General features: G+C 36.4%; 5 protein-coding genes and 2 long non-coding RNA genes across 9 annotated transcripts in view; 2 read left to right on the plus strand and 5 right to left on the minus strand.

Annotated features, from left to right (window-relative positions):
- LOC120336903 (uncharacterized) overlaps positions 1 to 13,515 on the minus strand; it is a 20,920-nt gene extending 7,405 nt beyond the window's left edge. The window contains exons 1-9 of the mRNA XM_039404683.2: positions 13,213 to 13,515; positions 7,294 to 7,392; positions 6,693 to 6,719; positions 4,842 to 5,672; positions 3,831 to 3,923; positions 3,425 to 3,529; positions 1,802 to 1,942; positions 1,344 to 1,456; positions 58 to 367 (exon numbers count right to left, since the gene is read on the minus strand). Of these exons, the coding sequence (XP_039260617.2) occupies positions 58 to 367; positions 1,344 to 1,456; positions 1,802 to 1,942; positions 3,425 to 3,529; positions 3,831 to 3,923; positions 4,842 to 5,672; positions 6,693 to 6,719; positions 7,294 to 7,392; positions 13,213 to 13,234 (1,741 nt within the window). The 5' untranslated portion in view covers positions 13,235 to 13,515. The remainder of the gene's footprint in view (positions 1 to 57; positions 368 to 1,343; positions 1,457 to 1,801; positions 1,943 to 3,424; positions 3,530 to 3,830; positions 3,924 to 4,841; positions 5,673 to 6,692; positions 6,720 to 7,293; positions 7,393 to 13,212) is intronic.
- Positions 13,516 to 18,502: 4,987 nt separating this feature from the next.
- LOC144411775 (uncharacterized) lies at positions 18,503 to 25,388 on the plus strand. The gene is made up of 3 exons (XR_013468886.1): positions 18,503 to 18,715; positions 23,188 to 23,369; positions 25,228 to 25,388. It is a non-coding gene; the product is annotated as an uncharacterized LOC144411775 (long non-coding RNA).
- A 2,043-nt stretch (positions 25,389 to 27,431) lies between these two features.
- On the minus strand, positions 27,432 to 29,411 carry LOC144431211 (zinc finger BED domain-containing protein 4-like). Its single transcript, XM_078119044.1, has 2 exons — positions 29,077 to 29,411; positions 27,432 to 28,650 (listed from the first exon to the last, which is right to left on the minus strand). Exons 1-2 carry the CDS (start codon positions 29,409 to 29,411, stop codon positions 27,432 to 27,434), a joined length of 1,554 nt encoding a protein of 517 aa, XP_077975170.1.
- A 1,816-nt stretch (positions 29,412 to 31,227) lies between these two features.
- Positions 31,228 to 36,843, minus strand: LOC144431213 (MAP kinase-activated protein kinase 2-like). The gene is made up of 6 exons (XM_078119050.1): positions 36,686 to 36,843; positions 34,675 to 34,773; positions 34,262 to 34,288; positions 31,942 to 32,772; positions 31,711 to 31,803; positions 31,228 to 31,364 (listed from the first exon to the last, which is right to left on the minus strand). The coding sequence occupies exons 1-6, from the start codon at positions 36,705 to 36,707 to the stop codon at positions 31,228 to 31,230; spliced, it is 1,209 nt and encodes a 402-aa protein (XP_077975176.1). The 5' UTR covers positions 36,708 to 36,843.
- A 5,267-nt stretch (positions 36,844 to 42,110) lies between these two features.
- Positions 42,111 to 48,367, plus strand: LOC144411765 (uncharacterized). 2 transcript variants are annotated; one of them, XR_013468876.1, is made up of 3 exons: positions 42,111 to 42,194; positions 45,186 to 45,380; positions 48,208 to 48,367. It is a non-coding gene; the product is annotated as an uncharacterized LOC144411765 (long non-coding RNA). The 2 variants fall into 2 exon arrangements; XR_013468866.1 differs by lacking the exon at positions 42,111 to 42,194 and adding an exon at positions 42,279 to 42,449.
- LOC120341191 (uncharacterized) lies at positions 43,261 to 44,227 on the minus strand. Its single transcript, XM_039409663.2, has 2 exons — positions 43,803 to 44,227; positions 43,261 to 43,723 (listed from the first exon to the last, which is right to left on the minus strand). Exons 1-2 carry the CDS (start codon positions 43,897 to 43,899, stop codon positions 43,458 to 43,460), a joined length of 363 nt encoding a protein of 120 aa, XP_039265597.2. The 5' UTR covers positions 43,900 to 44,227; the 3' UTR covers positions 43,261 to 43,457.
- A 4,435-nt stretch (positions 48,368 to 52,802) lies between the features above and the next one.
- LOC120335729 (uncharacterized) lies at positions 52,803 to 70,444 on the minus strand. Of its 2 annotated transcripts, XM_078109340.1 has the most exons (20): positions 70,291 to 70,444; positions 68,280 to 68,378; positions 67,867 to 67,893; positions 65,547 to 66,377; positions 65,316 to 65,408; positions 64,863 to 64,967; positions 64,214 to 64,354; positions 63,802 to 63,914; positions 62,219 to 62,510; positions 61,477 to 61,622; positions 60,848 to 60,899; positions 59,803 to 59,898; positions 59,270 to 59,410; positions 58,738 to 58,850; positions 57,719 to 58,007; positions 57,127 to 57,272; positions 56,349 to 56,433; positions 55,970 to 56,035; positions 55,502 to 55,573; positions 52,803 to 54,640 (listed from the first exon to the last, which is right to left on the minus strand). In XM_078109340.1, the coding sequence occupies exons 1-20, from the start codon at positions 70,310 to 70,312 to the stop codon at positions 54,504 to 54,506; spliced, it is 3,066 nt and encodes a 1,021-aa protein (XP_077965466.1). In that variant the 5' UTR covers positions 70,313 to 70,444; the 3' UTR covers positions 52,803 to 54,503. The 2 variants fall into 2 exon arrangements, with proteins under 2 accessions (XP_077965466.1, XP_077965473.1); XM_078109347.1 differs by lacking the exon at positions 59,803 to 59,898.
- Positions 70,445 to 72,089: the final 1,645 nt, after the last annotated feature.

A 72,089-nucleotide genomic window follows, 5' to 3' on the forward strand; every position in this document is an offset into this window, starting at 1 on the left:
TTACCATATTATTTTGGGTAATGAGGTAAATATTGTACAATGTCACGGAGTGCTTACCGGGATATGGTGGCTGTCCTTCTCTCAGTAACTCAGTCAGAAGCACACCAAAACTCCAAACATCTGACATATGTGAAAATTTTCCGTACAAAAGGGATTCTTGCGCTGCCCACTTGATCGGATATCTGGTTTCACTAGTAGCCTCCCATTCTCCTTTACTTGCCTCCCACTTCCCATCGTTTCCAACATATTGAGCAAAACTGAAGTCGAACAGTTTGCACGACATGTTTTTCCCGACGGAAACGGACTTGGCGCGTAGATTTATAAAAATTGTTTGTTCTTGTTCCAAATACGCCATTCCGGAAACAATCTGTCAATAAAGTATTTGGAGGCTTGAATTAAAAAAAAACATTGCGGTCAAATAACGTTACAACTCAATTTTGACTTTCAACGCAATAAACACCGTTCGACAAAATACAGTGAAAGGAATGTTCGAAATATGAAGATACTCCCTCCAAAGCATCCAACTGATGACCCCCCTCCAGTTGCACCCGTACGAAGATCCCTTTTCTAGAGAGGTTTTGGAACGAGGCTTTCCATAATCCTAACGTGCGGTAAAGGAACAAACGAAGCAGTGCCGACCTAACCCAAGCTAAGGCCGTAAAGACACAAGCAAGCCTGCCTCAAGGCCTTAGCTTGGGTTGGCACCACTTCACTTGCGACTTAACATATGTTAGGATCATATGATGACCCCGTCCCCTCCCAAAGGGGATTTTCATATGATCCTGAAATGTTATAAAAGTTTTTTGTGTGACCCTTATGTATTTTCCAAGTCACAAATTATTGCTAAATTTTGTACTAATATTTTGGAGATAGAAAATTTGTAATTAGGCCGGCCTTAGTTCAATAAAACAAAAAGTGAAATACTTTAGTCATTTATACCAGCGTGATACTACTGAGAACAGTGCTATAACTATGTTTATGACATAACAGTGCTATAAAACTATTTCCTGATGCAAGAATTAGTTATGTCTATGACCCACATTCTTTCACCTTTTCACATGATAAAAATAAGTGCGACCCGTTTAGTGGAACAACTTTGTAATCTTTTTATCTAGCATGTTTACATTTCAGTGTTTCATTGTCAATTTTTGGGCTTGTTATTTTGTCACTTTGGGCAACCTGCTCATTTGAAAAAAAAAATAGTAAAAAGTTTAACGAATTTAAATTTGAAGAGATTCGATTCGAAAAAAAAATGTATCCAGAAGTGGCAACTGGCAACCCTATTATCTGCCATTAACACCCTTGAAAATGCCTGTTTGTTACCTGATTTAGTAAGAACTTACTTGAGTAGCCATGCGTATTTGATCTTTTAATGTGGAATATCGGCCTTGCCCATGTTCAAGAAAATACGACAAAGTGCCATATTTCCTATACTCTAGGAGCAATATCTTTTTATCTGCAGAAATGAAATAAAACTCGCAATTATAAATCAACAAACTTTAGACACGCGTGAAAATAATGAATTCCAAATATGTAACACGGTCACGAGAAAGATCCCACGATGGTAACAAGAATATAAACTATATATTAAAATGTCTAATCGGCGGTGTCTTATAAATTTTAATCACGAGTTGAGGATGCGTGATATTAAATAATTAAGCCAACTACTTCACTTTTACAATACAAGATGTCTCCTTTTTTCGCTTTGTCGGAGAACGAGATGGATGGATGGATACGGAATTAGACTTGCGTCTAAATAGGACCGTGGAATATTAAGTTTATGATTATATACTGCACTTACATGTCACGGCACCGTATAATTCCACGATGTGCTTGTGAGAAAGTTTCTTCAAGATGTTAAATTCATTCAAAAACGTCATTTTGCCAAGCTCGGTTCCTGGCTTCCAGATTTTGATAATCGCTTGTCGTGAACCGAAATAACCTGCAAAATTACTTTATCCAGGAACTTGGTTGAGAATTCATAATTATCACTGAGTAGATTACTTCGAAAACAGAAATAGCGCCATTTAGTCCATATATGTCTGCTGCGAATATCGCTGGAAAAGAGAGCTGTATTTATTGGACTGGTTTTGTACTGTTTGTCCGGATATGCTTGCCTATGTATATTGTTTCGTGTTCTACAGGATTTTTCTTAAATTGATTTATTAGCTGATGAAATGAATTTCAATAAAGCAAATTACCGGTTTTACATTTTTAGTAATGGTTATAAACTCCAAGCCCTGACGGAAACTGTTAATGAACAGATATCTCTATTTTTTCACAAACTATAATAATTCTGAAAATCTAACCCTTGTTCTAACTTCCCACTTCTAACTTTCTTCGGACGATGTTTGTTTTGTACACAGTAAACTAGGGCCTTTCCCTGACCATCACATGATATCACGAAGTCGATTTTCCATAAGCGTTTTACTAGAGGACTCAATTTGTATATTGCAACCGCTAGAGTATGCCGATGAGTTACTGAAATTAATATATTTTTATTGTTATTTTGTGTATTGTTACTGCTCCCCATTAATTGTTTCCTTATTTTTTTTATCGAAAGGTCTTGTAGACCCGATGACGAAGCCACCCTTTCTTCACAACTCCTATCATTTCCATATTTCAGAAACTTTATTGTTGTAACTTGTTGTTTGCTCACGTGATAAATAAATAACTCATAGACATATATTGCATGATAGACTAGTTAGTAGATCTCATCAGCATGCGACATCCAATTCTCTATACTTTATACCGCGAGACACCAATCAGCAACTCTAAATATTCATGTAATCTCCTATGCTCCTATGGATCTTTCGACGAATGATCAAACGTTATTGAAAGTATTACTATTCCACTAATTTTACTATGGTCTTCACGAGTACGCAGTGACACAGTCACGCCCTCAAATGCGTGTCAAAAATTTACTTCCGTTAATTTCAATGGATTGTAGTGTTTTTATTTTGTCGTTCAGTTCCCAATACCTATCTATATACACGCTTTATAAATTAGAGTCAAAGTCGACACAACTTCTTTTATCTTGAACGCAATTATTATGGTATGACTTTTAAAAGTTTATTGTCGGCTGGTGGCCATGGATCGTTTATTTCCAAAAATCATCATCAACTGAAAATTCAGTATTTGAAGCGTAGCGTAATAGCGGCTGTCTTGGTGGTTTTAGCAGGCGTTACATGAGAATTTCTTGGACTGGTTTTCGGGGTAATACCGGTTATAAGCTTACGACAATGAACACTGCTTATTGGCATATTAGGACATATACTTAAAATATTATTGACAAGATTATCAAATAGTGTGCGTGACTACTACATATATACAATACGGCAATATACAAAACATTGTATTCTGAAAATGTTAGCAAACATGTCATCGATAATTAGTAACTGCCATATTCAAGAACTCGACATACCTTTCCATATTTCTGCAACTGGCGTGGGACAGATCTCGCTCTCTTTAATAATTTTATTTTCGATGTTAGGAACCCATATTTGGTCTCGATTTGCTTCCGTTGAGCCTGAAACACATAACAAATTAGAAACGAAGACAGCATACGTATTCAGTTTTCAATTTGTTGAAATTTTGTGATATATAATCGAGATCATAATAACATCAGAACTGCAGCTTTGCAGAACTTTTAAGCCAGAAACTGAGACTGAAGCCACGAATATATACATGTTTAAAAGGAAATCATATATGACAAAAAAGGTTTTAAATAATGCTCCTCTAACTCAACGTTTCCAGCCGAATTTATCAATTTGTGGGAAACTTTATATGCGTAGAAAAAAAAAGGAAAGGATGGAGTTCTTTCAAGTTACCCGATGCCTCCTCATAGTTTCCAGCGGCAGAGTCTCGGAAAGTATTGAGAGTACTAACATAAGTGGTCATAGATTTGTTTGTCTTGAGGTAACCTTAAAAAAGCAAAATAATCTCAATAGAACATATATACACTCTGGTATTTACCTAATCTTGCTGAAAAGAGATTAAGCATAGCGAAATAAAAAAAAAGTTCTTTGATTAATCGCAGCCCCAGCAATTAGTGAGCCTCCGGATTACTGTCAATGCAAAATGGTAAATAAATTTTGATGAAAAAATCGCGGCCCGCCGAAGAGTAGTAGATTCGACTTTGGCCCGCTACTAGCTAAAGGTTGCCGACCCCTGTACTACATGGATAGATAAAAGGAAAATGTGGTAAATTGTGGAAACTTAAATGTTCCCATAATTACGAATTGATAAAGTAGAGATTAGACTTCCTGTGGGTGTTTTTTCTTGTCAGATTAGTTAACTTTTAAAAATTTTAGAAAATTCAATTTGATGTCGAACAATGAGAGTCAACCCCAATGAGAGTGGTCGTCAATACATACATATATTTATATATATATAGTTATCTGAAAGTTGCCATACTCTTAATGCGGTACTAAGTAGAATTGAGTATGGGAAGGCGGGTCGCTATAATCAGTTTTGACAATTTCCCCTTTTAAAAATATGCTTGACGTTTGATATGATCTTTACATAGTTTGCTCAATCACACATACTGTGTAGTTCTAACTACACAAAGTCCATAAGCATTGTTAGAATTTAGGGTACTCCCGTAGTATGTGTACCAGGTTTGGGTTAGGCCATAAATTTATTCCGATTTTCCTTATTTTAGTTCTATTACGAGTTCGGGGACTGTATGTGTTGGCCATGTGAATATCGACCTGAACATAGGTTTCAGTCCCTTTACACAACTGGATGTAAAATTGGCGAACAAGATTGGTTACCTCCATATTGGTACACATACTTCTGGGGCGCAGGATTTAGAATAGAAGATGTATAGAAATAATTACTTTCTCCGTGTTGTTTGAAGACATCGTGCTGCAAGATTTCCGAGGTTGTTGGTCGTTCAGAGGGGTTTTGCTTCAGCATCGTGGTTAGCAAAGACTTTCCTTGATCGCGGTCTGGTATTTGCAGTTGATCAAGGTTCATATTTTTATTGCGTTTCATGTAGTGATTCCAAGAGTGGGGGTCATTGCCGAAAACGTGATTACCGTGCGACCAAACATAACCGAATATCAGCGCAAGTGAATATACATCAGATCCTTCGCCAATATCCTCGGCGCCCTGGAGCAACTCAGGCGAACGCCAGCCATCAGTACCAGGCTGAACTAAACTTTGAACTGTGAAATCAGGCCCACTGGTCATTATTTTCGAAAGGCCAAAATCGCAAAGTTTCACCACATTCCCAGAAAGCAACACGTTGTGCGGTTCAAGGTCGCGATTCAGAACATCATTATTGTGAAGGAAGTCTAACCCCACAGCAATTTGAAACGCGAAAGATATGTATTTATCAGCGTCAAATGGAATCTCCTTCTTTACTTCCAACTCAATATAATCGTAAAGATTCAACGGATCGCACTTCTCCATTGCGATGTATATACATGACTGACCGTGATACTTGAATGTATCGGTGAACAAGCGCTCCACAATATTTACATGATGAGGAACAGCAAAATGAATTTGCGCTTCTCGTCGCTCGCGCTCGCCATCGCGTAAAATTTTAACCGCAATTTCGCGATCACCTACAACACTACTACGCAAGGTTGCGTGAAAGATTCGCGAAGCAACGTTTATGGGATTTTCTTCAGAAACTGCGATAAGCGGGGTCAAGTTGAAGTGACCTGAAAAATAAAAACGCAGAAGATTAAAAATAAATGTAATGTAATATAGCAGTTACTTTACAGCAGTGGTTCCCAACCGCTGCCCCGCGTTCCCGCAACAGCATTTTATTGTCAGTCCGCTAGAATTTTGTTGTTTCAGCTGCCAGATACTTGGTTGACAAAAGAACGAAGTTACGTTCATTTGTTAGGTGATTTATTTTACGTGTTGAAACAATTTTAGGTTCCGTCAATAAAATGTTTTGGTAATTATCTCACGTGTCTTAGATCTAAACATTTAATCCACATTGCTAATGTGTGAAACGTACTATATTCCACTCTGGATACAGCGAAGTACTTTTTAAAAAGTAAGAGGATATTACCCATGCTACAATTCATGCTACTATTGAATACTGAAATAACGGAAAAATATTGTCAAATTATTTAACTTAAACACCCCGAGCCAGTATTTTCATTGTTAGGATAGCAAATAAATCCGAATTTTCATTTAAATACAAACTATTTTTTTTTTCAAATTTAATTCAAGCACTGTCGTATAATATTTCTCATACTATTATTAAATATTAAATAAATGTGCAAAACAGTAGACGGTTCATGACTTTTGCTAGTCTAATCCATAAAAAAATAACATAAATATTTTTCAGAAAAGCGCCTTTACAGAGATTTTACCAATTTAATTTTAGAGTATCAGTTGATGCAAATATACAAGGTTTCAATGTAGATGTAAATGTCTATGGATGCAATTGTCTGCGAATGCTAAAACCTTGGGTGCAGTTTACGAGTGCAAATGTACGTGGATGCGAATATCCTTGAGTGCAAACGTTCATGGTTCTGCAAACGTCCATGAGTGGGTCCGTGGGTGCTAAAGCATGTAAATTCAATCGTCCTTGGTGGAGTTTACAGTTGCAAATATTGTGTCAGCACTATCTAGTATTGAACAGAGGCATTATATACATTTGCACCAGCTCTATGTATTATTGGACTTGTGCTAAAACATCGATTAGGCTTACGATTGAATCTCACCTTCGACCCCATACGTATTTGTAGACGCTGTGAAAATAAGTAAATAACTAAATAAATGCATTTCAAATTCAGTAGGTAAATAACTACTTATCCTTTTTCTATGCTTTTGTGTCAACGGATCCGTATGCATATAATGCAAGGATGCTGTAGCAAGAGTAAAGATACTTATCCTAAGTGATTCAAGAGCCTTTGTGTTAGTGTGCGTAAAGATGCCATGTTAGCAGTATAGGCTGGGGGTACAGTATTTTAAAGTGCTAACATTTTCAGGCCATTTTTGCTGCTTTTAATTGATGCTTTTGAGTATTGGCAATTGCTATTTATCACAAGGCTAAAACAAACATCAGTTATTGGATGGGTATGAGTAATAATTTGAAGTTAATTGTAGTTTTTATTCTAAAAGCACTAGTTCCAAAACTAAATTTAAAAAGATTCGAGTTATCATTGCGCAAAATAAATTGTAATCTTTTAAGACTACAACGTTAGATTATGGTCGGGATCGAGTTAATTTATAACGATACAAATAGTTACAATTAAATCCATAATAATAAATAGGATACAATACACCACTTTAAATTATTATTCTTATTTCAATTCTATTTACCTTGATCATATTTGTTGATCACAGTCTTGTTGACAATTTTATCGCCAAAAACTGAGCGGCGGAAATCCCCACCTTCAACTATAACACCTCTAGATGAATCTTGAAAAAATGTTGAAAAGTTTTATTAGTAGAAGTAGTAGCTTGATTCTTCACAAGAGATTCTATATTTCCATAATTCTATAGTTCTGTCTGGCAAAAAAATCCAATTATCAGTGGGCGGCAGAACTCTGAACCTCAATTGGGAAGTGCGCAGCCACCGGAGGGGTTATGTCGAACCCCCCCCCCCCTCTTTTTTTTTGAATTTATCGAACACCGTCGGTAAACTATATTATCGCAATTTCTCTACAAGTATCCCTAGCACGTTACGTCTTGTGCTACAGAGATGACAACTGGGCGTTCAATTTAAAAAACTAAGTTGGAAACTAGACAATATTCACTGAAGAAGAAGAGAAAGTAAAGGAGATGAAGATTTAAAATAATTTTTTTTGTTATATGGAACGCACTAACAACAGGTTTCCTCATTACCAAAAAACCGCATGGCGCATCGTGCCAAGCGTTAAGAATGCTCGCCACCGGTTTGCAGGATCGAATACCACTCGGGGATAGTTATGTGCGATAGGATTGCTGGACACTTCGCCGCCGTAGAGTGGTTCACGTAAGCCAGGGGTGACAAACCCGTTTGCTACCGCGGGCCATTTTATCAGTCACTGCTGAGCAAGCGGGCCGCACAACATTTTAGTCATACTATGATATCTATTAATTTTCATCAACAAAAACCAGGGGTCACCAAACTACGGCCCGCGGCGTCATTTTATTAGGCCCGCAATAACACGCAAAAATGGCGAATTATTTTTTCGAAGGGAAATTTCCCCGAGCATCGCCTTCCCTATTTTTTTCGTAACATCGGCTTTTTTAATAATAATAGGCCTTTTTTGCATCCGCTGAGATACTTTTGTTTTGTCACTCTGACAGGTTTTAAGTCGTGGTTGTGAACAATACTTCCTTTTTTGCGATGAATGCTATTCGTTAGTTTTTGGTTGTGTTTGGGAAATTTAAGTATGAATCAAATACGTCAATCATAATTCGCCTCCTTAGGAGTTGTAGGTTTAATAGTAGTAATGAAAAATTAGTCTAGAAATAGCTGTGACAAAATAGGCTGAAATTCTCTACCGGTACGCAACGTTTTCTGCGAAAGATGTACTCGTGGCGCGTGCTTTCGACGAAACTGTTTACGTTTCTTGTGCTAAAATGAACGTCGAATGTGCATGTTGCGCTTACGGTACTGTAATCCCTCGTGTACTGCTCCAATTTCACAAGTCTTTTTGTACTGCTAAAATGCGGATATTCATGTAGGTATGTTGCAAAAAAATTGAAGGTTTATCCGATTTAACTAAAAACTGCGCCAGTAGATCTGAATGAAAATAAGAAAACAATACCAAGCTTATAAAAAACGATCAAGAAATAATGGAGATATCGGAATTTTAGTACCACCAGAAAGGCCAATTTTTTCCATAAGGATTGTATTACTTTTTTCATAAGAACTGTAATAAATATGAAAAAAGAACACATGTCAATCACTAGTCTTTCGATCTGCGTCACATATATGTAGGGTTACCATATTTTTGTGACTTCAATCGGGACGCCTCGAAAGACAACGACCCCTTAGCTGTGATTTTATAACTTCACATTTTCCGATTTTACTACATAGGCCTACATTCCTACATTTAAAGCTGTCTCGGCTGTCTGTATTGACCATATTGTTATCAAAATTTCATGCGCATATTCTCTGTCCAAATATCGGGTTCAGTTCGAAAAATAGGAAGGAATTGAGGTTAACGATACCGCTACAAATATTTCGAATTAGGACTAATTAGTATTGGTTTTACATGCGATACGTCTGCCATCAATGGGAATCAGCGGGAAACGAACGCATTCACCTTTAGTAAGTAGGCTAGCGCTGCGCTACACAGAAACAACAGTAACGAGAACATGTTTGTGTATTATGCTGGAAAAGCGAGACTTTTGGCTGACTTATCGAGACGGCGGGACAACGCTGAAAGCGGGACTGTCCTGCCTAAAGCGGGACGTATGGCAAGCCTACATATATGGAATATTGAGACTATTTAAGTATTTTATTCTGGCAACGGTCTTGATACCGCCGAAAGATCGTCGCAAATAAACGCTGGAGTTGTGCACGTTAGTTCGACAGTGGTTCATTGTAGAGCTCGACCGATATATCAGGCCGTTATTGCGTGTTTGCCGATATGTCATATCGGCCGTGAATCGCCGATATATATCGGCCATACTCGGCAAGCGCGGGGCTGCAACGACTCTCGCCCCTGCGTATATTTCTCTCGCTTTCATTTTGCGTTATAACTGGGTTTTTATCCTAATTCCCCGGTGTCTTATGATTAGCCATTTCATGCATGGTCATAACTGAAAGTTATTATCTGGAGTAACAATGACGTTTTATAAAGTGACGTTTTTTACAGAATGTAGAGTACACAAAGAGAAAAAGGCAAATTTAGTAACAGCATTAAACGGTGGTTCTATAAATAGAATCGATTGGAAGCTGGTGAGTTAGTAATCATAGAAACATGGTACAGGTAGCTCTAAGCAATAATGTCAGTTCCGAATTTGTGACCTCCCAAAATTCAATTTTGAATTCCTGGGGTAACAGTTTTGTCTAAATTGATGGTTGCTTATCATTTTGCTGAAAATTACAAAATAAAAACTTAATCCATTATTATTGACTAAATAAGGTATTGAGAGTCTCTGCAAACAAAGTTATTAAAAATTTCACATGTAACTGCACATATGCTATCACAATATCGAAGGATCATTATCACGATTCACTTATAATATATCAATTTATAATTTTTCAATACCCTTAACATATGTACATAGTTATATTTAAAAACGTCTGATTAACAATTCTTTTTCCTGGAAATAGCTAGAATGATATTGAAGTAGCAGGAAAAGTTACAAAATAACATTTGTTCGAGCATTAACTAAAGTTAGTTAAATAAAAGTCTTACTGCCATGATAACAAATATTAAAATGAAACTACAGACTCACAAGGTGCATCATAAAAGCGTGGCTCAAAATATGATTTATATTAATATCGGCATTTCGATATCGGTTATCGGCCACCAGTTGGCCGATATATCGGCATCAAAAAGTGATATCGGTCGACCTCTAGTTCATTATCGGTAATAATTAACGATGTTCTGATTGTACAAATTTCCTAAAAATTGGTAAGTATCAAGTTAGGAAAGAAATACACACGTCCACATAAATTTTATTGGTGTCCATAGACAATATCATTAATCTGTACTACGTATAAATAGAGCGTAATTTTTGAAAGCTCCGAATGTTGGGAAATTTATGCGCTAATGAAAAAAAATTGAATACCAGATAATAGTTGTTTATTTATGTCAAAATGTCATGGAATTCCATGCTACAGCAGACAGTTCGTAGTCGTTTTTATGAGCGGTATTCCGACACGGCAACGTTTTGTTAACAGCTAAACTCAGGATAGTTGTCTAGATAGAGAAATCTTGTATAATTGTTTTCCTGGTATGTTCTCGATCTATATTCTGCGATACCGGTATAGATGGAATTTAATATTCGAGTCTTCAGAAATATAGCATATATATTGTTGAATAAATTGAATGGATTTCACAACTTTTGTGAATTCATTGTATTGCATTAACAAAAATATTTGTCCGGGCCGTTTCAACACAGTTTGAGTCATATCCGGCCCGCGGTCGAAAAAGTTTGGTGACCCTTGTCAAAAACGAAAAATTGCATCAATACAACTGAAGTTATTTAATGATATATTGCTGCATAAAATAAAAATATAACATTCAATGCTCGTTTTTACTAGTAATATCTTTGGAAACTTTTTTGCTTTACTAAGCGCTTTGATATTCGCACGAACTGGCGATTTGGAAACTCTCAACTGCATACCAAGATTTTCGTCTTCAGTCTTGACCTGTATCGATTGAGTTCGGTTTCGCGTGGCGTCATCTCACTCCGCTGCGAGCTTAGTCGGTTCGGGTGTTCAAGATCCGAATTTTCGTTCTAATACTGCAGCATTTTTGACTCGAATGTTTTGTTCAACTACCGAGGTATAACAATCAACAATCAATTATATTGTATTACTAAATTATAGTATTTGATATTTTATCGCAAATCTAGGAATTTTTCTAACGTTAATATCTTGAAAATAATTTTGGGTGGTAGCATTGTTATAATGTGGAGTCAGTGTTGCAAGAATACATAAAATTTGTATAATTCGTAACATCGCAAACATATGAATCAAAACTAAATATAATCGGGCCGTTCGAAACACTTTTTTGTAGCAATGTTCTTATTTTGTCGACGCAACCGCAGGTTATATTGAACACACAATTAAATTAAAAAAGCAAGACATTATAAATAGACTCGGATTATTCTTCAATTGAATACTTTGCGCAACTGCAAAATCATTGCCCGACAAAGACAAATCACAGAAAGAACATGTCCGTCGAAAAAGTGGACTTTTTTACAAGTGGCCTGCCTAAATTGCGGCGACAGTTTCATGAAAATTTCCGGATTTCTCCGATCCCTACTCCATTAAGACGATTGCCGATAAGACGGCGTAACTAGGCTAACCAATGGTTGTTTCGATCCATTGTTAAAGGTATCGATGATTTGCAGGTTTGTCACCTCTGACGTAAGCGCTGATCAGTAACGGCTTCTGTTCCACTCCGATCCTCGTAGCGTAGAGACGTGGACAAACAACAGGCTGGGTTTGGACACCACAGGGCAGATCGAGTTGAGTAGGGATTTAACAGCAAACAAGGCATGTGGTCGAAAAGAAAAGAGAGCCGATGGGCAAGAGGAAACTCCTCAACCAGAGAAGCGGGGCTACGAGCCGTCAGGGAAATGTAAGCCAGCAATACCTGCAGTAGCAGGATAGTAAAGGAAAATAAAGATGGGGGTAGTTAAAATAAAACGACAAGGCGCTCAATCAGCTAAGAGGTAATCAGTGCGGAATAAGATAATAAAGTCATCGAGCGTGGAACAGTAAGAAAGCAGCAAAAAAAACTAAGAGATGAGTGACAGTGAAAATCTAAATCAGTGGACCATCCCGCAAGCATTTCAAATATAAATATGAGGAAAGTAGCATAGAATAGGATTGTATAATAACCAAGCCGTAAGTAATCATAATAAAATAAAAAAAACTAAGGTAATAAATAATGTGAGAAAAGTAGCGAGTATCAACCCATACTCCCCCTCCGAAAGCAGTTCAATGAAAATGAGCAATCAGCTAGGCCCCAAGGAAAAAAGTAATAAGCAATGTGTAAGAAAATAGAAAAATCATCGAGGCTGGCTGGAGCAGCAAAGAACTGTCTGTTTCTTCCAAAATATCGTACAAAAAAATCGGCAACATGGCTCTTATATTGAATGCTAAAATTTTTCCTATTCAATATCAGATAACATAGAAAGAACATCATTTGCATTATTATTATTTTATATATATAGGCCACTGAGATCTGAAGTGTTTAGGGCCTCTGAAAGGCATGATTCGGACCTGCTAGGCACATATTCACAAAGCTTCAGAATTTTATTTTACAAATTTCCGCCCATACGACCGTAAACGTAGAACTTTCATTTAGAATTGCTCTTAAGTGTCATAATGCCAATAAGAGCTGAAGCATGCTCTACTAAAAATATATGAGAATGGTTGGGGAGTAAAAAGAATAAATGGAAAATAGTCATGCAAAATTGGCTAAGACGATAACGGCCGTTTCGATACATTTGCAAATGACAATCTTTAGCGATTCTGTCTGTGGTGGTTTGCTAGACGCACAACGAACGTTGAGTACAAGAATAATTATGTTCATCAATAAATACAAAATTTGAAATTACCTTCACGTGATGATTCAGCCATTTATTCCATAAAAAGTTCAGATGAAGAGTAATTTATTCTTTTCAAATTTATCCTTTTGAAAATCCTGTTATTATTTATCCAAGTATAAGATATTTTTTTTCTCCAATAAGACTCTTTAATATTTCCAATATACCAAAATTTTCCTTCACTGATCATTTGAAAAATAGTCTCAAAACAAAAATTTTGCACTGTAAATTGTATCTGGCTTCTGAGAACTCCGAAAACAAGTCTTGTAAGCGTAATAATAATATAGTTTGTTATTTATATATCGAGTTATTTATATAGCTAGTAATACATTTTTCAAATTGATAATAGATAAGATTTTTTCTAAATCTATTCCGACAACAGTTTTGCAACTATAAAGATTTTCTAGATTTGCTACCTTTTCATGAAACGAACTTCTTGCATCAAACTTTGTAATATTTGCACCAACATGAGTTCCGGTACGTATATAAAATTAAGCTGTCGATCTTATAATAAAGATTTGTATAAAAAAAGTTTTTAAAGCGTCAATACCCATTGCTGCCAAATTTACTAATTTTCCAAGACTGTGTTTTCGGTCTGCAATGAATAAATATAAACATTGAATTCTGTTGTGTTACGTTGCCTCACGACATACTCGAAATATAACGGTTTCTGAAGAAAGCCTTTTAAACCTCGAACTCACAGGTGAGTTTAAAACTGCATATCCGTCGCTCCAAACAGATAGGTCCGAAGTTAACAAAAAGGTGTACCCTTGTTTATTATTTTTTGTTCAAATGCATTGGACCAAAGTAGCGAACGTCTAGAAATTGTGTCTATTCGAGCGTTGCATTTCTTAGTCGTTTTTACAGTCAAAACGCAAGCTGGCATATGAATCGCGACAAAATGGCCTAATTTAATGGAATTTCAGAGTTACGTGCGATCCTATTCTGGATTGAAATTTTACTCGAAGATTTTTTCACAGATGTGATACAGAATATACGAGCCATATACGATTCCAATCTTGAAGTTTTAACAAGAGTTGTTGACTGAAACACTCCTTAAATATTTGAAGCGTTAATGTTTGAAGTTTAGGTTAATGACTATTTGTAAACATTCAATCCAAAATCGTGTCTAGTTTTTAAGTGAGGCTTGTTCTGACCGTTCAATGCGTGGAAGATGGCAGAGAAATAATGTATACTGCATTCTAGTGATGCATAAATGTTTGCTAATTCTTCAGTTTATCTTATTGGTAACTTTTTTTTAATTTAAGTTCGAGTACATTTGCAATTGTGGGTTTTAAACATGCTGCTTCCATAGTTAAGTCATGTATCAGGAACATGGGGAAAACGTGAGCCAAGTGTGAAACAAGTAAATGCTGGGTCTATTAAGCTTCATTATATCCGCTTTATAAACAGGTTTATGTAGTTTTACGAAAAGCCTGAATGAATTTGTTTGGGTTCGTTTTTATAATAGAGAAAAATTGATCGTTATGCCAAGCTTTAGTAACATTTTTGCCAAATAACCAAATTATCCATTGCGCAATGCTGAAATCAACAGTATGACAAAATAAAAATTTTGTTTAACAGAGTATAGCTAGCTAGTTATAAGTCTATAATTTGAAGTTTCGTTTTGACGGCAAAATATGTTTTTCAATCTAATATACTTCGCTACACTATATATATATATATCTTTGACGCCCATATTTTTGCAATGTTGCGTTTTATGATCTCGTTGAATCATTTGAAATTAAGCATTTACCACAGTCGCAAAATTAACTGACCATAATGATTAGTTGCAATCCTACAAGTAACTCAGAGGTAAACTTCCAGAAGTTTTTCGGTTGCTCCAAATCAAAGTAGCTGCATGTGTATGTTTATAATAATTTTGTTAATTTTCGCAGCATATTTGGCTACTCGCTGCGTTGTAGATTACACAGTTTGGGTTCAAGTCCCAAGCTCCCATCTCAACCACCGTGCAATGAATTTTCTTCTACTTGATGTGTAATAAATTAAGTAACAAGGTCGAACCAATGTCCGGGTTTTCCGGATAAAAGTAGCTGCTTATGTATGACCCTATTTTGAGCGGAAGCGGAATTTTTGGAACTTGAAAAGCGATCCGTAAAAGCCACAGCGACGAAAAGTATCTATAGTGCAGTAATAGTGAAGGTGACTCAGCGAAACAAAACCTTTTTATATTGTATATGTGAAGCAGAACGATTCGATAAATAGACTTTATATCTATTTGTCGTTAATTTACTGTTTTAACACACTATGTAATATCGCATATTTGTCTTTATTACAAGGTTCATCAACTTCATCAGTATAATCGTTTATACTTGTCAGTTTATTTAGACAGGCCAGAATTGGAATTGTGGATGGTTTTTCTTATTATGTTGTTGTTGCTCTTGTTATTATCTTTCTTGTTGATATTTTTGTTCTCGTCCTTATCTCGTCAACTACTGTAATTATTACTGTATTGTCGCTTTTATTTACAGTACTTCAAAAATTCATGAAATTCGTATTTTTGTGTTCGATGATGTCATTAAAATTAAAAACAGCGCACTGCGGTATAGGTAAGTCGCGAGTTTTATTGTTATAAGGAAAGCTTCGGAAACAAGACTATTGCTGAAATATAAACAGGGAAAATATAAAAGATTCCAGTTTTGATACCGTAAGCGCCAAGCATATTAAATGTCTGGTTGGAATTTCCCATCACCAGAACCATCGAATTGCCCAACTTAGGACAAAAAATTCGAATTGCCATAGCATTGCCTGACTTCGGACGAAATATTTAAACTTAAACATCCGACAAACAATTTTAATTTGCTAAAACTGGCGATCAAAATCTCTCCTGTGATAGGATCGTGAGTATTGGCTTTCGTGTCCATATATCGGAGCATTGCTTTCTTGTTGTCACCTCCGTCCATAGACGAATCTTCGATAGTGCATCAGTGTTAAATTCGAGTTGCTCGGGAGACACAGACCTCAATGTTGGCCGGTTAAAATAAAATTTCGCAAGTATCATCTTAAACCTCAATAAATGTTCGTAGGCATGGGAACTATTTTAAAAATTCATTCGAATTATCCATAATTAGGCCTCATAAACAGTGAATGGATGTTTCGTCGAACATTGACCCCGAATAAATTCTCTACATACTTCATTATTGCGATAATTGTATTTTTATTTTGAGAGTGTCTCCGAGAGTTGACGCTTACAATCTGGTTAGGGTTACCATATTTTTGTTACCCCAAAGCGGGGCGCCTCCAAAGACCATAGCTGTGATTTTTTGAATTTCAAATTTACCGATTTGACATTAGAGTTGATGCGCTGTTTGTCTGAATATCGGTTACAGTTCGAAAAGTAGAAAGGAATTTACGTTAACGTTAGGCACTCTTCTGGCGTACAGAGCTTACACGTAACAAATTGTAGTGATTAAAACAACGGAACAAACAAAACCACGCTTCCACATTCAGTAATTGGTAATGTTCGTGTATCGTGCTGACTGGCTGGCTCAACGGCAAAGCGGGATTTTTGGCTGACCGGTCGGGACGCTGGGACAAGATGTTCAAAAGTGGGACTGTCCCGCCTAAATCGGGACGTATGGTAAGCCTAAATCTGGTATACATGTCCAAAAACATTTTTTTATTAAAACTATTCGACCACGTGCAGATTACAGTTTGGGCTAGTATGCAGCAGCGCTTGCGAGATTAATTTTTGATTATCATAACTAAACTAAAGCTCATTGGAAGTCATTATGAATATTAAGTTATTTGATTCAGAACTAGATTTTGAAAACACAATTAAAAACTGACAAGTGACACGCAAAACACCGAAAACGGAGCAAATGTTGCTCAGATATCTGTCCAAGCGGCTGCACAAATTGCAAGTGTTTTTTCATTGTTAACTCATGGTTGCTCATTGTTACGGATATAAACATATGAAATCGATTCACATGAAGACATGTATACTGAAACGTATTCAATTTCAGATACCATAGGACATTCGTTACATTATTATTACTTTTTATATATATGGCACCAAAGTCTCAAGTGCGTAAGAGTTCCAGAAAGGCGTTATACGACCGACATATGATTGATTCGTGTAAGTGAAATTCTTATCTTGTCGTAGCCTTGCCAGTTTTGACAAATGCAGCACAAGAAACATTTTAGGCGCGTAGGTTGGAATCGAATCCCATGCGTGGATAGTTTTGTGCGATTGCTCGATTTTTCGCCGTCGTTGGTTGGTTCACGTTACCGCTGGTGAGTAACGGCTTCTAACCCCCCATCAAGTGCATGTATCTAAAAACAATATCTGGGTAATTGACTGATACCATACCTGACATGGACTGGTAACCGGAAGAGAGGCGTAATTCGCCATGTGATTAAGCGATCTTATCGACTTTTCTCTCACCTAGTATAAGTATGTAAATCCTATCCTGAAGCAGAGCCCCAGCCTTGATTACTAATAACCCATACAACTTGCAATAATTCGAATTGACAGCATATAAAAATTTATTTGGAAACATAACCATAATTTAATGAGAATAAGTGAATTACAAAATGGAGTATAAAGATTGGGCCCAACAATAATATCCGTGCTGAATATGACATCCGTGTACAATACATAATTGTCCTAGACATGGAAGCCTGTACAGATACTGTAGCCTTACTGTACTGGCCTACCGGTGCGATACTGTTTTGTGATCACAGTCACCCTGTCTCATGTGCATGTTGTTAGTCCAGGTGTGGGAGAATGAGTGAATATCAACAAACTCCTTGAGCTAATTTTTCATAACGTTTTCCGACCACTGGCTCGGCAGTGTGGCGTATCGTGCTAATTGTTAGGACCGTTCGCCACCGTACGCACTTCTGACTGCCCTGCGTAGGTTCGCAGGCTTAAAAATCGAGTGGGATAATAATTTGCGAGAGGATTTCTGAACTCCTTGTCCCGTAGGATGGTTCACTCATTCGCTGGTCGGATTGGCTTCTTTGACCGCCAAGTCAATACCTCTGAAACAATTAACTGGCCAACTAACCCCATACGGGCATACGGTATCCGACATGGACTGGTGCTCGAATAACGTTTTCGATTGGAACTGTTTTTGGAATTTCATAAAACTGTTATAACGCACTAAAATATAAAGTCATGAATAGGTCTCTAGATTCTAGTAGTTGATTAAGCCTAAGGTATGTTTTAGGTTAAAATGTATATACTGTACCTGTAACAGTTGGCAACTATAAGTTAGGGTCAAAGGTCTTCTTACAGTTTACTGAATTTTCATTTTATTCTTACTAATTCATCTGTGCGTGTTATGTTTTGATTAATGGATGGACACTGTAACAAGTACGGTACCGGCACAAGTTAATTACAAATCAATCCACCAAAGCTATTAGAGATAACCCGATATAAACATAACGTGGAAGAGCCTAACAATACCGAAAATGGATGAAGTGCTGCATCACTATTTGACCTTTTATAAGTCTGTACCGGCACCGTAATTCAGAGATGAATACAAATGTGAGTAAAATACGGTACCGTACCGGTATCATTGATATTTGGATATAATTTGTTGGTGTTACTGATAATACAAAAATATGGATCGTGCTGCTACCGTACCGGCCAGTCTGGATTTCATGGCCTTTTTGAACGAGAAATCGGGCGTGCAATCAGAAATTCCCGCGTGCAAATAAGAATTCCTGGCGTGCAATTATAGCTCACGACGTGCAAAACAACTGCACTCGCGTGCAACTGACTTTGACATCAGATACCTCTCAATACATCCGCGTAAAATTACCGGTATCGGATAAAAAATACGTTGAATCAGAGAAAAAATGGACGTTTGACCTTTGACCCCAAACATTATTTCTACAGTTTGTCGCTAATTTTGAGAGTGTTTGTGCGACTTTGGATACCGGTACTGTTCAGTACATCCGCGTAAAATTATTGGATAAAAAATACGTTGAACCAGAGCAAAATGGACATACTTTGTCATTAATTTTGGTAGTGTTTTTACGCAGAATTAATGGATAAAAAATACGTCAAATTAGAGCAAAATGGACGTTTGACCTTTGACCCAAAACATTATTTTCATACTTTGTTACTAATTTTGGGAGTGTTTGAGCAACTTTAGATACCGGTACTGTTCAGTACATTCGTGTAAAATTATTGTATGAAAAATACGCTGAATCAGAGCCGTACTTGGCCATTGGTGCGGAGGCGATCTTTTCGTCCATAACTATTCTCACGGGATTCCTATTTCCTATCATTCAACACGATATGGACCTTTCCCCGAGCATCGACTTCCTTGTTCACTTCGTGACATTGGCCAATCAGCAAGATGCAAAAAAGGACGTAACAATGAGAGGAATTTTTCGCGGGTCAAAGGTTGGGGAAAGGTCCATGGTCTTTTTGCTTCGCAATATTTCGATCAGACCAAATCTTGCAAGCTGGTATTTGTCGACAATTGTGGAGTTATAATATTTTGGCATATAATATTTTGAACCCTGAAACACTCAAATTGGTCTACTATAGTTTATTTCACTCGCGATTACAGTATGGTATACTTAGCTGGGGGTCGACAAATAAGTCTCTATTGCAGCCAATACAAGTTTTGCAAAATAAAATTTTAAGATGTATGGCATTTTCAGAAAAAACTCACATAACCAATTTTCAGCTGTATCGACAGTTTAATATCTTACAGCTGTGTGAAATGCATACACTTGAAATAGCCAAGTTCATGCATCGGCATGAAAATGGCCTTGTTCCCATTGCTTTCCAACACTATTTCACTAGGCTACAAGATGTACATAAATACACCACTAGGTCCCAAAAAAATAGGTCATATTTTACCCCTCATGTAGCCACGGAGTTTGAAAAAAGATCACTGAAATATAGCGGTGTCCAGGTCTGGGGCATTGTACCACCTGACATCAAAAATTGTTCAGCATATACTTTCAATAAAAATATGAAAAAATTCTTGTTATCCAAGTACCCTGATCCGTATACTTCTGTTTAATATACTGTAATTGCCGTTTTATGCTGCTAAAAGTTATTGTGCAATAAATGATGAACTGCATATTAATTGCATATCTAGTTGGGCATACTTAATTGTGGAACACGCATTAATATTCCATTTCTATTTCAAGTATTTATGAATCTTTATGAATGTTGGTGATTGTCAGTGTGTTTCCCAAGCTTCCATCTCGTAAATTAATTTAATATCCTTTTCATATTGTTAAAAATCACTGTATAAGAAGTGATGAAATGAACATTTAATTGTGGATCATACATTGATACTCCATTTCTAATTCAAGTATTTATAAATCGTTATGAATGTTGGTAGCCACTATACAGTATTCAGTGATTGTCACTGTGTTTTTTCCATGCTTTCATTTCATAAATTAATTTACCTAATAACCTTTTTATATTGTTGAAATTCATTTTGTAACAAATGAACAGCATATATAATTGGGGGCCATACATTAATATTCTAGTTCTATTTCAAGTACCCTTGGTGTGAATGTTGTTAGCCTCTTTGTAAATTAATTTATTAACCTATTTACATGTTAAACTAATTATATAATAAGTGATGAACTGCATTATCAATAGCATATTTAATTGTGAATCATACATTGATAGTATTGATACTCCATTTCTAATTCATATTTTTATAAATCTTTATGAATGTTGGTAGCCACCATACAGTATTCAGTGATTGTCACTGTGTTTATCCATGCTTTCATTCCGTAAATTAATTTACCTAATAACCTTTTTATATTGTTAAGATTCATTTTGTAACAAATGAACTGCATATATAATTGTGGGCCATACATTAATATTTTAGTTCTCTTTCAAGTACGCTTGGTATGAATATTTGTAAATGTTGTTAGCCTCTTTGTAAATTAATTAATTTATTAACCTATTTACATGTTAAACTAATTATATAATAAGTGATGAACTGCATTATCAATAGCATATTTAATTGTGGATCATACATTGATACTCCATTTCTAATTCATATTTTTAAAAATCTTTATGAATGTTGGTAGCCACCATACAGTATTCAGTGATTGTCACTGTGTTTTTCCATGCTTTCATTTCGTAAATTAATTTACCTAATAACCTTTTTATATTGTTAAACTCATTGTGTAACAAGTGAGCTGTATATTAAATTGTGGATAATACATAAATATTTGAATCCTTATTCAAGTATGTATAAATACTTATGAATGCTGGTAGCAATTAAACAATATTCATCGATTGTTATTATTTTTCCCCTGCTTCTTCATGTGAACTAATTAAGGTGCCAAAAGGAGTCAAATGATACTTTTACGTCATGCACTCCATTACTGAATCTGTGATGATATTATTATTTTCTTGTCCCTATCTTTCAATTTTTGATCTCGGTCTGTGTCCAATAAAAAAAAAAGCTTTTTTTAAATCTTTGACTGTTTTAATTCTTTCATTGGACATGATCGGTTACATCGGTACATGACCTCTCAAAATCCTAAATTGCCCTTTGATAACTTTAATAATAATAACTTTAAATTGCCGACTCATTCACTCATTTCTTTATCTTATATATATTTTATTTAATCCCATTTGCATTTACCCATGGTACTATATTATGCCATGATAACCTTATATACAGCATTTACAAAAGGGTCGGGAGCCTAGATGACCTTAATCGGTCCTGCATACTGACCCGCACAAAACAATAATCAATCGCTGTTTATTACTGATGAAATATTTTCTTCATTATATTATTATCTATTATTGTTTATATTAGTGTTGATTTTGTTTTTGTGGCAATAAATCTCACTCTCTCTCTCTCTCTTTATATTACTGGATTATTGATTTTAAAACCATTTAAACCGATTTACATTGGTGAGCAATTGCAAATTTTCGGCGTGCAAAATTGATTTCGCTCGCGTGCATTTCTGCGGAGCGCTAGCGCCCTCGGGCGTGCACCTGCCATGGAATCCAGTCTGGCGTACCGGTACTGCAGTACTGTTTTAAGCCAGTAAGCCGATTGGGGTCTCATGTAGTTTCTTACCTAACATATCGTACTTCTAGTGGGCGTAGCATGACAATTTTTTCAAGTATCAATCCTAACCCCAATAGGAGAGAGACCGATAACGTCAGTCAGTTCTTTATCGTTGGCGCCAATGCCATTTCGGTCGATCGTGCGTATATTTGGACGTAAATTTTGGATGGCGTAGTCAGGTGAGGGTTAGTATTAACATGTCAAAAAATTGTTATGCTACGCCTACTAGAAGTACGTTAGGTACGAAACTACACGAGACCCGCCGATTGGTAGTCCCACCATCCACTGATCCAACTGGCTAATTGTAAAGAGCTTATAAATAAATAAATGGGTTATTGGGCTAAAGCAAAAGTTTAGATCAAAAGTTATTTTGTTTTGGAAATTGTGCTTGCATTTTTTGTTGTTGGTAGGTTAGTTAGCACATACAGACCTTCTTTTATATTTTGAAATCTAAAATTAATGGCTCGGCGGTTTGGCGCATCGTGCTAAGCGTTAGTAATACGCTTGCCACCGCATCTCTGATTACCTTGCGTGGGTTCGCAGGTTCGAATCCCATGCGGGGATGATTATGTGCGAGAGAATTGCTGGACTCCAGCGGGTGGTTCACGTAACCGCTGGTCGGTCACGGCTTCCTCTACCATCAAGTCCATGCTTCCGAAAAAAAAACCCGGTTAAATAATCCCATACCCAACCTGGACTGGTAACCGGACAAGAGGCCGTGGTTTGCCATATCGGTCGTCTTATCGGCTTTCCTCTCCCCCGGGATAAATATGTAAATCCTATTCCGAGTTATGCTCAATTTCCAGGTACCGCACCGTATCTCTGCATTTTGCAGTTTTGTGAGAAATTAATTTAATATTGACAAATGATAGGCTGATACCAGCTTAAATTCATTAATTTTATTCAATTCAAGGATTATTGATTATTTGAACTCGGTTTTCAGGTAAAGTTATATTGCAAGCGGCCATCACATCATTTCGCACTTCACACACTCTTACATCAACATGACTGACAGTGATTCTGAAAACTGGAATACGGAGGCGGGTCGGGTCATCCTGCTGCTAGGTCATACTCAACTGTGAAAGACCATGCAGAGGCAGAAAAGGACTGTGATACAGAGAAACTGTAAGTAAGCTTTTGCTAATATCAGAATATTGCATAGTTAGGAACTAGAGGTGGGCAAAAAACACTTGATTACCAAAATAATTCACTATAACTATCTGTAAAAGATTCGATACAATTTGAAAACAGGATACTGATTTCAATGGTATGTTATTGAATACTGGAGCGATTATTTGATATAGTAATTCTACAGATTTCTGGGGGACAAGACCGCTTGAGTTATGAGTTTGATTTTCAGTTGCCCTGGCAGTTCTTCGATATTAATAATATACGAATACATATAAATATCTAGGACATGGGTATGCTCTACACATAGCTAACTACTGCCTGTTGGCACCTGTACACTGCAATTATCAGTTCTTCTAACCCTAACATTAAACCACAAACCATCTCATTGTCCAGAAGTCTGTATGTTGTTAGTGAGTAGGTAAGATCTCATAAAAATGGCCAGATAAGACATATACCGTATATGTTATTGACAAGACGCAGAATATAGGGTGGAAGGCTTTTTCATGAATCAGCTGTTAGAATAACAATAATTTGAAAGCAATACAAACAGGATTACGAACAGTATTGGCGAGTCACCCGAATAGTAATGAATATTATATTCAAGTAAATATACATGTATAGAATATATATTCATAAATATATAGTTAGTTAGGTTTAAGATGATTGTCGCCGGTAATGAGATAAAATCACAAAAATAATGTGAAACTTTAAAAATGATTGAGATTAACACACAAGAATCATCGTTTAAGTTTTCTAAGTTTAGGTAAAAGTCGAGTTATCTTCTAGAGTCTGTTGCGTCATGAAAAGTTAAGGCTCACTTCTGATTAGGTAAGTTCTAGTAGTATTGATACGAGTAATAAGTTATTTTATTAGTTACCAGTAGTCATTGAAACTGCTTGTCAGATACAGGTTAGATTACAGATACATAGGTTTTGGTAAAGGGTTTTAAAAATAGAAAACCTCATGACTAAGCCTAGAATTAGAAGAAATTTATTCTCAAGTTAATGGTAATCAACTCTTCCAATTTTCCCCTCCAAGAAGAACCCCTCTCAACAGAAGAGAATTACTGAGAGAAATGTGTTAAGGTGAGCATGAGTGTTTGCTATTCTACAAATCTGAAAGATGCATATATATATGTACCATGAGGTTTACACTTTAGTAGTTTATTTTGTCTGGACACAATTTTTATAATACAGTAGTTGAGGGCAGCAGTCGCATTGAATGAAAATCATACCAGATAGAAATTCCATATTTATCTGGGAATAGGAAAGAAGCTAAAGCGTCTTAATCATAGCCGTCAATGTGGTTACAAGTTCATGTTGGGCATGGGTTTAAATCAATGCTCATCAATCTTTATTAAAATGATACGCCCTTTTATCCCCAATCAAAATCTGACTCAGGCTGTTCCATGTTTCTCATGACGAATTTTATTTTTGCCAATTTTCTAGGATATAGTTTTTATTTAAATCATGACATAATTATCAGTATAATAGCGATTGCATGATGTATGGCTTGCTTGTGTCTGAGAAACTGGGCTTCTTCTGGGCTACGTAGATATTTTTCCAATTAATTATGAGTTGGGTTGAGCGTATGTTTTATATTGATGAATTAAAATATTTAATTCCATTTAGATGAGACATTTGCAGCGCCGGACATTTTTTTTTGGCATTCACATTTACCGATAATTATAAACTCCATAGCATGTTATTGTTAACGTCACAGGTTACAACAGGTAGCCACTCAAACCCAATGGTCAAAGCTACAGAAAATATTTAACCTGTCATCTTTGACTCTGGATAAAAGTAGTTCATTTGGTTTTCTATTTATATAATCTAATATTTCTCTCTTTCAGTGGGAAAGGAAAAAAACGTCATTTCTCTTATCTATTTTAAAGATGGCATGTTTTCATCCGAAGATGGACACCAGTTGAAAATGACATTACCATATTTTGTGTGAATATAGCACTTGTCAATAGAGTGGTACAAATAAATAAAGACAGAGGCACTGTACTGACATGCCTTAGTCTCATTTTTGGTTCTTCCCGTAGTGTGTACCAGGTTAGGGTTAGGGCGTTATGCCATTAGTTTACTCCGATTTTTCCTAATTCAATTCTATTACGAGTTCGGGGACTGTCTGTGTTAGCCAACTGAATATACTTCCATATTAGCGCACTCACTTCTGGACCGCCCATTTTTGTTATAAAACACCCTTATTTTTACTGTATTCCACAGATCGGTAATCAACCCGAGAATATGTGGATGTAAAATTTCATAGTTTTACATGTTGGGTTTTTATGCCTCTGGCCGAGTAACCAGATCTATTTTTTGTGAGTGGCCCACTCAGAAAAGTAATTGCTCACTCCTGCCCTAGAGAGTAATTAATTGATCAGTTAGCTGGTGGCTAACCGGCACATTTTCGCATTGGATTTTGGTCTATATTTCGTTTGCGTGTTTATAATTTGTATTCTCAATTCTATCTGTTACCTGTTGTACAAACTTTATAAGGCATTAATAATTGCCGAGTACTGAGATAAATTTTGACTCGTGTTTGATAGAGCCATTCCCATAGGTGCACTGCATCAGAAGGCAGAAAGAACGCAGAGAATTTATGTATGTGCTCCATCCTAAACGATACACCTACCTTTTCAAAGCAGAGAAACCGTGACGGCCACATTGTTGCACATTTTTATTGCAAAATTAATTAATTAATTAATTAAATTAATTTCAATCCTTCGTAGTTTTTCTAGATCAGTGGTTCCCAAACTTTTTGAAAAAAATTCCATGACGGACCCTTGCAATTTTTTAATGATTCCCGGCCTTGTGCACTAAAACAAAACATTAAAAGATCACAACAAATAATCAGTCCGCCGTATAGTAAACGAGCGAAAGAATATAAAGCGCAACTCTAATGACATGTGTGACATCCAGTCTGTTTCGATATTTGGTAAACGTAAAAAAGGGCAGCGTCAGGTACAGCTCCGCAGTTAGTGCACTTGTGGTGACATGAATTGAACTCTTTCTGTGATATCACAGGCCCACGGCTATGTGACATCACAATGGGGCAGCGTGATCGAAACAGAAAGTGAGGAATCAGTGTCTCCAGTAGAGATGTACCGATACCACTTTTTTCACCGATACCGATCCGATACCAACGAAAATGACCCGATACCGATACGCCGATATTCAAAATTGCCGATATTACCGATATTCCGATACCGATATTCTAATAATATGTAACAACATCAATGTGTATATATGTACATAATGCTCTCTGGCTTACGAGACGATTGGGATAAAATACCTGTATGCATGCAGTATTTACAGTGAATAATATTTCAACTTGAAAGTCGGATATCTCAGAACACGGGAACGTGTCAAAACTGCTAACGGTTTATTAAAATACTTGAATTAATTGCATCCTAATTTGCATTCCAAAAGTGTACGTATACAGAGATAGGGGTCAATCCGGCTAATTATAGTAAAATGTAATAAACGACGTAAAAATACCATCATAGATAAATTTGATAATAATTTGAATTTAAAAAGCTCAAAGCGGCAATAAAACGTCATGATACTAGACGACATAATATCCGTTTATGCTTCCTGGTCGCAAGGATAGGGGACCCCGCCCTCGTTAGGTTCGTGGAACCGCCCGTAATGTGCTAATTTGGGCACCGTGATGGGTACACCCGAAGTATGTGAACCAAGATGGCGGACACCGGAACGTGGTATGTGTACCATAGGACCATAATTTTATTCCAATTTTAGTTCTATCACGATTTCGGGGACTAGCCAAGTAACTCCCGTAGTATTTGTACTTAAAATTATGGCCCAACCCTAGCCTGGTACACATACTACGTACCGGTGTCCGTCATCTTGGTTCACATACTTTGGGAGTATCCCGTGATGCGCTGCGTTCGCTCTGACTCCCTAATCTCTAAACCACACTGACAATCATCAAATTCTGACTACAACAAAAACTACACTGCCTTTCAAAAAAGGCTATTTTTATTTATTTTATCACAACAACGAATTGACATCTGTCATTCAAGATACTTTAATATTGAAATTCAAAATATCTCAGATTATGATTTAAAAACATTAGCTCCTCAGCAGTATCAGGTGATAGTCTGTTTCGATGAGGCGTATAAATATTTCCGCCAATGCTAAATAGTCTTTCACTTTCGACAGAAGATGGTGGGCAGGAAAGATATTTGTTTGCCAGAGAACTCAAGCAAGGAAATATCGATTTATTTTGTTTCCACCAGTATATGGGATTCTCGTCTTTTTCGATTCGGCGACATGAAACATATCTCTCAATCTCTGAGAATAATGTCAAAGATTCGCTTCTAGACGATTTCTTATTAGTGGCATGATCCTCAGTTTCCATCACAAGACGATCATAACATTTTTCGAAATCCAAATCACTAAAGACGTCTTCACGCGGAGCCAAGTTACCGTTATCACTTCCCGACTCCGTCCCACTTGAGCATGATGTTTCACTTTCGCCTGTATGAATTGCAGCGTCTAATTTGCGTTTCTCGAGCGTCTCCAACAATCTTTGGCGAATGGTACCTCGATGAAACTCCGAAGTTTCGATAAGGCGTTCCGCCCCAAAAAGGACGTCTTTATGCCTTGGGTCTAAGAATGTTGCGAGAATACAATTGTAGCTATCCATGTACTTTTGAAATCTTAGTTTTGCCGAAGTTTTGAATGAAGTCAGTGTCCCACCAAGACCATGAAATCTCGGTCCAGAAATTGCTACATCCAACAAGTGCATGATATATTTAACCTGTGGAATTATTTCTGATATCGTACTTGAACGAGCACTCAGTCGAACAGTAACTTTGTGGAATATTTCAAGGAGTTTCACTAATTTACCCATTAGATTCCACTTATTAGCATCGATTGTTGGTAAGTTAGGAGTATCGAGCACATAATTTGCAATAGCGACCTTTTGCTCAAACATTCGCTCCAACATGAGGTAGATACTATTCCACCTTGTCGGAACGCTGTTGAGGAGCTTATGCTGCGGCAAGGCATGCTGCTTTTGAAGTTTGGTGAGTTTGTTATTAGCCAGCGCTGAATGACTGAAGTGACTAACGATTCTTTTGCATTGTTCAAGCAATTCTTTAATTACATCTTGCTCCAAAATAGAATCCTTAAGGACTAGTTGGAGCGTATGCAGGAAACAAGGCAGAGCATCATAGCCCGTGTCCGCTATACCTCTCACCATATTTGATCCGTTGTCTCGCGCAAACACGTGAACTTTATAGCTGGGAATGTGGAATTCATGTAATACCTGATAGATAATATTTGTGATATTTGCAGAAGTGTGAGAATCCGGAAAATGAATTGTGCGTAGCACAATGACGTTATCTTGAAAATGTTCATCGATCGTATGGGCAGTAATGCTTAGAAACGGCGTGTTGTTTATACTTGTCCATATATCGCTGGTAAAACTTATATTTTCTGCATGCTGGACGATCATTTGAACTTTCTCTCGAACAGATTTATAGATTGACGGAATCACAGTTTCAGAAAAATATTTGCGACTAGGGATATTGTACCTGGGTTTTGTATGGCCCATTAAACGTTTAAAGCCCTCGTCTTCAACTATTGAGAACGGCTGACAGTCCGTTGCTATCATTTCTCCAATTAGTCGGTGTAAAACCTTGGCTTCAGAGCTGTTTATGTCTCACAATTTCGATCTTGAAAAAGCTTCTTCTACGCTGAGCTGTGATTTACGATCGCGGTTTGTTTCTCCAGATTCCGACTGAAATCGTTTGAAGTACGTCTCAACACTCGTACCTGTGTGCCTTTTGGCCTCTTCCTCTCGAATTCTTCTCTTTTCTGCCTCGAAATCTTTTGGGTGGTAAATTTCAAGGTGCTTTTTCAAATTTGAGGTGGTAAACGATTTTGAGGATTTCCCGCCCCTGGACACAATGCCACCACACAGCTCGCATTTAACCTTACATTCATCTTCTTTTACAACTTCAAAGAATTTCCATACCACACTACGCGATGGACCAGCCATTTTCGCCAATCACTCAGGACAAATGCCGTTGAACCAGGAGAGCATAAGTTTTTTTCTATTATATGACTTTAACTGTTGCGCCGTAATAAAAATGGGAAGGTGCTGTCCTATGATTTGCGAAAAATCACCAACTGGGAACTACAAGGCGCATTATGAATGTTGGAATTTTTGCGGTTACCCAATTTTCCACAAAATGCTTTTCTGTTTGAAGTCTTTATCCTTATAGTTAGAAGCACTGATATTTATTTAGGCGCACTGTGATATACATTCTCTAGAAAGACCGGATCCCGGTAATTTGTAGTTTTGTATACGGATCTTTGGTGAAAATAGTTGAGTAGCCTTGGCCTACCTATCGTTTCCGCTGGTAACTAAGCAAAATGCGTGCGATTTACAGCGTGTAAAATGCGTGAAGACAACATCGCTGAGCTCCCAAAACAAAATATATGCTGCGTTTTTCATTTTCAATTTGTGGACACTTTCCATTTGCTGCCGCGGCACGAAAATCCGAGAGTCACTTTATTGCGCGCATTTTTAATCACATTCAACGTCTCGTCAGCACCGATCATTGCATCATGACGCGTTTTCGCACTGTACGTTGAATTCTGCGAGAAAAAACTAGTTCTCGATCGCAGTGATCCCGCCCCTATAGGGAGTGAACAGTGAAACATCCCACTCAAATTTTAAAGTTTGGTAATAAAATTTAAAATTTACTCATAATACCCAATATATTATCCCAATATTGTAAATGTCTAACTTGTACACTTGTTTCGTAAAAAATGCAACATACCTGAGCAGCCATGCGCATTTGATCTTTTAGTGTGGTATGGCGGCCTTCGCCATTTTTGAGAAAATCGGACAAATTGCCATGCTCCGTATACTCAATTACCAATATCTTCTTCTCTGAATCAAAGAATAAATCTCATATCAATCAGGGTTGAAGCGTTATATACCGCAATAGTCATTTAGTCACAATAGTTATACAATACTATTAAAATTCATTTGTCATAGCTTCACTTTTACAAAGTTAATAAAAAGTGACAGCCTACAATGAATTTCTAATAGTCGTCATGTAATTAGTTCAACTCTCATAAATATAATAACACACTTTAAAAGACTTTTCAAATTTGCAAAGGTTCAGTAATGCTGTGAAATGATTACGAAGGCCTACTAATATTGAATAATATTTGTTGTTTGCTTACCGATTACCGCGCCATACAATTTCACAATGTTTTTGTGAGTCAGCCTTTTCAAAATGTTGAACTCGTTTTCGAAATCAGTCCCGGGAATCTTACTTTCTGGTTTCCACGCCTTTATCATCACGTTTTGATTACCGAAGTTACCTTGTGAACAAATACAATAAGGTGATGGGGAAAAGATAAAGATATAAATTATATAATTAATAGTAAGTTGGTGATTATGATTGAGTTCGCTCAAAAAATTGTCACAAAAATCATATATAGACTTTCACATGGTTGTATTAGTTTTCCAAATTGTAATTCTATTTTACGATAAAATTCACTCAATTGGTTTGTTCAGTTCAGACAACGGATATCCTATAAGTAACATCTACTGCAAGCTGGCGTCTCACTCATGTGTGATTACTCACGATGGCCTTGCGATATTTAAATAAAACCATGAAAACGAGTGAGTAATTGTCGGTTGTTTGGTAAACCCTTTACGTTGGATATACGAATTTTTCGTCAACTGCAAACAATGCCTGCACTCCCGCTCCACACAGTTAGATTACAACCGTATGTATTATACGCGCCTGATTCCTCTATATCTGTATTGTGATTGGTTAAACAAAAGTTCGGTTTCAAACATATGCGCAATCTAGAATCAATATACCTATCCACACGTTCACAAAGTCTGTGGCCAGAATTTTTCTCTTTTTAACGATCTGACTCTCGTCAATATGTATCCAATCTTCAATCTCTTTTGTTTTGATCGAATCTGAGTCATATAGAATTTTTATGAGTGAAAATGAGTTTTTATGGGCGCAGTATTAGGCGTGTGTTTAAGCCTAGTGCATTTGCACTTGAACCGAAGATAGAATTGTCCTAAAATTCGTCTTGTAAATGTAATGTATCGGGATTTACCTTCTGGCCACTTGTTGTACCAGAATTTTTTTTTTCCAAAATCTCTATAGATCACAAGTATATCACTTCAATCCCAAGTAAGTTCACGGATTGCTATGTTTATTTACTTCTATATAATTCAATAAAAATCTTTTAGAGCGTAAAGCAGTTTCGCCGTAAGAGGTTGAAAAATTATGTAGTTAATAATAGTATCAATTTACCTTCTGCTAACTCCTTGTTTTCCTCGGCAGAGTCACGAAACGTATTGGTAATACTAGCATAAATGGCAACAGATTCGTTTTTCTTTAGGTATCCTTTATAAACAAAAACACGATGTGCGTAATATAAATTATCTGCCATTTCAACAGATTTCGCTAAAATCTGATCTAACGTAAAACACTGTCCAAATGAACTTTAGCATTCATTAGATTTGAAATTGAAAACAGGTTTACTTGAACCGTGTTGTTTGAAGACATCATGCTGCAAGATCTCCGAAGTTGTTGGTCGTTCAGAGGGATTTTGCTTCAGCATCGTGGTTAGCAAAGACTTTCCATGATCGCGATCTGGTATTTGCAGTTGATCGATGTTCAAATTTTCATTTCGTTTTATGTAGTGATTCCAAGAATGGGGATCATATCCGAAAACGTGTTTACCGTGCGACCAAACATATCCGAATATCAGCGCAAGAGAATATACATCAGATCCTTTGCCAATGTCCCTGGTGCCTTTGAGCAACTCGGGTGAACGCCAGCCATCAGTACCAGGCTGAACCATACTTTGAACTGTGAATTCACGTCCACTGGTCATTATTTTCGAAAGGCCAAAATCGCAAAGTTTTACCACATTCCCAATAAGCAACACGTTATGGGGTTTAAGATCCCGATTCAGAACATCATTATTGTGAAGGAAATCTAACCCCAGAGCAATTTGAAACGTGAAAGATATGTATTTATCGGCGTCAAAGGGAATCTTCTCCTTGATTTCCGACTCAATATAATCGTAGAGATTCAATGGATCGCACTTCTCCATTGCGATGTATATACACGACTGACCGTGATACTTGAATGTATCGGTGAACAAGCGCTCGACAATATTTACATGATGAGGAACAGCAAAATGAATTTGCGCTTCACGTCGTTCGCGCTCGCCATCGCGTAAGATTTTAACCGCAATTTCGCGATCACCAACAACTTTACTACGCAAGGTGGCGCGAAAGATTCGCGAATCAACGCTAATGGGGTTTTCTTCAGAAACTGCGATGAACGGAATCAAGTTGAATTGACCTAAAAAGAAGAAATGACAGAAAATTGAAAATAAATGTATTGCAAAAGGCAGTTACTTTACAGCAATGGTTCCCAACCGCTGCTCCGCGGTCCCGCAACGGCAGTTCTCTGCCAGTCTGTTAGAATTTCGTTGTTTTAGCTGCCAGAGTAAACACAAAAAGACGAAGTTACGTTCCTTTTTTAGGTGATTTAACTTCCGTGTTAAACTAATTTTAGGTCCTGTCAATAAAATGTTTGGGAAATTATCTCCAGTGTCTTGGTTATAAAGATTTATTACACGTGCGTGATTTAATCCAATTTGCTAATGTATGAAGCGTATTGTATTCCATTCCCAATGATGCCAATTGACAAGTACCATTTAAAAAGTAAGAGAATATAAATTCTTAAATTCACCGTACTACTGAAATAATATTGTCAAATTATTTAACTTCCCGAGCCAAACTTTTTTTTGTTAGGATAGCAAGTAAATCCGAATTTTCATTTTAAATACTAACAAAAACTAAACTACTAGGTTCAATTTTTTTTTCAAATTTACTGAATTACATAAAAATGGTAGGCCTATATAAATGCTCATTGGTTTATGTATAGCAAAACAGTGAAGAGGTCATGACTTTTGTTATTCTAATCTGTTGAATGATACATAGTACTGACACAACATTTGCACCTATAAACTGCACCAGGACCATTTGAACTTGCATGTTTTAGAACCCATGGGTCCACTCATGGACTTTTGTTTCCACGTTATAAAATGGGAAAAACTCATGTAATCCATGTTAAAAAAAGGTGAACCATAACATTTTTCAGAGAAGCACTTAGAGATCCACATAGCCCAATAGGAATGAATTTGTCTCTTCCTGTACTTCGCAAGGCGTAAATTGGGTCTAGAAACGCCCACCTCTTAGAACTTCGAATGAATGTTAATTCAGTTTCCAAACAACGCAATTTCTGCGACAACGCTCTTTATGCCTTTGTTTATGTTTTAATTACGTTGCTATTTTATTGGCTCATGATTTTACAACTTGCATTTTAGAATATCATTTTGTTCAAATATACAGAGTTGCTCACGTCCATGGGTGCACATGTTTGTGGATGTAAATGTCTATGGATGCAATTGTTCACGGATGCTAAAATCTCAAGTGCAGTTTACGGGTGTAAATGAACGTGTATGCAAATATCCTTGAGTGCAACTGCCTGGGAGTGCAAATGTTCATAGTTCTAAATGTACTTGGGTACAAATGTATATGAATGCAAATATTCTTGAGTGCAAATACCCGTGAGTGCGAATGTTCATGGTTCTAAATGTACGTGGGTGCTAAAGCACGTTAGTTCAAATGTCCTTGGTGCAAGTGTAAATGTTGCGACAGCACTATTCATTGTTGAACAGAAGCATTATGTGCATTTGCACTGACACTATGTATTATTGAACTGCTAAAATATGCTGAAGATAAAAAGTGCTAAAATATCGATTAGGCTTACAATTGAATCTCACCTTCGACCCCATACGTATTTGTAGACGCTGTGAAAATAAGTAAATGACCAAATAAATACATTTCATTTCAACTTCAGTTGGTAAAGATTCCATAATGACAGTATAGGCTGGGGTTACTATATTTCAAAATGCAAAATTTCAGGAAAATTTTCATATATATTCAACACACCAAATTTTGGGTCACTCCAAGGCGACAGTATGAGTAGTAATTTATAATTAATGCTAGTTATACAAATATCTGAGTTATCACAACGCGAAATAAATTTTACCCTTCTAAGATTACAACGTATATATATGCCGTTGGATTATCGTCGGAATCGAAGTAAATTATAACGATACACAATGTTAAAACCATAAAATATAATAATAAATGCGTATCACAATACCCACTTTTGATTATTTTTTAAAATTACCTTGTTCATATTTGTTGATAACGGTCTTGTTGACAATCTTATCGCCCAAAACTGAGCCGCGGAAATCCCCGCCTTTAACATCAACACCTCTAGATGGATCTTGGAAAAAATGATGAAAAGTTTTATTAGTAGAAGTAGTGACTCGATTCTTCACAGGATAATCTATAGTTCCTGACATTTATAGTTCTGCTTGGAAAAAATGCAATTTCCACTGAGCGTCAGAACTCTGAGCTGGAGTTGGGTACTGCGCAGCCACCAGAGGGGTTACCGTGTCAAAATATCCCCCTTTTCAGAATTTTTGGAACACCGTTGGTAAACTATATTCTCACAAATTCCCCACAAGTATCCAACTGCACCTTACGTCTAGAAAGATGACAACTGGGCGTTCAGTTTAAAAAACCAAGCTGAAAACTATACCGTAATTACTAAAGTTAAAGAGTCGATTGTATTCACAGCCTTCTCATTCACTTTTAAATTTCCATCGGTGCTGCACTCACTTTTTTTGGATTATGATGATATATTGATATATGAATACACCGACATATTTTACTATTCCGAAAAATGTTTTCGATTCTGGAATTCAGTATACATTCAAAAATTCCACATAAATATTATTCGCTTTAGGAAGTAAGCTTCAATTTTGTTATGACGGCAGAGCAGATATATATAAATAAAATATATGGTATGTGTGATGTAATCAAGATTTGAAGTGTACTTGATGCTGAATAATAGTAGAGAATTAGAAAACAGCGCAATATTTATATTATATTGAATGCAGCTTTTATTTAGGCAAGCACAAAAACGTCAAATTGAATCGTTGCCAAGTGTTTAAAATCGTACAGTAAAAACTACGTGCACTTGGAAAAAATACAGTGTAGAACAGATAACGATATTGAATAAGAACTTAAACTTTTAATAGGAAATGAACTCGGCCAGAGCATCTTTACGTTAGCATAACTGCGTTTCAAGGGATACAAGTATAATTATAATCATATTTATGAGTTATAATCTCATTGGACCAGCGATAAGACTCCAAATTTTAAATTTTTCGCTTTTTATATGGAACGCACAAACAACAGGGTTCCTCATTTCAGAAAACCGCGCATCGTAATAAAAGTTGGGATTACACTCGCCACCGCACCTCTGAATAACCCTCGTGGGTTCGCAGGTTTACGCAACCGCTGGTCAATTGCGGCTTCCTCCACCATCAAGTTCATGCTTCCGAAAACAAATAACTGGCTAACTAATCCTATACCCGATATGGACTGGTAACCTGACAAGAGGACGTTGTTCGCTATGTGGTTAAGTCGTCCTATCGGCTTTTCTCTCCCCCGTGATAAATATGTAAATCCTACCCTAATCTTATCCTAGTTGAAGAAACGCACATGGTAGTCCCATATGAACGCCTTCCAATGAGGCATTAATACATGTGCTTCGAATCAACGCAGCATGTTTGATGTTAATTGATAAAGTAAGACTCCGAACCGAGTGAATAGCGGTGGAACAGAGGAAGCGTAGAGATGTGGTCAAACATCAGGCTGGGTTGAAACCCCACAGGGTAGATCGAGCTGTAGGAAATCAACCTACCCTATCTTTACGCAAGCAGTTCAGGGAAATAGGTAAGCGGTGAGCGATAACATATAAAGAACATCAGTTTCATTATTATTTTGGTTTTTATAAAGAACATCAGTTTCATTATTATTTTGGTTTTATATATAGAAAACCAAAATTTGGAAGTCCTTAGGGCCTCTGAAAGGCATGATTCGGCCCTGCTAGGCACACATTCACAAATTTTCAGAATTTCATTTTGAAATTTTTGCACATACGACCGTAAACTTAGAATATTCATGCAAAATTCGCTAAGACGATAACGCCCGTTTCGATACATTTGCAAATGACAATCTTTTCAGTAGCGATTCTGTCAGTGGTGGATTGATGAACGCACAATAAACATTGAATGCAAGAATAATTATGTTTATCAATAAATACAAAATATTAACTTTGAAATTACCTTCGCGTGATGATTCAGCCATTTATTCCATAAAAAGTTCAGATGAGGAGTAATTAATTCCCTTCAAATTTGAAAACCTTTTGTTCTATATGCAAGTATGAGATATTTCTATTCTCCAATAAGGGTCTTCAATATTTCCAAGTATACAAAAATATTTCCTAACTGATAATTCGAAAAATACTTTTATAACAAAATTTGCCGTTATTGTTTGCAATTTTAGACTGTAAATTGCATCTGGCATCTGAGAACTCTGAAAATAATTCTAGTAAGCGTCATAATAATATGGTTTTTGTAAATTGGAGTGGTGATTTCAGACATTTAATGCCTAAACAAAATGGGCTATTTTAGTGAAAGTAAACTGTTTTCAAAATTATCAGTTACTAAATTCAAAATATAACGAGTTTGTTTATTTGCCTGCAACTTGAACGGTTCACCATGTTGTAATTATTATCCCGTGCGAATATAAAAAAAAATTGAAACTGATATGAAAAATTGATCAATAAGATACGAGTTAATTAAACGGTCGATAATCGATTGGCTAGGTATACATTTTACAAATTAAAAATACCTGATTTATTCTGAATTTATGCAACAAACTTAGCAATATTTGCGTGCGGTAACTATAAAATGAAGCTAACGATCTTGTATTAATGATTTGTATCCAAAATAAAAGTTGAAGCGTCAGTATCCATAGCTGCCAAATTTACTAATTTTTCAAGACTCAGTTCTCGGTCTGCAATGAATAAATGTAGATAATGAAATCTGTTTTGGTATGTTGCCTCATTACATACTCGGAATATAACGGTTTTTGAAGAAAGCCTTTTACACCTCGAACTCGCAGGCAGGTTCAAAACTGCATATAGGTCGCTCAAAACAGAAAAGTCCGGATTTTAACGAAAAGGTGTACCCTTTGTGTGTCATATTTTATATTCAAATGCATTGGACCAAAGTAGCAAACGTCTAGAAGTTGTGTCTATTCGAGCGTTACGTTTCTTAGTCGTTTATACAGTCAAAACGCCAGCTGGCATATAAATCCCTACAAAATGGCCTAATTTAATGGAATTTCAGAGTTACGTGCGATCCTATTCTGGATTGAAATTTTACTCGAAGATTTTCTCATAGATTCGATAAAGAATATACGAGCGATTCCAATCTTGAAGTTTTAATCGTGTCTAATTTTTAAATGATGCTTGTTATAACCGTTCAATGCGTAGAAGAGGGCAGAGAAATAATGTATACTGCATTCTAGAGATGCATAAAATGTTTGCTAATTCTTCAGTTTATCTTATTGGTAACTTTTTTTTAATTTAAGTTCGAGTAGATTTGCAATTGTGGGTCTTAAACATGCTGCTTCCATAGTTAAGTCATGTATCAGGGACATGGGGAAAACGTGAGCCAAGTGTGGAACAAGTAAAGCTGGGTCTATTAAGCTTCATTATATCCGCTTTATAAACAGGTTTATGTTGTTTTACGAAAAGCCTGAATGAATTTGTTTGGGTTCGTTTTTATAATAGAGAAAAATTGATCGTTATGCCAAGCTTTAGTAACATTTTTGCCAAATAACCAAATTATCCATTGCGCAATGCTGAAATCAGCAGTATGACAAAATAAAAATGAAAAGGATGAGAAAAAAATTGGAAGAGTTTAACAGAGTATAGCTAGCTAGATATAAGTCTATAATTTGAAGTTTCGTTTTGACGGCAAAAAAGGTTTTTCAATCTAATATACTTCGCTACACTATATATATATCTTTATCGCCCATATTTTTGCAATGTTGCGTTTTATGATCTCGTTGAATCATTTGAAATTAAACATTTACCACAGTCGCAAAATTAACTGACCATAAGGATTAGTTGCAATCCTACAAGTAACTCAGAGGTAAACTTCCAGAAGTTTTTCGGTTGTTCCAAATCAAAGTAGCTGCATGTGTATGTTTAATAATAATTTTGTTAATTTTCGCAGCATATTTGGCTACTCGCTGCGTTGTAGATTACACAGTTTGGGTACAAGTCCCAAGCTCCCATCTCAACCACCGTGCAATGAATTTTCTTCTCCGTGATGTGTAATAAATTAAGTAACAAGGTCGAACCAATGTCCGGTTTTTCCGGATAAAAGTAGCTGCTTGTGTATGACCCTATTTTGAGCGGAAGCGAAATTTTTGGAACTTGAAAAGCGATTCGTAAAAGCCACAGCGACGAAAAGTATCTTTAGTGCAGTAATAGTGAAGATGACTCAGCGAAACAAAACCTTTTTCTATTGTATATGTGAAGCAGAACGATTCGATAAATAGACTCTATATCTATTTGTCGTTAATTTACTGTTTTAACACACTATCTAATACCGCATTTTAGTTTGGTACAATGTTCATCAACTTCATCAGTTCAATCGTTTATACTTGTCAGTTTATTTAGACAGACCAGAATTGAAATTGTGGAGGGGTTTTTCTTATTATGTTGTTGTTGCCCTTGTTATTATCTTTCTTGTTGGTATTTTTGTCCTCGTCCTTATCTCGTCAACTACTGTAATTATTGCTTTGAAATTTTCAGTGGTTGAAGATTGTATTTTTCACTAGTAGGTTGTCGCTTTTATTTACAGTACTTCAAAAATTCATGGAATTCGTATTTTTGTGTTCGATGATGTCAATAAAATTAAAACAGCGCACTGAGGTATAGGTAAGTCGCGAGTTTTATTGTTATAAGGAAAGCTTCGGAAACAAGACTATTGCTGAAATATAAACAGGGAAAATATAAAAGATACCAGTTTTGATACCGTAAGCGCCAAGCATATTAAATGTCTGGTTTGAAATTCCATTCACCAGAACCATCGAATTGCCCAACTTAGGACAAAAAATTTGAATTGCCATAGCATTGCCTGACTTCGGACGAAATATTTGAACTTAAACTTCCGACAAACAATTTTAATTTGCTAAAACTGGCGATCAAAATCTGTCATGTGATAGGATCGTAAGTATTGGCTTTCGTGTCCATATATCGAAGCATTGCTTTCTTGTTGTCACCTCCGTCCATAGACGAATCTTCGGTAGTGCATCAGTGTTAAATTCGAGTTGCTCGGGAGACACAGACCTCAATGTTGGCCGGTTAAAATAAAATTTCGCAAGTATCATCTTAAACCTCAATAAATGTTCGTTGGCATAAGAAATATTTTAAAAATTCATTCGAATTATTCATAATTAGGCCTCAATAACAGTGAATGGATGTTTCGTCGAACATTGACCCCGAATAAATTCTCTACATACTTCATTATTGCGATAATTATATTTTGAGAGTGTCTCCGAGAGTTGACGCTTACAATCTGGTTAGGGTTACCATATTTTTGTTACCCAAAGCGGGACGCCTCCAAAAACCATAGCTGTGATTTTTTGAATTTCAAATTTACCGATTTGACATTAGAGTTGATGCGCTGTCTGTCTGGATATCGGTTACAGTTCAAAAAATAGAAAGAAATTTACGTTAAAGTTAAGCACCCTTCTGGCGTACGGAGCTCACTACACATAACAAATTGTAGTGATTAAAACAACGGAACAAACAAAACCACGCATCCACATTCAGTAATTGGTAATGTTCGTGTATCGTGCTGACTGGCTGGCTCAATGCCAAAGCGGGATTTTTGGCTGAACGGTCAGGACGCCGGGACAAGATGTTCAAAAGTGGGACTGTCCCGCCTAAATCGGGACGTATGGTAAGCCTAAATCTGGTATAGCCTACATGTTCAAAAACATTTTTTTATTAAAACTATTCGACCACGTGCAGCTTACAGTTTGGGTTAGTATGCAGCAGCTTTTGCGAGATTAATTTTTGATTATCATAACTAAACTAAAGCTCATTGGAAGTCATTATGAATATTAAGTTATTTGATTCAGAACTAGATTTTGAAAACACAATTAAAAACTGACAAGTGACACGCAAACACCGAAAACGGAGCAAATGTTGCTCAGATATCTGTCCAGGCGGCTGGACGAATTGCGAGTGTTTTGTCATTGTTTATCTCATGGTTGCTCATTGTTACGGATATAAACAAGGAAATCGATTCACATGAAGACATGTATACTGAAACGTATTCAATTTCAGATACCATAGGACATTCGTTACATTAATATTACTTTTTATATATATGGCACCAAAGTCTCAAGTGCGTAAGAGTTCCAGAAAGGTGTTATACGACCGACATATGATTGATTCGTGTAGGTGAAATTCCTATCTTGTCGTAGTCTTGCCGGTTTTGACAAATGCAGCACAAGAAACTTTTTAGGCGCGTAGGAATCGAATCCAATGCGTGGATAATTTTGTGCGATTGCTCGATTTTTCGCCGTCGTTGGTTGGTTCACGTTACCGCTGGTGAGTAACGGCTTCTAACCCCCCATCAAGTGCATGTATCTAAAAACAATACCTGGCTAATTGACTGATACCATACCCGACATGGACTGGTAACCGGAAGAGAGGCGTAATTCGCCATGTGATTAAGCGATCTTATCGGCTTTTCCCTCACCTAGTATAAGTATGTAAATCCTATCCTGAAGCAGAGCCCCAGCCTTGATTACTCATAACCCATACAACTTGCAATAATTCGAATTGACAGCATATAAAAATTTATTTGGAAACATAACCATAATTTAATGAGAATAAGTGTATGACAAAATGGAGTATAATGATTGGGCCCAACAATAATATCCGTGCTGAATATGACATCCGTGTACAATACATAATTGTCCTAGACATGGTAGCCTGTACAGATACTGTAGCCTTACTGTACTGGCCTACCGGTGCGATACTGTTTTGTGATCTCAGTCACCCTGTCTCATGTGCATGTTGTTAATCCAGGTGTGGGAGAATGAGTGAATCTCAACAAACTCCTCGAGCTAATTTTTCATAACGTTTTCCGACCACTGGCTCGGCAGTGTGGCGTATCGTGCTAATTGTTAGGACCGTTCGCCACCGTACGCACTTCTGACTGCCCTGCGTAGGTTCGCAGGCTTAAAAATCGAGTGGGATAATAATTTGCGAGAGGATTTCTGAACTCCTCGTCCCGCAGGGTGGTTCACTCATTCGCTGGTCGGTTTGGCTTCCTTGACCGCCAAGTCAATACCTCTGAAACAATTAACTGGCTAACTAATCCCATACGGGCATACGGTATCCGATATGGACTGGTGACCGAATAACTTTTTCGATTGGAACTGTTTTTGGAATTTCATAAAACTGTTATAACGCACTAAAATATTAAGTCATGAATGGGTCTCTAGAAGTTGATTAAGGTATGGATTTAGGTTAAAATATATATATTGTACCTGTAACATTTGGCAACTATAAGTTAGGGTCAAAGGTCTTCTTACAGTTTACTGAATTTTCATTTCATGGTTACTGGTTCATCTGCGCGTGTGATGTTTTAATTAATGGTGAACATTGTAACAAGTACGGTACCGGCACAAGTTAATTACAAATCAGTCCGCCGAAGCTATTAGAGATAACCTGATATATATGTTTGTTCACTTACGGTACACAATATATCTTTATTTATATTTCATTTATTTATTATTTACATATTGAATAATCCACATTGTGGATCCATTTAAAAAAAAAAAAAAAGAGATAACCTGATATAAACATAACTACACAACGAGGAAGAGCCTAACAGCCTAAGAGCCTGAGATTGATTGATTGAACAATACCGAAAATGGATGAAGTGCCGCATCACTATTTGACCTTTCATAAGTCTGTACCGGCTCCGTAATTCAGAGATGAATACAAATGTGAGTAAAATACGGTACCGGTATCATTGATATTTGGATATGGTTTGTTTGTGTTACTGATAGTACAAAAATATGGATCGTGCTGCTACGATACCGTACCGGTACCGGTACTGCAGTACCGGTACTGTGTTGAGCCAGTAAGCCGATTGGTAGTCCCACCATCCAAGCGGCTAATTGTAAAGAGCTTATAAATAAATAAATGGGTTATTGGGCTAAAGCAAAAGCTTAGATCAAAAGTTATTTCGTTTTGGAAATTGTGCTTGCATTTTTTGTTGGTACCGTAAAACCGGCTAACTTCGGATGATTTCACTATATTTTGAACAATATCTCCGCCGCATGTTGTTCAACTGAAGCCAAATTTGGAATATAATACATTGTGGCTATTCTCGTCTTGATAAAGTCGGTTCCATATCCATCAAAGCCTTTTTTCATTGAAATTATTGTCTTTATTCGTCTATTCTAAAATTATCTAACTTCGGATGGCCACTTTTCTCTTTGCGTCAACTCGTCGTGAGAGAGAAATGTCTGCGTAAGCAATGACGCGTGACAACGTCGCTGAATAGACCTTACGCCGCCACGACCTGTCTTGCGTGTTGAATACTGACGTTTGTACGTGACGTTACTCTTGCCGCTTCGCGAAGCTTAACTATTTATTCTTGTGTCCTTTATTATAACTCGTATATATTTCACTAACTACTCCTAATTTATTGCAAAATGCTAGTTCGTTCTTTTATGATCGTTTATTTTCAATGCAAGAAAAGGATTAACAAAAAAAAAAAAACGGAAGAATTGAAAGTACCTAACACTGGTGTAGGTTGAAATTGAAATGCAATATGGAACAAGTAAAGAATGAACAAAAATTAGACAATTAAAAATAAACGGATGAATCGAATGAAACACTGGCAAAAGTAAAAATTGAAATCAAAAAGCAATATGGAACAAGTAAGGTATGAACAAAAATTCGACAGTTAAAAATAAACAGATGAATTGAAGGAAACGCTGGCAAAATCAAGAATTGTAATCATTTCCACATGGGTTAGACGGGTCTTTGCAACAGTTCTTGTGGAACCAATGTGTTTCGCTGCAGCTTTCGCAACCGACCCATTCATCCTCAATTTCCGTACTTCCATTTGGATCATTCCATAATCCACAAGCAGAGCAGGTTTCGTCTTGATTATCACTTTTCATATTTTCTGATTTTCTCAGAGCTCCCCGTTGATCGGCTCGGCAGAGGTTCCTGCCCGGTGTGACTTTCGATCCTCGCTTTCGTTTCACTTAATAAAGTCAAATGACAATGAACGGATAAAAACGGCAAAAAGAAACTTTGCCACTTTTTTTCATTTTGCGCCTCACCTGTATGTGGTCCAACCTCCTGCTGTGTGCATGTATGTAGAGTTCTACGCTCACCTGTTAAAGATATTATTATCATCTGCCGATCATAAACAGACATATCTAATCATTATGATCGTATAGATACATGTTTCAGGCCTAACGTATTACCAATTGCTACGGTATCTATCGGTGTCGGAGGAAGTATGCAAAAACAAAAATCGACAAATTTCATATGCATTAAGCGTATGCATACCCATATTTTTAAATAAACAACATATGACTGAGACGATAGTGATGTTTTTGTAGGATTTAGTAACTAGGATCATGGATAAGCATAATTTTTAAATTTCACAAAACTGGGCGCCGCGATGTCTGGCGTTCAAATGTCGCAGCGAGTAACGCACGAGCTACGCAAAGTGACGTCGGCTACGAAGAGAGAGAACGGGATTTGCGTCGTTGACGTCACGCTGTACGTAATCATCAAAACGTCGATATTTTGATGTAATTTTTAAATCAAAATAATCGATTTCACTCGAATCTCGTACGACACCTTGTGATCACTGTATTTTTTTGTATACATTGTGTACGCTCTCTAGCGCTTGGCGGTGATTTGACGAAGGTAGCGTCTGTAGAAGTCACGATTTGAGCCGCTCGAAAAAACGGTGTCATTTTTTTGGTAAAATACGATTTTTCGAATGATAAAAAATCAAATCGAGCGATTGGAGGCTACGGCAGATTCAGATATGTAAGGCCTTACTATAGAAACCGACAGAAGCGCAATACGACGAAATTTAGTTGAGATATGAATGATTGAAAATTTCATCCGAAGTTACAAGGCATCCGAAGTTAGCCGGTTTTACGGTATGTTAGTTAGCACATACAGACCCCTTTTTCTATTTTGAAATCTAAAATTAATGGCTCGGAGGTTTGGCGCATCGTGCTAAGCGTTAGTAATATGCTTGCCACCGCATCTCTGATTACCTTGCGTGGGTTCGCAGGTTCGAATCCCATGCGGGGATGATTATGTGCGAGAGGATTGCTGGACTCCAGTGGGGTGGTTCACGTAACTGCTGGTCGGTTACGGCTTCCTCTACCATCAAGTCCATGCTTCCGATAACAAATAACTGGCTAACTAATCCCATACCCAACCTGGACTGGTAACCGGACAAGAGACTGTGGTTCGCCATATGATTAAGCCGTCTTATCGGCTTTCCTCTCCCCCGGGATAAATATGTAAATCCTATTCCGAGTTATGCTCAATTTCCAGGTACCGTACCGTATCTCTGCATTTTGCAGTTTTGTGAGAAATTAATTTAATATTGACAAATGATAGGCTGATACCAGCTTAAATTCATTAATTTTATTCAATTCAAGGATTATCGATTATTTGAACTCGGTTTTCAGGTAAAGTTATACTGCAAGCGGCCATCACATCATTTCGCACTTCACACACTCTTACATCAACATGACTGACAGTGATTCTGAAAACTGGAATACGGAGGCGGGTCGGGTCATCCTGCTGCTAGGTCATACTCCTAGGACATACTCAACTGTGAAAGACCATGCAGTGGCAGAAAAGGACTGTGATACAGAGAAACTGTAAGTAAGCTTTTGCTAATATCAGAATATTGCATAGTTAGGAATTCGAGGTGGGCAAAAAACACTTGATTAACAAAATAATTCACTATAACTATCTGAAAAGGATCCGTTTTTCAATGGTATGTTATTGAATACTGATTGAGCGATTATTTGATATAGTAATTCTACAGATTTCTGGGGGACAAGACAGCTTGAGTTATGAGTTCGATTTTCAGTTGCCCTGGCAGTTCTTCGATAATGATAATATACGAATACATATAAATGTCTAGGACATGGGTATGCTCTACACATACAGACATAGCTAGCTACTGCCTGTTGGCACCTGTACACTGCAATTATTAGTTCTTCTAACCCTAACATTAAACCCCAAACCATCTCATTGTCCAGGAGTCTGTATGTTGTTAGTGGGTAGGTAAGATCTCATAACAATGGCCAGATAAGACATATGTTATTGACAAGATGCAGAATATAGGGTGGAAGGCTTTTTCATGAATCAGCTGTTAGAATAACAATAATTTGAAAGCAATACAAACAGGATTACGAACAGTATTGGCGAGTCACCCGAATAGTAATGAATATTATATTTAAGTAAATATACATGTATAGAATATATATCAATAAATATATAGTTAGTTAGGTTTAAGATGATTATCGCTGGTAATGAGATAAAATCACAAAAATAGTGTGAAACTTTAAAAATGATTGAGATTAACACACAAGAATCATCGATTAGGTTTTCTAAGTTTAGGTAAAAGTCGAGTTGTCTTCTAGAGTCTGTTGCGTCATGAAAAGTAAAGGCTCACTTCTGATTAGGTAAGTTCTAGTAGTATTGATATTTGATACGAGTAATAAGTTATTTTATTAGGTACCAGTAGTCATTGAAACTGCTTGTCAGATACAGGTTAGATTACAGATACGAGGTGTGGCTAAAAAGAAACGAGACTGACGTCACAGATTGCGCAACACGATTAACCATTGGTAATCAACACTTTTACAGTGTGGTGTAATATGTGTTCTTTGTTCAACAGCTTTTTTGACACAATATCGCAATTATTTTTGCTCTTTAGGAGCCATAGGTGAATGTGATTATTTGCTTGTTGAAAAAAAAATTGCCGTGCGAGATCTGATTGAGTTTTTTGGCGATAGGGGGTTCAATTGCAGAATGACGATTGAGCAATGAATTAACATTAAATTTTGTGTCAAACTTGGAAAAACGGCGACTGCGACTTTGAAGAAATTGTGTGATGTTTATGGAGATTCTTCCATGTCCAGAACAAGAGTTTTTGAATGGCACAAGCGATTTGTGGGATGCAGGGAGGATGTGGAGGATGATTCGAAGTCAGGAAGGCCTTGCACTTCCACAACTGATACCAACATCGAAAAGGTATCAGTTGTGAGTTCAGTTGTGAAAGGCAGTTGATTCGCAGCGACCGTCGCTCAACAATTCGCGTCATTGCGAAGTTGGAAAAGACAAAAAAAAACGGTTCGCACCAGTTTGGTTGACACTTTTGGCTTGTGAAAGGTGAGTGCCAAAATGGTGCCAAGGCTGTTGACTGAGGAGCAGAAAGCTCAACGATTAAATGTTGCCCAGTTGACATGCATTTTTCCAAGTTTGACACAAAATTTAATGTTAACTCTTTGCCCAATCGTCATTCTGCAATTGAACCCCCTATCGCCAAAAAACTCAATCAGATCTCGCACGGCAATTTTTTTTTCAACAAGCAATTAATCACATTCACCTACGACTCCTAAAGAGCAAAAATAATTGCGATATTGTGTCAAAAAAGCTGTTGAACAAAGAACACATATTACACCACACTGTAAAAGTGTTGATTACCAATGGTTAATCGTGTTGCGCAATCTGTGACGTCAGTCTCGTTTCTTTTTAGCCACACCTCGTACATAGGTTTTGGTAAAGGGTTTTAAAAATAGAAAACCTCATGACTAAGCCTAGAATTAGAAGAAATTTATTCTCAAGTTAATGGCAATCAACTCTTCCAATTTTCCCCTCCAAGAAGAACCCCTCTCAACAGAAGAGAATTACTGAGAGAAATGTGTTAAGGTGAGCATGAGTGTTTGCTATTCTACAAATCTGAAAGATGCATATATATATATATACCATGAGGTTTACACTTTAGTAGTTTATTTTGTCTGGACACAATTTTTATAATACATTAGTTGAGGGCAGCAGTCGCATTGAATGAAAATCTACCAGATAGAAATTCCATATTTATCTGGGAATGGGAAAGAAGCTAAAGCGTCTTAATCATAGCCTTCAATGTGGTTACAAGTTCATGTTGGGTATGGGTTTAAATCAATGCTTATCAACCTTTATTAAAATGATACACACTTTTATCCCCCAATCAAAATCTGACTCAGGCTGTTCCATGTTTCTCATGACGAATTTTATTTTTGCCAATTTTCTAGGATATAGTTTTTATTTAAATTATGACATAATTATCAGTATAATAGCGATTCCATGATGTATGGCTTGCTTGTGTCTGAGAAACTGGGCTTCCTGTACATTGATATTTTTCCAATTAATTGTGAGTTGGGTTGAGCGTATGTTTTATATTGATGAATTAAAATATTTAATTCCATTTAGATGAGACATTTGCAGCGCCGGACATTTTTTTTTTGGCATTCACATTTACCGATAGTTATAAACTCCATAGCATGTTATTGTTAATGTCACAGGTTACGACAGGTAGCCACTCAAACCCAATGGTCAAAGCTACAGAAAATATTTAACCTGCCATCTTTGACTCTGGATAAAAGTAGTTCAATTGGTTTTCTATTTATATAATCTATTATTTCTCTCTTTCAGTGGGAAAGAAAAAAACGTCATTTCTCTTATCTATTTTAAAGATGGCATGTTCTCATCCGAAGATGGACACCAGTTGAAAATGACATTACCATATTTTGTGTGAATATAGCACTTATCAATAGAGTGGTACAAATAAATAAAGACAGAGGCACTGTACTGACATGCCTTAGTCTCATTTTTGGTTACTCCCGTAGTGTGTACCAGGTTAAGGTTAGGGCGTTATGCCATTAGTTTACTCCGATTTTTCCTATTTCAGTTCTGTTACGAGTTTGGGGACTGTCTGTGTAAGCCAACTGAATATACTTCCATATTAGCGCACTCACTTCTGGACCGCCCATTTTTGTTATAAAACACCCCTATTTTTACTGTATTGCACAGATCGGTAATCAACCCGAGAATATGTGTATGTAAAATCCTGATTACAAACTCAATGTTACTGTTTGTTTTTTTTGAGTAAAATTTCTTTTTATTTGGGGGTGGTTTACGATATGATTAAGCCAACTGCATATTTCATACATTCTGAACAGAGTATGAAAATCCTATCCTTTGCATTGGCTGTTATTTATGTCATCCTAATATTAACGTTGTGCGCAGGAGGCCATTAAAATGGCAATTGGGACCATAAAACCATCCCTATATTTAATTAATAGTGAATGATAAAATGGTAAAAATGTAGATTGTAATACTTAAAACATAATTGCTGACTATGAGTAGCATGCAAATGGATGTTTTTAACATTCTACGCAAAACAAGGCCATTTGACACAATATTTATATGACAATGCTGTAACTTGTAAGTAACCTCGACATCTCTTAGAGCAGGGAGTGGGCAAAATACGGGCTGGATCCGGCCCACTGTAGTGTTCACATAGCTCATTTGTGTCTGCTGAAATCAAGACTATAGATTTTATGAATATAAAATTCTGATGAAAATAACATCACGATGACCCCGAATGTATTTTTTATTATTATATAAACGTCAGCCTGGCTTATGTCAATGAACTGTTTTATTTCATAGTTTTACATGTTGGGTTTTTATGCATCTGGCTCAGTAACCAGATCTATTTTTTGTGAGTGGCCCACTCAGAAAAGTAATTGCTCACTCCTGCCCTAGAGAGTAATTAATTGATCAGTTAACTGGTGGACAACCGGCACATTTTCGCATTGGATTTTTGTCCATATTTCGTTTGCGTGTTTATAATTTGTATTCTCAATTTTATCTGTTACCTGTTGTACAAACTTTATAAGGCATTAATAATTGCCGAGTACTGAGATAAATTCGACTCGTGTTTGATAGAGCCATTCCCATAGGTGCACTGCATCAGAAGGCAGAAAGAACGCAGAGAATTTATGTATGTGCTCCGTCCTAAACGACACACCTACCTTTTTCAAAGCAGAGAAACCGTGACGGCCACATTGTTGCACATTTTTATTGCGAAATAAATTAATTTCAATCCTTCGTAATTTGTCTAGATCAGTGGTTCCCAAACTTTTTGAAAAAAATTCCATGACGGACCCTTGCAATTTTTTTAATGATTCCCGGCCTTGTGCACTAAAACAAAACATTAAAAGATCACAACAAAAAATCAATGCGGCGTATAGTAATTGAGCGAAAGAAATAAAGCGTAACTCTAATGACATGTGTGACATCCAGTCTGTTTCGATATTTGGTAAACGTGCAAAAGGGCAGCGTCAGCTACAGCTCTGCAGTTAGTAAATTTGTGGTGGCATGAATTGAACTCTCTCTGTGATATCACAGGCCCACGGCTATGTGGCATCACAATGGGGCAGCGTGATCGAAACAGAAAGTGAGGAATCAGTGTCTCCAGCGGTGATTGCGAAGCAGCGATAGGCGGCAAATGTGTATTTGCAAATTTAAGCACTTAATTTTTGTATTATCAAGCTATTTAGCCATATTACAGATTTGTTTCGCGGACCCTCCGAAAGTGCTTCAAGGACCTTAAAAGATCCGCGGACCTCAGTTTGGGAACCACTGGTATCTTGCTTATCTTGGAATTTGAAAATAATCTGAGTGGCAGACCTGAGCTAATGCGGGATCAGTGTTGCAAGAACGTCTAAAATTTGTGGTATTCGCTAAATCGCTATAATCTTCCACACAATCAGTCATGATTAAGATTTTATCTGGACGGTCACAAATATCTTAATCAAACTACCAGCTCCGGTAATAGGTATGTTTTTTTTTTTGTGGGGAGTACGACATTCCTTCTAGCCTCTGACGATAGAAGCGTTGTTCAGGATATACGGAAGTCCACAAGAGCTTCGTTTACTTGACTTTGTTTCATTATTTTTCATTTCATGTCTGCATATCGCCGTGCTAACTTTGGCGAGTAATGATTTTATATTGTCGTAAGTCGACGCAACCTCAGGTTACATTGAACATAATTAATCCAATAAACAAGGCATTTTGAAATGCCCGCACCGGTCAAGGATTGCGCAATTGTAGATTGTACTCATTGAGGTTACGCCGATCTTGGGATTTTTGTAATGGCGATATCTTGCTTAAAAATAATTGTGATTGCTGAAAGAACAACTAAAATTTAACGAATCTCAAGATTGCCAAAATACGATTTCAATCTATTTATAGTTTGCAGTTTAGCAGGTTTTTTTTATGTTATTTTAGAATAGTAATCGTATTTTTTCATTTTAGTAATCGTATTCTCGACTCAAAGGCAGGTAGCGATAACCACAATTAGATTATTACGACAAGACATTTTAAATGCTCGCATCGGACATGAATTGAATATTTTGCGCGACAGAAAACCAGTTATCCATTGAAAAAAAGTATTTTTAACGAGTGGTCTAATCGCGAAGAATGTTGGCCGAGAATTTTCGGGAAATTCGGGAATCCAATTTTGAACCTCTTCACTTTTAAAAATCCTGGCTGATGCGTATAGATCAGGGCTACTCAACTATTTTTACCGAAGGTCCGCATACAAAACTTCTAAATTATTTCGGTCCGGTGTTTCCAGATATTATATTTTGGCAATTGTTAAACGCGCACTTCCTCGACTGGCTAATGATTATTAGCTAATTAAGATTGTTTGTTATGGTGTTATAGTTCTTTTCATATATATTCAAAGCAATAAAAGTCTATTTATAAAATGAAATTTTAAAAGTGAGGCTAATGATCCAAAATAAAGAATTAGGTGCGGTCCTAATCAAATACTCGAAAGGTCCGGAATCGGACCGCGGTCCGCCAGTTGAGTAGCCCTGGTATAGATAATGTCCCATTCGAATTACCGCCTAGTTGCCATATTTCGGCGCTAATGTTCTTAAATTTTATTAATTAATGCTGTTATTACTTATCGATCTTGAGATCGGTAAGTATGCTGATAGGTATTTGTCTGATTGTTTGTTTGTCTGTTAGATACACGCGATATCTCACGAAGGCGAGGAGGAATCCGCTCCAAATTGAATATGCATTCATCATATCTCGGATCAGAAACCTATTGATTTTGGATGAATTATGTCGTATAATTAGCGAGTTATTTTTTAATTGGTGATGGGACACAAGGTGTCACTATGGAGTAAGAGCGCTGCTTTGGGGATCCCCTAACTTTCGATCGATAAGTCTTCTGTATCTGACCGATATTCTCGTTGCTTCTTTGGACAGTTTCAAAATTAACCAAGTCAGTGTTTTGAAAGGTAATCGAATATCTCGCGGTCCCCCAATGTTTTTTTCAAGGAGCCCTGGGGCTCCGCACGGATCACTTTGACGACCTATGCAGGGCTACTAATCTAAACAATTTGGACCTTCCGAGTATTCGAATCGGACCGCACCTCACTATTTATTTTGGATCATTAGCATAATTTCCTCATATTTGCCCTTAACTATATGAAAAAAACTGTAACGCCGAGGAGGTGCGCGTTTCAAGGATGTCGAAGTAAAATTTCTAGAAAAACCGGAGTTTTGAAGTTTGCTCTACACATCTTTGGCACAAATATTTGAGAAGCCCAGTGCTAGAGGCTTGTTGGAATCCGCCGCCGCAAGTTGGTTCATGTAACCGCTTGCCGGTGACGGCTTCCTCCACAACACAGCCGTTCATCAGAAAACGAAATAAAGGGCTAACTAATCCCATACCCGAAATAGACTGGTAGTCGGACGAGAGGCCATGGTTTTGATTAAGCCGTCTTATCGGCTTTTCCCTATCCTGAGATAAATATATCAATCCTATCCTATTGGAATGTAGCGAAACGCACAAATGTCGATTGCCCATGGCTGAAAATTGCGCTGGAATGTACCGCTGTAAAAAGTTGGATATGCAAGGACGGCAATGTACGAACTTTAAAATGTGTGGTAAACAAGTTTCCTTGTTGAGTTGAACACCTAGTATATTATTTTCATGCTATTTTGAGTTCATTCTAAGAATTTGAGTTTAACTCCCAAAACATTTTATTATTATTATTCCTTACTAAAACTGAATAATCCTTTATCATTTGATTTATCTGAATACCTAGAAAACCCACCAACAACTTTTATGAAATAATAAGGTTATGCCCAATCTAAGACACTGACACTTTTGTCTCATAATGCAAAACCTTACAATGTATTAACGTATACATTTAATTAATATGTCTTTTTTATTAAGTTCTCATTAGCAATCAGAGAAAAAACATTTGACTCAAAAAAACAACAAACTTTATGTACAATAAAATCGATCAAAAAACTTAATTCTATACAGAAAATACGTATTGAAATCAAATATGAGAATATTGTTTGTTAAGCATAAGGCATGCTTGAATGTCCATATATACATACGACAGAATTCTCGGAAAAAATGATGAAAGCTACCCCACAAACGCATAAGCATATATATTCACTTCACTAAAGTGAGGAGGTTTGAAATTGGATTCCCAAATTGAGATAAATAATAATCGCTTTTATGTTTGCTAACCATGGCGACCAACTTGCTTATGTCGAAGATTGCTTCCAATGCCTAATAAAACCTGCTCGTGTACTCCTTTTATTCAATATTCTTTGTTTATTGTTATAAGCAATCAGGAAACAATATTCACTGACATCATGAAACTTTATACTTATCAATCAAAATATATTTATATATATTATCTCCCCTGGGATTATATGTAAATCCTATTCTATATAGTATACGAAAGCTAAGCATCGTAACATATTTTTCAAAAACGAATTATTAAAGGTACTCCCGTAGTATGTGAATATGTAAATCAGGATGGCGGACACCGGAACGTAGTATGTGTACCAGGTTAGGATTAGGCCATAATTATAGGTGCAAATACTACGGGAGTCATTCGGCTAGTCCCCGAACTCGTAATAGAACTAAAATGGAAAAATTTGGAATAAAATTATGGCCTAACCCCAACCTGGTACACGTACTATGTCCGTGTCCGCCAACTTGGTTCACCTACTACGGGAGTACATTATCAAATAAGATACATATCATATACATTATCATTAAGATACACTCTACAAAAGGAACGTTGTTACATTATAGCCCATGTTTATTCCCGTATTACAGTTATGGGTTTCAAAATATGGTTTTCAAAAATGGATATTTGACTTGTATAATTCATGAAAAAAACCAATTAATAGTTACAAGAGAAAATGGCGATGGCCTAGCGATTAAAATGTAGACCCAAGTTGTTAGCGTCGCGGATTACACATCTCGGGTTCAAATATAAGAACACCCAGGTCGCAATAAAAGTTTGGTAGGCAATTACACACGGGAAGAAATATTCCAAGTATAAATATATGCCAGTAACCTTTGACCGATCTAAGCACGAGAATTACATTGACAGAACGGTATTTACAGCTGAGTGTGGAGACATGCGGATGAATGCATTCCCGGCGTTATAAGTAACGTCGACAGGCATGAGATGAAGACAGATATATTTAATTTTCATCTTATTGAAATTGGCGTTTCAGAAGTGTGTGTACCAATATGGAGGTAACTAATTTGGTTCGCCTACTTTACATCAAGTTGTGCAAAGGGACTGAAACTTATGGGCAGGGGATATATTCATTTGGCTAACACAGACAGTCCACGAACTCGTAATAGAACTAAAATAGAGAAACTCGTAATAAAATTATTCTCATCCCTAACCTGGTACACGCACTACGGGAGTTGATTGAAACATTCGTGAAAATAATAACGCTCAAATCAGAATTGTTCTGAAACTCTTTATTTATAGATCTTCGAGTTCGATTTCTGGTCTTGGGGTTTACGCCCAATTATGGGTCATAGATGATTGATATCGAGAATCGAAATTTGGCAGAATCTCAGAATATACAATTCTTAGTCAATCAACTTTACGTAATTTGCAGGAATTAAGCCTCGTTGCCCGTTGCAGGTTCCCAACCACCAATCTTTTTTTTTCTGTATATTCAATATCTGTGATAATGTCTCCTGTCCGAATGCTTATTTCGACATCTTCGTCTAACAGTAAATAAAAAAACGGATAGAACTGCTGCTGTGTACAGTTTGTTGCCAATATAGTGTGATAATAAGAATATGATTGCTTGTTAATAATAAGTTTACTTGAGATAGCTTTCATTTTAACATAACATGTATAGATCGTTACTGGCCGCGACTGACGCAATACAAACACGGGCTGTAATATATGTAGCCTAAATTGTAAAAGATAAGTAACAAACCTTAGTGAAAATAGTACAGTGTATCTAGTTCGAAAAAAATTAAAATATTTTTAACATTAAAAAATGTTATCTTAGACTCTTAGAGTGATAAGTAGTCAATTGCGTTAACGACATTAGAGGAATTCATATTCAAATCAAAGGGAATATCGTCGTTGCGAGATCTATAGGCTTCAATTACCGTAGTGCCAGAGATCATTAGAAAATTTTAAAATACATTTTTAAAAATAGATTTTGAACACAAGCAGGTCATTTCAAGTCAGAATTAATTGAAAATATTGTATTACAAATTTAGGTGCTCCCGAAGTATGCGAACCAAGATGGCGGACATCGGAACGTAACATGGGTAACAGGTTAGTGTTAGGCGATAATTTCTTTCCAATTTTCCTTATTTTAGTCCTATTATCAGCTCGAAGCTTAGCCAAGAGCCTCCCGTAGTATTTATACCTAAAATTATGGCCTAACCCTAACCTAGTACACATATTACATTCCGATGTCCGCCATCTTGGTTCGCATACTTCGGGAGCCCCCAAATTTATTTATTACAAGCCCTTTTTTATAGCAGATGTTTTTTTTATGTTTTTATCAGTAATTTTTCGATAATAGTGGGGAGATTTCAACAAGCAACCCTATGAGCAACCCTCACCTTTGACCACGTCAAAAAGTGCCACTGCTTTCTTTTTTGTGGCTGGAGTAGCCTTTTGTTCATCCAATGAACCTATAATAGAATATTTACATATGCGGTCATCGATATTACTTAAAATTGTTCAAGTAACAGTAGGTAAAGCAGGAGTTACATTATCGCTGTCTGTGTGATGTGGAAGTCTATCTTAAACTGCAAATTTGGGAACTTCCAGCACTGTGTCATTTATATATGCTCAGCCCAAATACTGATTTTACTGCTGAATTTGAGTTTCATTCTAACCCATACGTTGAAGTGAATGTCTTTTATGATGTACGGTGTGTACGTTACAAACGAATCGCCGGGGTCTTTTATAGTGGTATTACTTTGTCCTGGCTTTATTAATTGTAGCGAGATATACTTTCGCTTACAAATGTTGCAAAAGTTTTGTGCTTAGCAATATGCAAACAAAATGTAGTAGGTTTAACTTACTTTTAAAGTTGGAAAATGCTTGTGTGGTCTTCTGAAAATATGATTTCTTTTCTTCAGCAATTGATCCTGTATACATCGAATATAGAGATTCTTAAGAGTGACATATTAGTCTATTAATGTCAATCTATTAATTAATTATCTATCTGAAGTCAATATAAAGCAATCTATTTGGACTGATTTTAGGGAGTGAAAAACGATCTAGTTAAACTGGACTGCAGACTGAGTAGAGTGAAACAGTAACAAATTCGAAGGTTTGACATTTTGAAGCTTAAATAAATTTGAAAATTATGATAAATGTATTAAAATGCTTGTTCCGAGAGTTATGCTTACATTCAGAGAATTAATTATGGTAGGAAATTAAAATATTATTGTAGCTGACCTGTCGCTTCTACGCTGATGCTGACCCCCTCGTTGTCGCTAATGTGTCGAGATTCGTCGTTGAAGTCATATTGTTTCAGAAAATCCTATAATATATGGCCGAACAATAAAATTCGGTTTATGATTCATTAGTATTGTTCTTAGCCCGTTATGCAAAACCCGTATTTATTAAATTTTGACATGAATTTATCTTAATTTTTTTTATTGCAAGCTATCGTAAATAATTTGTGCACTTTGTGAATTAAGCAGCTTAAAAGCTTTGCCCACCTGATGTTGAAGATTAGGAACTCATATCCTATATTCAGGTATTTGTATGATGTCGTTCCTACTTGCCCACCAGACAGCCATGAGTTATATTAATTTTTTATACTTTTCGTTTTATAAAAATAATATCGCTCTGTGAACAGCCTTTCAAATACGCCACAAACCGAATCAAAAAATTGTCAGGATTCTCAACACTTCCATAAGCACACACTGAAGTCATTATGATATTGTTAGAGTATTTTGCGAAATATTCGTGGCTAATGGAGGTGAGGGGAATGAGTGAATAAAGCGACTATCATTAAAATCGGTTCATAAAAATATTGGAGCGTAATTACTTATTAATATGTTTTTCGCCATCAACCGGGCCTGTATCAGCAGATGTGAGAGCCACTATTTTTATGATGGCTGGTTGGCCTCCTAGTAAAACGTGTCATGAATATGGGGACGTTTGACGTATAACTTCATGTCATGAGTTTAGATAGAAACCGCGACTTTTCTCTGTTCGTTATGTGTACCTCAAGATATTCGAACGCTGGCCTCTTTGCAGGATCGTTGTCCCAGCACTTAAGCATGACTTCGTAAAGTTGTTCTGGACATGAAGCTGGGCGTGGCATTCGATACCCTTCCACCAGCTTTTTTATAACTTCTTTGTTCAATATTCCTAAATGAAGTATAATTGTTGTTTTTTGAACAATTAGATTATATAGAAATATAGGGACCGAATTGTGATAACGTCGAATGTCCGACATTTTGGTTTGGAAATCATGACTTATCCTTGCAAGCGATGTTTGATTAATCAAACATCTCAGTCTGTGAGAAATTATGAGCAAGATTGCATTGAAAATTTGTATCACACAGCAGTCCGGATGTTTTTCCTCATACAATAGTTAGCGGAAAAAGTATTATTTAAATACAGAAAATGTGATTTCGCAATACGGTCCTACTTTTGTTGGCGATATTTTGCGCGAAACCAAATAGGTCGAAAATAAAGTCTTCGTCAAAAACGAAGTTTGATAGAATCACCAAATAATTCAATTTCCACTAGTTTGGTAGATGAAGTAATTTGCATTATTTTACAATTTTTTTTACATGTCATGGTATGCTTACCCGGATATGGTGTGCACCCTTTCGTCACTAACTCAGTCAGAAGCACACCAAAACTCCAAACATCTGACTTGTGTGAAAAGTCCAAGAACTTATAGGCTTCTAGCGCCATCCACTTTATTGGAAAGATTTCTCCTTTAAGTGGTTTCCACTTTCCATCGTTTCCAACATATTGTGCCGAACTGAAATCAAACAGTTTGCACGACCAGTTTTCCCCGACTGCAATAGATCCTGCGCGAAGATCTATAAAAATATATTGTTTTTGTTCCAAATAGGCCATTCCGGATGAAATCTGTTAATAAAGAATTTATATTTTATTCCATTCTGGTTATTTTAGGAGTTAGGATAAGGAAATAAACTGGAAATTCCAGCTGTGAACCAAATGAAAATAAAATACATAAACATCGTTTAACCGATTTATGTCAGAATAGAATCGGGTCTAAAACATTGAGAAATTGGGATAGTAATTTAGAAACGCTTATATACAAGTTCAATGAGCTAATCTCCTTTACGATGTTGTCAGATGCAGGGATGGGAAGTTGGTTCGGAATCAAGGTTTCCCTGATATCACAGTATATCCAAACCGTGGCTCCGGATCCGGAACTTCATTTTTTATGTCGGACATTGAGGTTTTTGGGCGTGACCACCAGACCACTATGAAACATCAGTCCAAATGTAGTTTCGCAGTGGGACCCAAAACAGTGATATAAGGGTTTCAAATTGAAATTCAAACATTTTGCTATTAAAAATATAAATTCAATTTGAGACTTCGAAATTGATATTAGAAATTCAGATTGTTGAAATAAAGTTGAAAGAATATATTAGTTTTTATTCGTATTGGGATTTAGAAAATTTTAACGTCAGAAAGGTACATATAGAACTGAAGCCTATAAAATTCTTCATGAACTATGGTAAACCTATCTCCAGTCACACCTCAGCAGGACGGCTGCAACTTCAACCCGACTCCCGAGCCCTGGCCACGTAGTGCATAGTATAGTATAAGTCGTTTATTCAAAACATACTTGAGCAGCCATGTTTATTTGATCCTTTATTGTGGAATGTCGGCCTTCTCCTTTTTTAAGAAAGTATAACAAAGAACCATATTTCATATCCTCCAGAAGCAATATCTTCTTATCTGCATAAATGAAATAATCGAATGTAATTAATATATAAATATTATGGCCTGATATAGGTTAATCCAAATTCTGAAACATGTTTGAATTTACATAATTGAGACGTAATGTGTTTATTTAGTATTTCTAACTTGCACTTAGTATCAACTAAGGATGTCGATAACATAAACTCCAAGTGCTATTATGTCTCACGCATTGCAAAGTGAAATTGTTTAACTACTCGAATCGATTCACTTTCTTAAAAGTTTCTGAAAATTATCATGCTTCAGCCTGAGCAAAGGGCCCATTTAAAATTACAGCATACCTATAAAAAACATTATTTTGAAAGCAAACACACACCATGTTCGGGCCATGTCTGCATCTGGCTGGTTTGTTTTCATATGCAGTAAATTAATCTTCTATGATAGCCTACTGTACTTGCCTGCCACGGCACCACATAATTCCACGATGTTTTTGTGAAATAGATTCTTTATCGTGTTAAACTCATTCGAAAAAATTATTCCGCCATGCTCAGCTTCTGGCTTCCAGATTTTTATGATAACTTTTTGGGAACCAAATTTGCCTGTAAATTACATTTATTCTTAAACACCATTCCAAATTAATTATTTGATAGATTAATTAGAAAATAGCAAAAGAGAAATGTAGATCGTATTGACTTAAGGAATCCATGTGTTAAGGGGTGAAGTTTCTATTTAATAATGTATGTCAGAAAGGGAAAACAAATATCTAAAAGCATGAGCTAGAATAACTCATTGGTAGTTTTGTCAAAAACTGCGACTTAGTGTCACAGTGCATGAACGTTTGACAACCTACATTTTTTAGTTTTAGAAAACAAAATAAAACTTCCGAATTGAAGATTCATAAACAGTTCACAGCATATGTCAGCCTAATATCATATGATCTTTCACCCTCGATGATTATTAGTCGACGTCGTATATTTACACTTCAACAAACCTTTCCATATTTCTGCAAATGGCGTGTCTGTGACTTTGTAGTGTTTATAAATTCGATTTTCGTTTCTAGGAACCCATACTTCCTCTCCCCTTGTTACTATATAAAATAAAATATATTTAAGAAGAAAAATCAATGACAGCCATGTAGTTTTTTCTTGTGGGATATAGCAAATAGTTTGCCACGGTCAACAGGCAGGTATAAACGGTAGCGCCGTTTTTTGCCATGACTTGAACGACGAAACCCTTGGATTGAACGAGGTTAAGAGAGACGATTTTTATTTTGTAAATAATCAAAAACTGTAACCACCAATATGTTATATAGTTTTTTCGCTAGTTGGCGCCGTGGAACAGTTCATTGCATTTTGATCAACCACAATTACTCTGTGGGCATGATGTCAGTGGACCCCCTGTCGCACAGTTTAGAAGGTAGTGACTGTTGAGTCATTTCGGCATTTTTTAAGTATGTTATTTTCAGTTTTGAAGCTAATGAGCGATTTTAATTTAATAGGGTTAAATATACGTAGGTTATTTCTACTAATAGTAAACAGTGTAATGTTATTATTAATCTTTCTCACATTGGTCGATCTAATATTGCTAAATAGTTCAGTCGAGGTATTGACATTTAGGGCCCACGTTACTGTTTGACGGCTCTTGAAAACAAAACGTAAATATATTTAAGTTATGCATTAGTCTGTATATTCCTGCCAGGTGTCAAGTTCGTAAGAGGTTTGTTTATTATAACCATTAGTGATGCCCGTATATATTGTGTGACGTAATAATTCTATTTAGGTTTGCTGACTATTACAATATTGCTTTTATTTTGCGTATGTGCTTTTACTTATTTTATGATAAGTTCAGAAAACCGTTCTCAGATGTTTACAACGCAATGAATGACGACAAAGAACTAAACTTCTTGTGCTGATAGTGCGCGTCTGTTTGGAGTGCAATCTTGGTCGAACAGAGTATTCGATGTTGGCCTACCCGTACACCCTATGTGGGCAGAGTCCACAACGAAGTTTTAATCAAAGCTATGCGCCAACACATACTTTTACCAACATCTTCGGCATTGTCATCAAAGTCAGATCTTTTCAACACATTCTGAAAATACAGTGTAGAATGAACATTTTTCGTTTAGTCATTATTGAAAATGAATTTGTTGTGATTCGAAGTTTAAATATTACCAACATTATTATTGGATTTACAAATCATACATAACGAATAATACGTTCACTTGTTTCAGGTTAGCTTGCAGAAAAATGGAATTTGTAAGTGGCAAAACACATGGTCATGGGTTAGAAACATTTTAGCGCCACACCACGTTCACTTGAGCACTCATTGCAAGCGTTTCATGCAAAATATAGAAAACAAAATGTCGCTCGCATATTAACTCCGCAGATTATAGGAATAAGTTTTACCAATGGAGTTGTTGGAATTTGTTAAATGTACCCTGCCTTTAAAAAGTATTCGAACAGAACCTGCGTTAAGGTTGCCCGGTATTAGGATTACACGCCATAAACAACAGCAGTGAATTTACGTAATTGTGATTCTACAATTAGCATTAAGGCATTGCTAGAATAGTAGGCACCAGAATAAATGGCGCTGGGCTAGTCACGCAAATGTGGCATGTAAATATTGCATACTTGCTTATAACAACACTTTCATATTTGCTTCTTACCTCCAGCCAGTTGAAGGTTGGTCTCATCAGCGGTTCTCTGGCCCAGCACATAAGAATGACGTTATATAGCTTCTCGGGACATGATATAGGACGTGGTATTCTGAAGCCTTCTTCTATCTTGCTCATAATTTCATCTTGTGTCATTCCTGCAATGGACGTTTATAGGCGATTTATTCGAAATGCAAAGTTTGTAATCGGGCCGTCGCGGGTTCATATGTTCTCGCTCCTCGATATGGGACTTTTATGTGTGAATATAATTAAAAAAACACGCGTTTGCTGGAGGACTACGAAGTACTACAACGAACGTAGAAAAGGGTATAGATCCAGGTGTATTCATAACTGTATGAATCAAGTATAGTATTTTACCAGCATTTGATTTGTGTATGACAAGGGCTGTTGTCCTTCAGTATCAGCATGAACAAATTTCAAAATTTAATTAAATAGTTTGGAGCCGGGTAATGGGCATAAGGTAGTTTGAAAATCGGCATCATTGCAACCATTACTGTGAGTGTGCAATACAGAATATCGTTTTCATATATGTGTCTCCAGGAATATATATATCTGTTTTGTATCCTAGAATTCTATCTGTAATTAACTTGGAATATTTTAAAAAGTTCATTTAGCAGCAAAATTATATGTTTGCTAGAATCCATAAAATACACGCGTTTAAAGGTGATAATTCTAAATTTTGTTCGAACTCAATTCTCACATAATTTTGCTGAAAATATATAGATTTTCTAACCAGGATATAAATGTTGTCCCTTTGTCACTAGTTCAATCATTAAAACACCAAATGCCCACACGTCCGACTTATGCGACATGACATATCCTTCGAATAGACATTCAGGAGCAGCATGGTGATGTGGGCAGGTAAACTCATCAGGCATTTCTATTTGCCCAAGATCTCCAACATATTTTGCCAAACTGAAATTACATAGCTTGCACAACATGTTTTCTCCAACGAGTACACTACCTGCGCGAAGATCGACTAAAACATACTGCAGTTGCTCCAAATAAACCATGGCGGAAGCCACCTGTTGAAAATTAATATGTGTAATGAATAAATGTACAAAACTCTGTCGTAGCCATTTATTTAGAAGAAGGAATTGACTTTAAGTTAAGATGTATTAGCATACCAAAACAGACATTTGAATATGACAAAATTGTAACAATTATGAACTAATACACATCAGCCGGTGCGCCGAATTTTTTTTGCAGCAGCTTTCACAACAATCACACCGCAACACTCGTTGAGGTAGCAAACATTTTCATCTGAAATGATGTTTGTCTGCTGCGGGAAATATGCAATCGACAGCCGATAATAACCTGAAAATGCTGGGTCATAATATCTGTAAATGTAGTAACGTAAGCGAGCGGCTATGTTAATTCATAACGATTTTATCCCAACTACATAGCGAAGGAATTTACTTAGGTAGAATGCAATGAACATAGATTAGACTAAAATTTATCGTAATCCGGAATACATTGGTGGTAGTCAATTTGTTAATGAGGCTCTTTTGAACCTGAAAATTTACCAAAGGGGACATTACTAGCGCTGATAGCGCAAAGGGATTTTCATCTTCATCGCCTATGGCAGGGAACTCAAGTGGCTTTCGAGTTTTCGGACCGCACCTCATTCTATATGTTGAAACGCTGGCCTATTAACTTTGGATATGTGAAGTTTTTTTCTATTATATGACTTTAACTGTGGCGCCGTAATAAAAATGGGAAGGTGCTTTCCTATGATTTGCGAAAAATCACCAACTGGGAACATCGATATTTATTTAGGCGCACTGTGATATACATTCTCTAGAAAGCCCGGATCCCGGTAATTTGTAGTTTTGTATACGGATCTTTGGTGAAAATAGTTGAGTAGCCTTGGCCTACCTATCGTTTCTGCTGGTAACTAAGCAAAATGCGTGCGATTTACAGCGTGTAAAATGCGTGAAGACAACATCGCTGAGCTCCCAAAACAAAATATATGCTGCGTTTTTCATTTTCAATTTGTGGACACTTTCCATTTGCTGCCGCGGCACGAAAATCCGAGAGTCACTTTATTGCGCGCATTTTTAATCACATTCAACGTCTCGTCAGCACCGATCATTGCATCATGACGCGTTTTCGCACTGTACGTTGAATTCTGCGAGAAAAAACTAGTTCTCGATCGCAGTGATCCCGCCCCTATAGGGAGTGAACAGTGAAACACCCCACTCAAATTTTAAAGTTTGGTAATAAAATTTAAAATTCACTCATAATACCCAATATATTATCCCAATATTGTAAATGTCTAACTTGTACACTCGTTTCGTAAAAAATGCAACATACCTGAGCAGCCATGCGCATTTGATCTTTTAGTGTGGTATGACGGCCTTCGCCATTTTTGAGAAAATCGGACAAATTGCCATGCTCCGTATACTCAATTACCAATATCTTCTTCTCTGAATCAAAGAATAAATCTCATATCAATCAGGGTTGAAGCGTTATATACCGCAATAGTCATTTAGTCACAATAGTTATACAATACTATTAAAATTCATTTGTCATAGCTTCACTTTTACAAAGTTAATAAAAAGTGACAGCCTACAATGAATTTCTAATAGTCGTCATGTAATTAGTTCAACTCTCATAAATATAATAACACACTTTAAAAGACTTTTCAAATTTGCAAAGGTTCAGTAATGCTGTGAAATGATTACGAAGGCCTACTAATATTGAATAATATTTGTTGTTTGCTTACCGATTACCGCGCCATACAATTTCACAATGTTTTTGTGAGTCAGCCTTTTCAAAATGTTGAACTCGTTTTCGAAATCAGTCCCGGGAATCTTACTTTCTGGTTTCCACGCCTTTATCATCACGTTTTGATCACCGAAGTTACCTTGTGAACAAATACATTAAGGTGATGGGAAAAAGATAAAGATATAAATTATATAATTAATAGTAAGTTGGTGATTATGATTGAGTTCGCTCAAAAAATTGTCACAAAAATCATATATAGACTTTCACATGGTTGTATTAGTTTTCCAAATTGTAATTCTATTTTACGATAAAATTCACTCAATTGGTTTGTTCAGTTCAGACAACGGATATCCTATAAGTAACATCTACTGCAAGCTGGCGTCTCACTCATGTGTGATTACTCACGATGGCCTTGCGATATTTAAATAAAACCATGAAAACGAGTGAGTAATTGTCGGTTGTTTGGTAAACCCTTTACGTTGGATATACGAATTTTTCGTCAACTGCAAACAATGCCTGCACTCCCGCTCCACACAGTTAGATTACAACCGTATGTATTATACGCGCCTGATTCCTCTATATCTGTATTGTGATTGGTTAAACAAAAGTTCGGTTTCAAACATATGCGCAATCTAGAATCAATATACCTATCCACACGTTCACAAAGTCTGTGGCCAGAATTTTTCTTTTTTTAACGATCTGACTCTCGTCAATATGTATCCAATCTTCAATCTCTTTTGTTTTGATCGAATCTGAGTCATATAGAATTTTTATGAGTGAAAATGAGTTTTTATGGGCGCAGTATTAGGCGTGTGTTTAAGCCTAGTGCATTTGCACTTGAACCGAAGATAGAATTGTCCTAAAATTCGTCTTGTAAATGTAATGTATCGGGATTTACCTCCTGGCCACTTTATGTACCAGAATTTTTTTTTTTTCCAAAATCTCTATAGATCACAAGTATATAACTTCAATCCCAAGTAAGTTCACGGATTGCTATGTTTATTTACTTCTATATAATTCAATAAAAATCTTTTAGAGCGTAAAGCAGTTTCGCCGTAAAAGGTTGAAAAATTATTTAGGTAATAATAGTATCAATTTACCTTCTGCTAACTTCTTGTTTTCCTCGGCAGAGTCACGAAACGTATTGGTAATACTAGCATAAATGGCAACAGATTCGTTTTTCTTTAGGTATCCTTTATAAACAAAAACACGATGTGCGTAATATAAATTATCTGCCATTTCAACAGATTTTGCTAAAATCTGATCTAACCTAAAACACTGTCCAAATGAACTTTAGCATTCATTAGATTTGAAATTGAAAACAGGTTTACTTGAACCGTGTTGTTTGAAGACATCATGCTGCAAGATCTCCGAAGTTGTTGGTCGTTCAGAGGGATTTTGCTTCAGCATCGTGGTTAGCAAAGACTTTCCATGATCGCGATCTGGTATTTGCAGTTGATCGATGTTCAAATTTTCATTTCGTTTTATGTAGTGATTCCAAGAATGGGGATCATATCCGAAAACGTGTTTACCGTGCGACCAAACATATCCGAATATCAGCGCAAGAGAATATACATCAGATCCTTTGCCAATGTCCTTGGTGCCTTTGAGCAACTCGGGTGAACGCCAGCCATCAGTACCAGGCTGAACCATACTTTGAACTGCGAATTCACGTCCACTGGTCATTATTTTCGAAAGTCCAAAATCGCAAAGTTTTACCACATTCCCAATAAGCAACACGTTATGGGGTTTAAGATCCCGATTCAGAACATCATTATTGTGAAGGAAATCTAACCCCAGAGCAATTTGAAACGTGAAAGATATGTATTTATCGGCGTCAAAGGGAATCTTCTCCTTGATTTCCGACTCAATATAATCGTAGAGATTCAATGGATCGCACTTCTCCATTGCGATGTATATACACGACTGACCGTGATACTTGAATGTATCGGTGAACAAGCGCTCGACAATATTTACATGATGAGGAACAGCAAAATGAATTTGCGCTTCACGTCGTTCGCGCTCGCCATCGCGTAAGATTTTAACCGCAATTTCGCGATCACCAACAACTTTACTACGCAAGGTGGCGCGAAAGATTCGCGAATCAACGCTAATGGGGTTTTCTTCAGAAACTGCGATGAACGGAATCAAGTTGAATTGACCTAAAAAGAAGAAATGACAGAAAATTGAAAATAAATGTATTGCAAAAGGCAGATACTTTACAGCAATGGTTCCCAACCGCTTCTCCGCGGTCCCGCAACGGCAGTTCTCTGCCAGTCTGTTAGAATTTCGTTGTTTTAGCTGCCAGAGTAAACACAAAAAGACGAAGTTACGTTCCTTTTTTAGGTGATTTAACTTCCGTGTTAAACTAATTTTAGGTCCTGTCAATAAAATGTTTGGGAAATTATCTCCAGTGTCTTGGTTATAAAGATTTATTACACGTGCGTGATTTAATCCAATTTGCTAATGTATGAAGCGTATTGTATTCCATTCCCAATGATGCCAATTGACAAGTACCATTTAAAAAGTAAGAGAATATAAATTCTTAAATTCACCGTACTACTGAAATAATATTGTCAAATTATTTAACTTCCCGAGCCAAACTTTTTTTTGTTAGGATAGCAAGTAAATCCGAATTTTCATTTTAAATACTAACAAAAACTAAACTACTAGGTTCAATTTTTTTTTCAAATTTACTGAATTACATAAAAATGGTAGGCCTATATAAATGCTCATTGGTTTATGTATAGCAAAACAGTGAAGAGGTCATGACTTTTGTTATTCTAATCTGTTGAATGATACATAGTACTGACACAACATTTGCACCTATAAACTGCACCAGGACCATTTGAACTTGCATGTTTTAGAACCCATGGGTCCACTCATGGACTTTTGTTTCCACGTTATAAAATGGGAAAAACTCATGTAATCCATGTTAAAAAAAGGTGAACCATAACATTTTTCAGAGAAGCACTTAGAGATCCACATAGCCCAATAGGAATGAATTTGTCTCTTCCTGTACTTCGCAAGGCGTAAATTGGGTCTAGAAACGCCCACCTCTTAGAACTTCGAATGAATGTTAATTCAGTTTCCAAACAACGCAATTTCTGCGACAACGCTCTTTATGCCTTTGTTTATGTTTTAATTACGTTGCTATTTTATTGGCTCATGATTTTACAACTTGCATTTTAGAATATCATTTTGTTCAAATATACAGAGTTGCTCACGTCCATGGGTGCACATGTTTGTGGATGTAAATGTCTATGGATGCAATTGTTCACGGATGCTAAAATCTCAAGTGCAGTTTACGGGTGTAAATGAACGTGTATGCAAATATCCTTGAGTGCAACTGCCTGGGAGTGCAAATGTTCATAGTTCTAAATGTACTTGGGTACAAATGTATATGAATGCAAATATTCTTGAGTGCAAATACCCGTGAGTGCGAATGTTCATGGTTCTAAATGTACGTGGGTGCTAAAGCACGTTAGTTCAAATGTCCTTGGTGCAAGTGTAAATGTTGCGCCAGCACTATTCATTGTTGAACAGAAGCATTATGTACATTTGCACTGACACTATGTATTATTGAACTGCTAAAATATGCTGAAGATAAAAAGTGCTAAAATATCGATTAGGCTTACAATTGAATCTCACCTTCGACCCCATACGTATTTGTAGACGCTGTGAAAATAAGTAAATGACCAAATAAATACATTTCATTTCAACTTCAGTTGGTAAAGATTCCATAATGACAGTATAGGCTGGGGTTACTATATTTCAAAATGCAAAATTTCAGGAAAATTTTCATATATATTCAACACACCAAATTTTGGGTCACTCCAAGGCGACAGTATGAGTAGTAATTTATAATTAATGCTAGTTATACAAATATCTGAGTTATCACAACGCGAAATAAATTTTACCCTTCTAAGATTACAACGTATATATATGCCGTTGGATTATCGTCGGAATCGAAGTAAATTATAACGATACACAATGTTAAATCCATAAAATATAATAATAAATGGGTATCACAATACCCACTTTTGATTATTTTTTAAAATTACCTTGTTCATATTTGTTGATAACGGTCTTGTTGACAATCTTATCGCCCAAAACTGAGCCGCGGAAATCCCCGCCTTTAACATCAACACCTCTAGATGGATCTTGGAAAAAATGATGAAAAGTTTTATTAGTAGAAGTAGTGACTCGATTCTTCACAGGATAATCTATAGTTCCTGACATTTATAGTTCTGCTTGGAAAAAATGCAATTTCCACTGAGCGTCAGAACTCTGAGCTGGAGTTGGGTACTGCGCAGCCACCAGAGGGGTTACCGTGTCAAAATATCCCCCTTTTCAGAATTTTTGGAACACCGTTGGTAAACTATATTCTCACAAATTCCCCACAAGTATCCAACTGCACCTTACGTCTAGAAAGATGACAACTGGGCGTTCAGTTTAAAAAACCAAGCTGAAAACTATACCGTAATTACTAAAGTTAAAGAGTCGATTGTATTCACAGCCTTCTCATTCACTTTTAAATTTCCATCGGTGCTGCACTCAATTTTTTTGGATTATGATGATATATTGATATATGAATACACCGACATATTTTACTATTCCGAAAAATGTTTTCGATTCTGGAATTCAGTATACATTCAAAAATTCCACATAAATATTATTCGCTTTAGGAAGTAAGCTTCAATTTTGTTATGACGGCAGAGCAGATATATATAAATAAAATATATGGTATGTGTGATGTAATCAAGATTTGAAGTGTACTTGATGCTGAATAATAGTAGAGAATTAGAAAACAGCGCAATATTTATATTATATTGAATGCAGCTTTTATTTAGGCAAGCACAAAAACGTCAAATTGAATCGTTGCCAAGTGTTTAAAATCGTACAGTAAAAACTACGTGCACTTGGAAAAAATACAGTGTAGAACAGATAACGATATTGAATAAGAACTTAAACTTTTAATAGGAAATGAACTCGGCCAGAGCATCTTTACGTTAGCATAACTGCGTTTCAAGGGATACAAGTATAATTATAATCATATTTATGAGTTATAATCTCATTGGACCAGCGATAAGACTCCAAATTTTAAATTTTTCGCTTTTTATATGGAACGCACAAACAACAGGGTTCCTCATTTCAGAAAACCGCGCATCGTAATAAAAGTTGGGAGTACACTCGCCACCGCACCTCTGAATAACCCTCGTGGGTTCGCAGGTTTACGCAACCGCTGGTCAATTGCGGCTTCCTCCACCGTCAAGTTCATGCTTCCGAAAACAAATAACTGGCTAACTAATCCTATACCCGATATGGACTGGTAACCTGACAAGAGGACGTTGTTCGCTATGTGGTTAAGTCGTCCTATCGGCTTTTCTCTCCCCCGTGATAAATATGTAAATCCTACCCTAATCTTATCCTAGTTGAAGAAACGCACATGGTAGTCCCATATGAACGCCTTCCAATGAGGCATTAATACATGTGCTTCGAATCAACGCAGCATGTTTGATGTTAATTGATAAAGTAAGACTCCGAACCGAGTGAATAGCGGTGGAACAGAGGAAGCGTAGAGATGTGGTCAAACATCAGGCTGGGTTGAAACCCCACAGGGTAGATCGAGCTGTAGGAAATCAACCTACCCTATCTTTACGCAAGCAGTTCAGGGAAATAGGTAAGCGGTGAGCGATAACATATAAAGAACATCAGTTTCATTATTATTTTGGTTTTTATAAAGAACATCAGTTTCATTATTATTTTGGTTTTATATATAGAAAACCAAAATTTGGAAGTCCTTAGGGCCTCTGAAAGGCATGATTCGGCCCTGCTAGGCACACATTCACAAATTTTCAGAATTTCATTTTGAAATTTTTGCACATACGACCGTAAACTTAGAATATTCATGCAAAATTCGCTAAGACGATAACGCCCGTTTCGATACATTTGCAAATGACAATCTTTTCAGTAGCGATTCTGTCAGTGGTGGATTGATGAACGCACAATAAACATTGAATGCAAGAATAATTATGTTTATCAATAAATACAAAATATTAACTTTGAAATTACCTTCGCGTGATGATTCAGCCATTTATTCCATAAAAAGTTCAGATGAGGAGTAATTAATTCCCTTCAAATTTGAAAACCTTTTGTTCTATATGCAAGTATGAGATATTTCTATTCTCCAATAAGGGTCTTCAATATTTCCAAGTATACAAAAATATTTCCTAACTGATAATTCGAAAAATACTTTTATAACAAAATTTGCCATTATTGTTTGCAATTTTAGACTGTAAATTGCATCTGGCATCTGAGAACTCTGAAAATAATTCTAGTAAGCGTCATAATAATATGGTTTTTGTAAATTGGAGTGGTGATTTCAGACATTTAATGCCTAAACAAAATGGGCTATTTTAGTGAAAGTAAACTGTTTTCAAAATTCCCAGTTACTAAATTCAAAATATAACAAGTTTGTTTATTTGCCTGCAACTTGAACGGTTCACCATGTTGTAATTATTATCCCGTGCGAATATAAAAAAAATTGAAACTGATATGAAAAATTGATCAATAAGATACGAGTTAATTAAACGGTCGATAATCGATTGGCTAGGTATACATTTTACAAATTAAAAATACCTGATTTATTCTGAATTTATGCAACAAACTTAGCAATATTTGCGTGCGGTAACTATAAAATGAAGCTAACGATCTTGTATTAATGATTTGTATCCAAAATAAAAGTTGAAGCGTCAGTATCCATAGCTGCCAAATTTACTAATTTTTCAAGACTCAGTTCTCGGTCTGCAATGAATAAATGTAGATAATGAAATCTGTTTTGTTATGTTGCCTCATTACATACTCGGAATATAACGGTTTTTGAAGAAAGCCTTTTACACCTCGAACTCGCAGGCAGGTTTAAAACTGCATATAGGTCGCTCAAAACAGAAAAGTCCGGATTTTAACGAAAAGGTGTACCCTTTGTGTGTCATATTTTATATTCAAATGCATTGGACCAAAGTAGCAAACGTCTAGAAGTTGTGTCAATCCAAGCGTTACGTTTCTTAGTCGTTTATACAGTCAAAACGCCAGCTGGCATATGAATCGCGACAAAATGGCCTAATTTAATGGAATTTCAGAGTTACGTACGATCCTATTCTGGATCGAAATTTTACTCGAAGATTTTCTCATAGATGTGATAAAGAATATACGAGCGATTCTAATTTGAAGTTTTAACAAGAGTTGTTGACTGAAACACTCCTGAAATATTTAAAGCGTTAATGTAAGAGTTTAGGTTAAATAATGTATACTGAATTCTAAAGATGCATAAAATGTTTGCTAATTCTTCAGTTTATCTTATTAGCAACTTTATTTTAATTTAAGTTCGAGTACATTTGCAATTGTGGGTCTTAAACATGCTGCTTCCATAGTAAATTCATGTATCAGGGACATGGGGAAAACGTGAGCCAAGTGTGGAACAAGTAAAAGCTGGGTCTATTAAGCCTCATTATATCCGCTTTGAAATCAAGTTTAGGTAGTTTTACGGAAAGCATGAATGAATTTGTTTAGGTTCGTTTTTATAATAGAGAAAAATTGATCGTTATGCCAAGCTTTAGTAAAATATTTTCCAAATAACCAAAATATCCATTGCGCAATGCTGAAATCAGCAGTATGACAAAATAAAAACGATTGTTATGTCCTGACAAGGCAAGGAGACTACTGTTTGAAGTAACGAAGTATATTACACAATATATACAAAGGAAACGGCGAACTGTATAAGATCAAACAAGAGAGCAATGCTCAAATATATGGACACGCAGAACAATTCCCCAAAAATCATATGCGATGACTTACCAGTACCTGTATAAACA

Source organism: Styela clava, chromosome 2 (assembly GCF_964204865.1).
Source record: "Styela clava chromosome 2, kaStyClav1.hap1.2, whole genome shotgun sequence".
NCBI classification, from domain to species: Eukaryota; Metazoa; Chordata; class Ascidiacea; order Stolidobranchia; family Styelidae; genus Styela; species Styela clava.

Coding starts and splice junctions, on each gene's coding strand:
- LOC120335729 (XM_078109340.1), bottom strand. CDS start 70,312: ATGGCTGAATCATCACGCGAAG. Junction 62,511..63,801: donor AAATGCGCATGGCTGCTCAG/GTATGTTGCATT, acceptor AATTTTCAACAG/GTGGCTTCCGCCATGGTTTA. Junction 60,900..61,476: donor CAACCTTCAACTGGCTGGAG/GTAAGAAGCAAA, acceptor CTGTATTTTCAG/AATGTGTTGAAAAGATCTGA.
- LOC144431213 (XM_078119050.1), bottom strand. CDS start 36,707: ATGGCTGAATCATCACGCGAAG. Junction 34,774..36,685: donor GGCTGAATCATCACGCGAAG/GTAATTTCAAAG, acceptor ATTTTTTCCAAG/ATCCATCTAGAGGTGTTGAT. Junction 32,773..34,261: donor AAATACGTATGGGGTCGAAG/GTGAGATTCAAT, acceptor TCTTCTTTTTAG/GTCAATTCAACTTGATTCCG.
- LOC120341191 (XM_039409663.2), bottom strand. CDS start 43,899: ATGTCTGTTTATGATCGGCAGATGATAATAATATCTTTAACAGGTGAG. Junction 43,724..43,802: donor GGAGGTTGGACCACATACAG/GTGAGGCGCAAA, acceptor GACTTTATTAAG/TGAAACGAAAGCGAGGATCG.
- LOC144431211 (XM_078119044.1), bottom strand. CDS start 29,411: ATGGCTGGTCCATCGCGTAGTGTGGTATGGAAATTCTTTGAAGTTGTA. Junction 28,651..29,076: donor GCTTTTTCAAGATCGAAATT/GTGAGACATAAA, acceptor CCACATTCCCAG/CTATAAAGTTCACGTGTTTG.